The sequence below is a fragment of the Sorex fumeus genome, unplaced genomic scaffold, assembly GCF_029834395.1.
Source record: "Sorex fumeus unplaced genomic scaffold, SorFum_2.1 ptg000047l, whole genome shotgun sequence".
NCBI classification, from domain to species: domain Eukaryota; kingdom Metazoa; phylum Chordata; class Mammalia; order Eulipotyphla; family Soricidae; genus Sorex; species Sorex fumeus.
The window spans coordinates 17,071,015-17,143,103 of NW_026606104.1; the positions used below are offsets into that span (position 1 = coordinate 17,071,015).

General features: G+C 41.8%; 1 protein-coding gene across 9 annotated transcripts; it reads left to right on the top strand.

Annotated features, from left to right (window-relative positions):
• Positions 1-23,469: 23,469 nt before the first annotated feature.
• Positions 23,470-58,498, top strand: SSX2IP (SSX family member 2 interacting protein). 9 transcript variants are annotated; one of them, XM_056123188.1, is made up of 14 exons: positions 23,470-23,598; positions 39,146-39,276; positions 39,983-40,152; positions 40,599-40,811; positions 41,163-41,273; positions 42,804-42,939; positions 44,947-45,022; positions 45,107-45,284; positions 49,518-49,668; positions 52,040-52,176; positions 52,500-52,673; positions 56,231-56,345; positions 56,990-57,158; positions 57,355-58,498. In XM_056123188.1, exons 2-14 carry the CDS (start codon positions 39,234-39,236, stop codon positions 57,431-57,433), a joined length of 1,752 nt encoding a protein of 583 aa, XP_055979163.1. In that variant the 5' UTR covers positions 23,470-23,598; positions 39,146-39,233; the 3' UTR covers positions 57,434-58,498. The 9 variants fall into 9 exon arrangements, with proteins under 9 accessions (XP_055979163.1, XP_055979168.1, XP_055979169.1 ...); XM_056123193.1 differs by having other exon boundaries at positions 57,358-58,498; XM_056123194.1 differs by having other exon boundaries at positions 52,503-52,673.
• The last annotated feature ends 13,591 nt before the right edge of the window (positions 58,499-72,089 follow it).

A 72,089-nucleotide genomic window follows, 5' to 3' on the forward strand; every position in this document is an offset into this window, starting at 1 on the left:
CCAGAAGTTTTGCCACATAACGAAGACTGTCCGAAGTGATTGCGGGAATTTGGAAAGGTTAACAACTGCACACTTTTTTCCCATCCAAGAAATGTTCAAATGGAAATAATTAAAATATTATGGGCATTTACCCCGTCAATTTCTTTCTCTATTTAGTCACCTATATTTTCTCGAATCTTCGGCTCAGAGAGGGGTGGGTAGGAAAAGGCACAACAGAAATAATTTGATTAATTATTTAGAGCTTAATTTTTTGAAGATGCTTTTTATGGGTAACGTTAAACAAATGACAAAGGAGAGGTAAAGAATTCACATTTACCCATTTCCCAAACTTAATCATTATTAACAGTAGTTAATAAACATGTGTTGTATTTTTAACCAAACCCTAAATCATATAATTTTATCTCCATCTCTATTTCTTATGCTTTTCTAAATTTAAGTCTTTATGTAATCAAATGCCCCATGTTAAAATATTCCTATTTTCTAACAGATTTTTTAAACAGTTGTTAAGTCAAGATCCAAATAAGACTCAAATTGCATCTGGTTATATATTTCTTCTCCTTTAGTCTCGATTCTTCCGCCCCTCTCGGAGAGCCCGGCAAGCTACTGAGAGTATCTCGCCCACACGGCAAAGCCTGGCAAGCTATCCGTGATGTATTCAACATGCAAAACACAGTAACAACAAGTCTCAAAAAATGGAGACATTACTGGGCTTGTAGAGCAAATCGATGAACAATGTGAGGACAGTGACATGAGAAGTGACTCTTTTAGTCTGTAGGTTTCCCTTACCTCTATTTATTTCTAGTATTTTATTTACGAGATCCTATTAATTTTTCTGGATTTTGATGATGATTATCAAATCATCTAGCCTATTTCTCTGACCACTGTTGATTCCTGTAATTATTACTAATCTTTTGTTTTGTTTTGTTTTGTTTTGTTTTGGGGTTACACCTGATGGATGCTCAGGGGTTACTCCTGGATCTGCATGCAGGAATTACTCTTCTGGTGGTGCTTGGGGTACCATATTGGATTTCAGGATTGAACCCAGGTTGGCCACATGCAAGGCAAATACCCTACCTGTACTATCTCTCTGGCCCCTAATCTTTAGTTATTTTATTTTGCCTATTTCCTCTTGGCTATATTTATAATATATTTATATCCATACAAGAGAGTCTTGTCTAAAAACAAAAAGAACTTAACAAAGTTTTGATAATAGAGGAAGTGATCTTGAATGATTCTAAAGCTTTCACATAAGAAATTTCAATCTTACCTATTCTATTGAATGATCATCCCTCCCCACATCTTCCCCACATCCTAGCTTAACCAGTTATTGATAAATGACTCACCATCCATTCCAAGACCCAATTTTTTAATTTAAACAAAGATCACCATTAACACACATGAAGTATTAATTTGTGTTGGCTTTTGTGCCCTAGTTGCAAGTTTCTAATTTCTTTTTGTTTACCAGACAATGCCTGGTGCCCAGGGAGCTAATCTGTTCCCCATTCACAACGGGATTGAGGACATCCCTCAGGGAACAGGCTTTCATCTGATTAGACATATTGAATGGCTGATTTATTTCCAGTTGGGCCTCTGCAGAGAAGACAGACAGTGGATTCTCCCCTGGGAGAAGGTGGGGGCCTCTAGACAGTATCTGATATGCTTACAGCTGAGAACTCCGGAAAACAAAGAGCTAGAGTGTTGTGTTGTATTCAGAGCAGGTAGTTTAATAATCACATAAGCCATTCACAAACTGACCGTTTTTAGCACGTTTTTGAAGATTGCCAGGCACCGTTGTTATTTTAGCTTTGACCTTTTGTGGCATAGAAAGAAGCGTTGATTTATATCATCCATTTATTTAGTCTCAAAACACTGTCAGCTCTAAAGCTCTTTAAAATCTCTCCAATTTCTCTTATGTAATACATATACATTTATACTTTTGTGTATATATGTGTATGCATGTATATATATATATATATATGTGTGTGTGTGTATGTGTGTGATAGTCATCGAAATACACCCTATGCTGCCTTTGTTATAAATAATTTCCAGTTGCCAGTTGCTTATAGCTTCACATCTATTTTTTGGTAAGTAGAGTTATTTTTAATGCATTTGGGTTCCAGTTGATAGCAAATGAATTTGCAAGGGAAAGAGAGATTGGAGAAATGAAAACCCAGGATCTTAATATTAAAGGAAATACATTTTGTGTTTGAATGTCAACAATTTAAGGAAAATATAAATATATATAGAAGTAGAAACTGGTGAACACTGTAGAGTTCATTATTACCTAGGCAGAAATATCAGAAGGTTATCACTCATTCTAAAAGCCTTGTGAAAAGATGAGATTAGCTTTTGTTCCCAAAATAAGTTTTCCCATGCCTTTTAAAGATTGGAAAGGGCTAGAAAGTTAGATATTTTGGAAGGACGACATAATAATAATTAAGAACTTGGCAGTTTTTAAAATGCTCCATCTTATGTTTTTTCATTTTAACTTCATGACAACTATGTAGAGATGCTTTGCCTATTTTTCAGAGAAATAAATGAAGTGAAGAGAGTCCAATGACTTTCCCAATAAATAGTCAATAAATCATAGTCCCCTGCAGACCCAGAACCTGGCGGTTTCACCATAGACGTATCTCTCTTTGTGCCTTTCTCAGTGAGCTCTGAGTGACTCTTCCTAGGATGACAGACTTTCTCCTCACTGTGCTTGTGTGTACTGCTTGATGTTTGCAGTACAGGATGCCTAGGGCAATAGTTTTATGTCTTTAGTCCTTAAGATTTATTCTACTTCTTAAATTCTCTAATTGAAAAAAAATTAAGGGAGCTGGAGCAACAGTACAGTGGGTAATGAATTTGCCTTGCATGCAGCAGAACCAGGTTTGATACTCAGCACCCACTCTAGACAGTATGATCCCCTGAACCCATCAGGAGTGATCCCTGAGCTCAGAGTCAGGAATTAGCCCTGAGCAATGTCAAGTGTGGCAGAGAGTGATGGACAGGAAAATCTCTTGATGAGTGGATGGAGGTGGGAACTATTCTCGACCTCTGGACAGAAGACATACATGCAAAAGCCATGACACAGCAATGAGCTTAATATGCCTAAGGCATGGGAAATCAGTGAGAATGTATTGTTCTTTTCTACTACTGATAGAACAACATCCAAACATGTGTCAGGAAGATAGCTGGAAGGGCAATAGCACATGCTTAGCCAACAGAAATCTCAGTTACGATCCCAGGAACTGCATGGTTCCCTGAGTGCCTTCAAGAGCAACCCCTCAGCACTGATCCAGGTGTAGTTCCTAAGTACCACAGGTGTAGCCCCTCCCCCCCAAAAAAACAAACATAAACAATAACAAAAGGCAACAAAAGATACTTAGTGTCATTAAATGATGTTCAAATACCATATAATAGATATTTTCTAACTTCTGACTTTTGGAAGTCAAAAGTCAACATGGGATTTTCATGAACTGAAATGAAGGCAGTAGCAGTACCTTGTCACATGTGTAAACACATGTAGTCTCACTCATTTCCCCCACCCCGCAGGAGGTCAATGACGATGGACAGGCAAAGGAAGGAAACGAGGGCCAGGCTGGTTGGTGTCACTTGCAGTTTATTCCATTCCCATCTCCATTCTCCTCTGATTCTCCTCCTGCTTCTTCCTCCCCCATGCTACTTCATTCTCCTCCTCAATCCCTCTTCATTTTCCTTCTGGCTCTGGAATCTGGCTCTGGATCTGAATTCCCTTTCTCCTCCTTACAGTCACTCTTACAGTCTAGTTAAATCCCAAAGCATGAGGGGTTGAGGCTTACACATAGGTGTGGTCATAATCAATAGGGATAAAGTCTTTCCCTCAGAGGATACTTCTAGGACAGATTCTCTTCCAGCAAGATGACTCTCCCAAGACTGAAATTCCAACTATGGGTGTGTGTCTCCTCTCCGTAGTCCAACAAACATATAAGCATTCATAATATTCATCATTTTGTATGGACACAATAAGAGATACATTAAGCTTATAGAATTGCATTCCTAGGGTCATCTCGATCTCATACTTCAGTGTTCAGGTGAGATAGTCTTTCCTATCCCTAGCAGGGTCCTAGTTTTGTCGTTACTTTTGGATCATGACAGCATTTGTCTATGATAAGCTCTTAACTTATAATTAAGAATCGTGGTACTTTGGTCTGGCCCATTTCGATACCAGGGTAGCTCACAGCTTGCCCTGTGTCCATTCAGTCCCTCATCGGGACCCTGCTTTTGGGGTGCTAGGAACTAAGGGCAATTGAGGCTTATGTCAAGAAAGCAGATGCCTAGGAGTGAATAATATTCAAAGCAAATTAAATCCCAAGTTACAAAAGCATAATATTAACTGTCTTTCTGTATCTATACAAAAAGGACATTGCTTTAAAGCCCCACTTGCTCTGTAGAGAGTTTCTTCTGAAACTTTCCCAGATTTAGAAATTCATTCAGAGGAACAATCTTATCATACCTCTCTCTTTGTTGGTGTCGTTTTTGTTAGTCAACATGGAAGATCCACTTCAGGAGTTCTTGTTGTAATACTCCAAAACCTTCAGAACATTTAGAACTTCTTTATTAAGTGCCCTCTTGTGAATCAGTATTTAGATTTGATATTTGTGATTTAATAATTATAAAAGAAAACTTCGACAATCACTTAGCTCCTTTTCAAGAGGTTATATACGAAAAGAAAATGTGGTTATTTACAAACAGAAATCTTTCTCCCCCTCCCTTTTGAAAGTATTAATATCCACTCTAATGCTGTTCATAGGGTGACATGGTTATCCTAGAATATATTTTTCTAGATTTATCTAGAAAACAGAAGAAGTCAGTGTTTTTTAGAGACTTCAATGAATTGCCTTAAGGAACTAGAAAAATAAATAAATAAAAATGTTGTAGGGCTCATCTCTCCAGCCCAGGTAGGGCACTTTTATTGCATACTGCTTACCTGTAGAGCCTGGGCAAGAAAGGCTTCCTCCAATCCTAAAACATTAGCTATTGTTCTAAGTCAGAGGGCATGGGGGTTTGGAGAGGGAAAAGGGGTCGGTCCCAAGCGAATCATACATAGTTCACTCTTACCACTAGCCTTCCAGGGGAAGGAGCACTATCTCTTCTGCTGTCCTTCCACCCAAAATCCAGCGGATGAATCTCACTGGGTAACGTAACCAACTGTTTAATAAATTGCTGCTGTCAGAGGTTTATTATTCTGCCTGGTCAAGACTGAGTCTCAGGCCAACAGACAAATAGGGGCTCAGAATCAATTCCACTTAATTGCTTCAAGGAGAGCTGGGGAGAGTTGTTTTCCTAAGGAAATCAGGGTGTTTTTGCAAGGAGGCATTGGAGGCTGGGCCGGCGAAGCAACATTTATCCTCTATCTACTGCAATTGCTAAAGCTGGAGTTAAAGCACATGATGATTCTTAGATAAGGGAGATATTTTTGAAGTGCTTTTTTTTTGGATCCACGTACAACACCACATTACCAGCAGCCTACTTAAAAAGCATTAAAGAGCCATCTGCTTTGGTTTGACAATTCTATCCATATTGCTTGTGGTTCTAACTTTATTCTCTTGGCTTATAAAATCAGGTAGCAGCATCTAAATATGCTGAATTTTGGATATGTTGGGATTATAAATAGCTTGCCATATTATAAATAAAACCGCAGTTCTAAGAATTTTAACTTCTTAAAATGTCTAGCAAAATATATCCATTTTATGTCTTTGCTTTGTGTTGTCATATACAGTTGAAAAAAGAGGATATTTTAATATCCACAATTATCCCTACACTAACCAAAAGATATAGCAAAACTTTATACAGAAAAACACAATGAAATCTTGTTTTTATTTCTTAAGGTTATGCTTGTTTTCTGTTTGTGTTTTGGAATTTTTCTGTTTGGGTTTTTGTTTTTGCTTTGGGGCTACACCCAGTGGTGCTTGGGGCTTACTGCTGGCTCTGCACTTAGTGACGACTCCCGGTGAGGCTTGAGAGATCCTATGAGGTGTTGTGGATCGAACCCAGGAAAGCAGTATGCAATAAAAGTGCCCTACCTGGGCTGGAGAGATAATACAGGGGGTAGGGCATTTGCCTTGCGCCCTGCCCACCCGGGAAACCTGGGTTCAATTCCTCCACTCTTCTTGGAGAGACGGCAAGCTGCTGAGTGTATCTCACATTCGATATCCCAAACACAGTAACAAGTCTCACAATGGAGACATTACTGGGCCCACTCGAGCAAATCAATGAGCAATGGCAGGACAGTGCTACAGTGCTACCTGTATACTATTGTTCCAACCCATATATTTTGATTTTTTTTTTCGGATCACACCGGCGATGCACATGGGTTACTCCTGGCTCATGCACTCAGAAATTACTCCTGGCGGTGCTTGGGGGACCATATGGGATGCTGGAAACCTAATCTGAGTCAGCCGGGTGCACAGCAAACGCCTTACCCGCTGAGCTATCGCTCCAGCCCTGTATTTTGATTTTTTATATTACATTTGTGGAAAGTGTGAAATCAGATTTAAAATTATTTCCTGGGAGAATGAAAAGCAAAGTATGGGGGAAATAGCTCAAAGGAGAGATATGTAGGTGGGAGCCCTTGGTCTGATCCTCTATAATCACTTGATTTGATTCCCTGAGTACTGTCAGGAGCAGATACCAAACATCACTGCGTGTGACCCCAAAATAAAAAAGAAAAAGAAAAAGGGAACTGTGTTATGTTGTTCTGACTTGGGTATGTTTTATATGTTGTCATGTAATTGTATAAGTTAGATTTTTTATATATTTTCTTAGGTAAATTTTATGGAAAAATTATTTTTATTATAGAAATGACTGGATAAGGTGCTTGAATACATTTGAAGAAATCCACTTATGTTGTTGAATAGATAGTAATCTGCATATAAAGCAATCATGTTCTCTAGGTTTTGTCTACTATCCTCTTTTTTTTTTAATGTAGGAGTACTGCTGTTTATTCAGCCACTGATTAGCTGATTGAATCGTGCTATCCTCTTTTTGAGGTTCCGATTCTACCTTTGGAATGCAATATCTATCACTTTTGTTTATTCTGCATGTTTTTTTAAAAATAAGAATATAACTGTTTTCCTTTTACTCCATACAGTAATGTTTTCATTCCATAGGATGGTCATAAGAGTGGGTAGCATTTGAGACATTTGAGAATGAATTTTCTCCCAGTTCTGGATATGAAATCCAAACTCGATGCGGAGCAGTGCCATGCTTTTCTGTAAGGAGAAGCAGAAAAATGAGGTGAGAGTTGGGAGAGATATGGAATTAAGGAAGACTTTTTTTTTTCTTTTTGGGTCACACCCGGCCATGCGCAGGGGTTACTCCTGGCTCTGCACTCAGGAGTTACTTCTGGCAGTGCTCAGGGGACCATATGGGATGCTGGGACTCGAACCCGGGTCGGCCGCATGCAAGGCAAACGCCCTACTCACTGTGCTATCTCTCCAGCCCCTAAGGAAGACTTTTTAAAGTAGTATTTGGTTGGTAATTTGAGTGATACGCTAGAGGGAAAAAAAATTGAGCATATAATATAGGAAGTCAGAGTAATGGTAGGTATGGGAGGGTTTTGTGCCTAGTACACAAGTAAAGAGGGTGGTGTTAGGTGCAGCTCATCTGTTGCAGTAGAAGGAAAAACAGAGTATATCGGAACAGGTGCAAGGAGGAGGTAGATTTAATAGTTGAGAGTCTGGTTTATTGCTGAGTTTGTGAGAGAGAAAAGGTAGATGATAGAGTGAAGCAGCCATGTAGCCTGGGATAGCCAAAGATACAGTTAACAAGTAAAATACGGGAAGATCATTCATCAGTGTTAAAGGTCAGCTTGAAGTTTGGTATGTGCCGTAGTCTTTTTCTCTCGAGACATAGTTAGATTCTCAAGGACAGGAACAAAGAAGTACAGAGAGGACTACTGTCAGAGTCAGGATTTTCTTTTCATCTTAGGAAAATATAGTCTAAGCAATTTAGGGCCAAGGAAGATCAGAGTATGGTAAAAGAAGTAATTATAATATGGCACCATTATGCCATTGTGCCACAACAATGGATGAGGAAGGAATGGGGCCCTGAGGGATGGAGATCTAGAATCCATTACTCCAATAATGTCGTTCATTCTTCTTTACAATTTAAGTCCCTCCCCACCCCCACACACACCCACACACCCTGCTAACTGCCCTTCCAATACAGTGCAAAGGCAATGGGACCAAACACACAAAGTGCCTAATGAGGGAGAAGAATCCTTTGAGTTGGGGTCTAAGAGGGCATGAACTAGACATTTTTTAAACCTAGATGCCTGAGACTGTCACTGAGGGGGTGCAGTTATAATAAATGGCACAGTCTAAGAAATCCTTGGAGGTTGGTGACTCAGTAGAGTAGCAGAAATGAAGATCATGAGATGTCTCTAGGCTGAGGAGTGAAAAGGTCATATGATTGGATTGATTATCCTTGAATAAGGACAGGAGAAAGAGGAAAAGAAGCCTAATGCTGAAAATCGGGATTTGTGGGAGGGTAATCAGGAGGTTGTTAAGAGAGGACCACAAGAGGGGGTCAGACCAGAGGCTCAGGTAGGTGACATGAATTTCAAAGGAGTTGACAGGGATGGAGAGAAAGGAACTGGGTTTGGAAGCTGCAGTGAAAGTTCGGAAAAACACCTGTATCATCTTACCCAGCCGTGCTTGTGGGAGAAAACTAGCTTTTCTTTCTTTGTTTTGTTTTGTTTTCAGCTTTTGGGTCACACCCAGTGATGCTCAGGAATCACTCCTGGTGGTGCTCGGGGGACCATATGGGATGCTGGGAATCGAACCCGAGTTGGCCACGTACAAGGCAAATCCCCTACCCGCTGTACTGTCGCTCCAGCCTCCAAAACTGGCTGTTTTTATGAGGTCCCAGGAATCCAAGGCTCTCAGGGGAAACCTGTATTTCCCTAGGACTGAAAGGGGACAAGGATAGTTCAGAAAAAAATCTGGATGCTTTTTGGTGACAAAACTCTCTGAGTTTAAGAGTCAGATGATGAGATTTGACCTTGAACATTTGAATATCTTCAGGTCAAAGAGACAAATATGTAAGACAAGATGAAATGCCAGGTGGCAGTTTAAGTGGAAGATAACACTTCATTCTAAATCTTGGAGCTTGAGCAATTCTAGCTGAGGAGAGAACAAGTAAATAAATCAGAATCCAATCGATTCAATAGTGGTGTCCATCCTTCTTCCCCACAGTTCAAGTTCTAATCCCCTCTGAGTCTGTCTGTCCAGATTCAGCTCCTCTGAATTATTAAATTCCATCCTAACTGTCCTCTCCCCCTCCACTCCTATCCGCTCATCATATTTTGGCCAGCATACTCTTTCTAAATATTTCTTAATCAAGCCCTTTCTCTGCTCAAAGTCTACCAATAGTTTGTATTCATATTTAGAAGACAGAGCTCAGATCTTTACAAGAATTTCCAATAAACTAGCAGTGCTGGTTTTTTTAGATGGTAAACCAGGCAGCTTGGTGGACGGGTAGAGTGAGGCGGAGGAATAGAAAGAATATTTCAAACCATGCCATTCTGTACATTTTGAATTATATAGTATTGTCATCTTTAAAAGTAATAAAAATTTTTAAATTGAGCACACCTAATGGACAAAAAAAGAGGGGCATATGTGTGTTTCCTCCTCTGTAAAGTCTTTTCAGATTGAATACTGTCCTTGGCTGAGACGGCAGTGTAGGGCTCACATCCCCAACAACAGCCTTCATAGCTCTATACTGCAGTTATCTGTGAAGAGGGAGCAGTTCTCACGATGGTAGAGCCAAAATGCTCCTAAAATTAAAGGACTTTGGGATCTTCTGCGCTTTGTAGGGTTCTGGTATTTAGTAGGGAAAGGTTTGTTAAGAATTGCATTTTCTTTACAGATGAAAACACTGAGACCCAGGGAAATTTTATATCAAGGATTAGCAGCAGAATAAAATGGGAATATACACTTTCTGGAGTCTCGTCTTGGCACTTAGGTAATTTATAAGATTTTCATATAACATAGTAGACATGATGTAGACTCTGAATTTTTGGCACATTTCTGATTTCCAATAAACTGCCATTTTAACCCCCAAATGACATGTCCGCATATCAGATCATGGATTTAAAATTTGAGAAAAAAATTAGGTGGTACTTTTAGAAAAAATACACCTTAAGTAGCTCCCTAGACCAGGCTAATATTGAGAGAATTGGAAAAATCTTGCAGCACATTTTTTTATCCTAAAAGTATGTGCTGAGTTATTGTTTTATTGTTTTTCTGAAAGACACAAAGCAGTGAACATAGCTACTGTAGACATAGCTACAGAGTGTCTTTAGAGATGAGATTATGGGGAGAAGTGCCTAGTTTAACTCAAAGTCTTATTTATTGGCATTGGCTGAATATTCAGGGCATGCAAGTAGTGACCAAGGGCATTTAACTTTGCATTAATATATGTTTGTAAAATGGCAGTACTTAAGTCAGACTTTAAGTATTGTGGGGAGATGTTCAGTGGAAGTCAAGATCAGTGGTTTTCAAGCTTTTTATTCACATATCCACATTGAAAGAACTTTTTTCCTTTTCTTTCTTTCTTTTTTATTTTATATGTCTCTTCAATAGCCATGTCCACTTGCCGACATACCAAATTCCACAGGATGGATATGTCCTTCCCAACGTTCTCCCTTCCGAAATCCGACACGCCATTTCGTCCGTAAAGAAACAAACAGCACCCGGCCCAGACAAGGTCAGACCTGAACACCTGAAGAACCTGCCGTCAGTACTCATCAATACACTGGCTCGGCTCTTCACTCGCTACCTGTCTGAATGCAAGGTTCCGTCCCAATGGAAAACCAGCAGGACCATACTACTGTTCAAGAAGGGAGACATCCATGACATTGGCAACTATCGCCCGATCTGCCTATTGTCTGTCATCTACAAGTTGTTCACTCGAGTCATCCTAAATAGGATTGGCAGAACACTAGATGAAGGACAACCATGCGAGCAAGCCGGGTTCCGCAAAGGATTCAGCACCATCGACCATATCCACACGATAACCAAGCTCATTGAGGTTTCTCGGGAGTTCAAGATGCCGCTCTGTTTAACGTTCATTGATTTAAAGAAGGCCTTTGATTCTGTTGATACGGAAGCGGTCATTGAAGCCTGAGCCAATCAGGGCATTCAAGCCCAATACATCAGGATCCTCCGTGAGCTGTATTGCGGATTCACTACCAGGATCTCACCATTCTACAAAGAAGTGATCGTTGATGTCAAGAGAGGGGTGCGGCAGGGTGATACCATTTCACCGAAACTCTTCAGTGCCACCCTCGAGAACATCATGCGACGACTGGAATGGGAAGGAATGGGAGTGAAGATAGATGGTCGGCAACTACACCACCTCCGCTTTGCTGATGACATTGTTTTAATAACACCAAACATCAGCCAAGCGTCACAAATGCTGGCCGACTTTGACCGTGAGTGTGGAAAGGTAGGACTACAGCTGAATCTTACGAAGACAATGTTTATGAGAAACAGCCTCGTTCCTGACGCCCCATTCGCTCTCAATGGAACGACCATCTCCAAATGCAACAGCTATGTGTACCTAGGTCGAGTAGTCAACATGACAAATGACCTGGCACCCGAGCTGCGCAGGAGGAAGAGAGCGGCTTGGAACGCCTTCAAGAACGTCGAAGAAATAGCTAAGAGGACGAAGAACCTCCGGCTCCGGGCACATCTCTTTGATTTCACTGTTCTTCCTGCATTAACATATGCCTCAGAGACCTGGGCCCTACACAAACAGGATGAGAACACTATTCAGGTCTCCCAAAGAAGAATTGAAAGAGCTATGCTTGGAATATCACATTTCACTCAAATGAGAGAAAGAATCCGGAGTTCCAACATCTGTCAACTATCAAGAATCAGGGACGCTGTCTCATTTGCCAAGGTGTCGAAAATCAGATGGGCTGGTCACGTAATGAGATTTAAAGACGACCCCTGGACTAGAGCTGTTACCGACTGGATTCCACGGGATGTCAAAAGACCGTGTGGCCGCCCACCTACCAGATGGTCAGACTTCTTCATCAAGATCATGAATGATCGGTTTGAGGCTCTTCATGTTCCCAGAGCGAACAGATGCCATTGGGCTACACTAGCACGCGACAGGGACACATGGAGACGTTACTGGCGCCCGTTGGAGCAAATTGACGACTAATGGGAAGTTAAGTGATTAAGTGATTTGCATGAGGAGGGAGGGAGGGCACACCTGACTATGATCAGGAATTAATCCAGGTTTTGTGCTCAGGGGTATCTCCTGGTGGTGTTTGGAAGACCATCTGGGGCACCTAGGAGCAAACCCAGGTCAGCCTTGTGCAAAGCAAATCTCCTACCCACCATACCACCTCTCCAGCCACGTCAGAGTTATTATTTCTTTTACATTACTAACAGATGCTTATAATTTTCTGTTTTGTTTACCTGGAGTCAATATACCATAGTTAGGATGTGTGGTCTGCAAGAATTGTGAAAAAAGGGTAGAAAAGAGATCACAACTGTTTTCAGTCAGTTATATTTTAGCAACAAGTGTAAATCGAAGTTGAGGGTTTGGAATTGAGAGCCTCAAGCTATCCAAGCTTTGTCCCACTCAGAGAGTTTTCATGAACATCAAAAAATGATTATCTTAGACTGGAAATTTCTTGTCACTAATTGGTGGGTATTTGAATGGCTAAAAGCAAGAGAGATAACACTGTGGTTAAGAAACAACTGGCTCCATAAACACTCACTCTGATATTTATTAGTTGTGTCGCCTTGGGTAAATCATTTCACCTCTCCGTATTTAATTCCTAATCTGAAAATAAAAGCAATAATGATACATACAAAGGGTTTTTGTAAGGATTAAATGGATAAGAATGTTTGACAGTAGTAAAATTACTCAAAACTCATTAACATTAATAGGAACATATAATCAGACAAAAATAGGGCTATAATTTCTAAATAAACTGATTGGATACATACTTTGTTATTATCAGAGCAAACTTGTTTATCAATAAGATGAAAAATACAAGTTTCTACGCAAGTATATGACATAGCTAAGGCTAATTTTGCATTCTTAATATTTGCTATCCTATTAAAAATTGCAGCAAAAATAAATGAAAAAAACCAGCATATAAGCTGTAATGTTATTATTTTCAGATAAAAAGAATAGCCTGTGTATGTAAGATTAATATTAGTTTTTTCCCAGAGTGGCAAAAAAAAGTCTACCATATTCTTTTTCTTTATCTTCTCTAACCACTGGGAGTCACTTTATTTTCATTTAGAATCCCCTCTCTCCTCACTCCACATGCTTTCACTACTAAATATATCATCTAACTTTTGGTGCTAAAGTTTCGGGGTGGGGGGGTTGTTAATGGGAGAGCAGGTTCGATGGTTGTATTTTAAATGAAAATTAGAGAGTTTCTTCAATACTATTTTATTTCACCACCACTTTTAATTGTCCTCATCCCTATCTCATTTTAATTCTGGATTTTATATTTGACAGCATAGACAGAAATTGAAAAAAATACCACAAAGCTTGAAACCTGTCATTTGAATAACATGGACTTCAGGAACAGCTGCTAAGATAAAATAAATCCAAGAGAGCCCAGCAACAGAAGGCAATTGGTTTTTCTTCTTAAAGAGACAGGCAAACTCACGTATGATCAGAAGTCTTAAGCTGTAATTTGAATATAGACTTTAACAGATATCAGAGTTTTCAAATCTTAATTTTTATGTAGATGCTTTATCCAGTATATGTTGGATTCCACTCCACTATAGTTTGATGGAAGCAATTATTTGATAATAGCTACTGATAGAGGTGTATAAAGCAGGAAATAAAATATATCAGGAACAGAGCTTATAAATTTCTTCTTTATTGAGAATGCAGGAAGAGGAGTTACCTGTAAAAATTACAAATAAAGAAGTCCAGTGGAAACTAAGATAAAATTGAATAGCCAGTTTCAGGATAAAAAGATATAAATTATTTTACTTATTGCAACATCTCAGCCTTCTGTAGTATGATTAATATTACAAAGAACTCTTCACTAAAATAGTTACTCAAAAGTCTAGGCCTTAAGTGATATGAAAACACCTTTAAAGAAAGTATAGCAAGACAAAATATGATCTTATAAAATGGATAAATCAGGAGATTATTTGTTTTAAAAGGAGGACACTTATCATACAATAGTTTCCTTTTAAAAATTGTTTAAAATTGTTGCACTAGGACAGCGACTCAGTTAAAAAGTTTAAAAAAAATGGGAAGACAAAATTTCCCCCAAGTGAGAACCAAGCAAAATAAATAAATAAATAAATAAAATACATATAAGATTTACAGTTCAACTACTAAAAATTAATAATAAAGCAAAATTGTTGCACTTGGACAAATTAGAATATGATTTTATGGGGCCATATCAATACAGGGGGTAGGGCATTTGCCTTGCACATTTCTGACGCAGCTTTGTTCCTAGCATCCTACATGGTCCCCTAAGCACTGCCAAGAATAATTTCTGAATGCAGAGCCAGGACTAATCCTGAGCATCACCAGGTTGTGACCCAATCATCCCCCCCAACCAAAAAAATGAATATGATTTTATGGAGCGATAGCACAGCGGTAGGGTGTTTGCCTTGCAAGCAGCCAACATGGCCGACCCAAGTTCGATTCCTCCGCCCCTCTCGGAGAGCCCGGCAAGCTACCGAGAGTATCTCGCCCGCATGGCAGAGCCTGGCAAGCCACCCGTGATGTATTCGATACGCCAAACACAGTAACAACTAAGTCTCCAATGGAGACGTTACTGGGTCCGCTCGAGCAAATCGATGATCAACGGGAGGGGGCCTTATTATTTTATTCAGTGTCGGAATCTAACCCAGGGCCTCACACATGCAAGGCAAGGCTCTACTGCTCAGCTAACACCCAGTCCATTATTTTATTTTAAAATACATTATTCATGCATAATTTTTTCTGGATCCTCCGTGAGCTCTATTACGGATTCACTACCAGGATCTCACCATTCTACAAAGAAGTAATCATCCACGTCAAGAGAGGGGTTCGGCAGGGTGATACCATTTCACCGAAACTCTTCAGTGCCACCCTCGAGAACATCATGCAACGACTGGAATGGGAAGGAATGGGAGTGAAGATAGATGGTCGGCAACTACACCACCTCCGCTTTGCTGATGACATTGTTCTAGTAACACCAAATATCAGCCAAGTGGCACAAATGCTGACCGACTTCGACCGTGAGTGTGGAAAGGTCGGATTACAACTGAATCTCAAAAAGACAATGTTCATGAGAAACAGTCTTTTTAGCACAGCAGTAGGGCGTTTGCCTTGCACGCAGCCAACATGGCCGACCCGAGTTCGATTCCTCCGCCCCTCTCGGAGAGCCCGGCAAGCTACCGAGAGTATCTCGCCTGCACAGCAGAGCCTGGCAAGCTCCCCGTGACGTATTCGATATGCCAAACACAGTAACAACAAAATATCCAATGAAGACGTTACTGGGCCCGCTCGAGCAAAATCGATGAACAACGAGAGGACAGTGACAGTGATATACCTAGGTCGAGAAATCAACATGATGAATAACCTGGCACCTGAGTTACGCATCAGGAAGAGAGCGGCTTGGAAAGCCTTCAAGAGCATTGAAGAAATAACTAAGAGGACAAAGAACCTCCAGCTCCGAACACATCTCTTCAATTCCACTGTTCTTCCTGCATTAACATATGCCTTAGAGACCTGGGCCCTATGAAAACAGGATGAGAACGCTATTTGGGTCTCTCGAAAAGGAATCGAAAGAGCTTTGCTTGGAGTATCGCGCTTCACTCAAATGAGAGATGGAATCTGGAGTTCCGATCTCCATCAATGCTCAAGAATCAGGGACGCTGTCTCATTTGCCAAGGCATCAAAAATCAGATGGGCTGGACACGTAATGAGGTTTAGAGATGACCGCTGGACTAGAGCCATTACTGACTGGATTCCACGGGACGTCAAAAGATCGCATGGATGCGCACCTACAAGATGGTCAGACTTCTTCGTCAAGACCCTGCATACTTGGTTTGAGGCTCTGCATGTTCCTAGAACGAGCAGATGCCATTGGGTTATGCTAGCACACAACAGGGATGAATGGAGACGTTACTGGCACCCACTCGAGTAAATCGATGAATAACGGGGTATCAAAAGTGAATTTTTTTCTGGAAAATGCATTACATAAAATGAGTACTAGCAAAAAATCAGAATAGCATACTATTTTGTAAAAATTATATTTATTAATATGCTTTAGTTTTCTATTCTAGTTAATTCTTAAAGAAAATATAATTTATAAAAATATTAATAGGTAAAGGTAAAGGCCCTCCCGTTGATCGTCGATTTGCTCGAGCGGGCCCAGTAACATCTCCATTGGAGACTTTGTTGTTACTGTGTCTGGCATATCGAATACTCTCGGTAGCTTGCCGGGCTCTCCGAGAGGGGCGGAGGAATCGAACTCGGGACGGCCATGTTGGCCGCTTGTAAGGCGAACGCCCTACCCGCTGTGCTATCGCTCCATATTATAGAGATATATGTATGTTTATAATACAAATAATTCAGTTTAGTGTTAGTCTTCATTTTCCTTGCTTCTCATTTAATTACCCCATTCCAACAGTTTTTGTAAGTAACTCCTATAACTTATTTAACACTGACATTTTGTTCACTTGTGACATCTGAGTATACATGTACCAACAAAATGAAATAGCAGAGCCTCAGGTCACTTCGTGAGAGCTGTCCTATTTTCCAGTGTGCAATCAGATAGGATGCTTTTGGCTATAAGTAACAGCTAATCCAACTCGTGTGATTTAGTTTCTTAAACGGTGGGTAACAACCTAAATGGAGTCACAAAACAGAATATAGGACTGCAAAGATTGTCTTTAAAATATATTTCTGAGGTATTATCAATAAATGCTTAATTTGTATACTTATTTTATGAATAATGAATCACATAAACCTTTCTCTAATTAAAAGGGATTGCAAGTGGAAAAAAATTAGGAAGCCCCAGTTTATTTAATTTTGGTTTGGGGGGTCACACCTGACAGTGCTCGGGGTTTACTCCTGGCTCTGCACTTAGGGATCACTCCTGCTGGGGGATCTTATGTGGTGCTGGGGATCAAATATGGATTGCTGCATGCAAGGCAAATACCCTACCCACTATACTATGTCTCCAACTCCAAGGAAGTCCCACTTGAGACCACAAAGCATTCAGTTTACGTAACAGAATGCCCAGAAGCAGCCAGCTCCAGGTTGGTTTGGGAGTTCAGGGATGTCATCACAGATTCTGGTCTAGTCCCTGCTAACTGAACTGCCTATGATAGACTCCACTTCTCTTTGGTATTGAGACTAACACTATTGTCTTCTGGGACACTGAATTAATGTGATCAGGGACTTGACAGTCAGTAATGCTTGGCTCATTATTTGTTCAATATCCACTATGCTAGACTGGGAAATGGTACAGTGGGTCAGCATGCTTTTTCATGCATAATATTTCATGTGCCCAACTCGGGTTTAATCCTGGTACCACATAATCTCCAGAGCATCACATTCCTAGAGGTCCCCAGTACCAGGATGGCACAAGTGATCCCTGTACCAATGAGTAAGAGCAGACTTTCATCCTCAGGCCCTTGCATTGAACTGCAAGTTCACTGGCTGAGAACTATCGATGGAGTTCTGGGCTTCCTGAACACCTCTGGGAGGCTCCACTCTCACCCCCCTAATTCATTATACTATTGAAGAAAATTGCAGTAAGAGAAGAGAAATTAGGAGCACTTGAAATAAAAGGGTACCTAGGTATAGAATTGAATCAGTTGAACTATTTAAATCAATGCTTGGCTTTTAAACTTTAATACAATTTAAAAAATATCTTATGTCATTATAATCCTCTCCTGACCCCCTTCTCCCTCTGCTTTTTTTGAAGGCCATTTGTTGGCTAATTGAGACTTTGGATTTAAATTAGAAAGTTTAAAAGGTAGACTGATCTTAGTTGCTGGGTCTGAGGAAGATTTAGCAGTCACTTGAATCAGCCAGGTTAGGGGGTGTGTGTGTGTGTGTGTGTGTGTGTGTGTGTGTGTGTGTGTGTGTATGTGTGACTGTCTTGTTTTATAGTGCCAGTGATGAAACCCAGAACCTCTTATATGTGAGACACATGATCTACCTCCAAGCTTTAACTCTGGCCCTTTTTGGTGATTTTTTTCAAATATAAACTGCAATATGCTGTGATGAGATCCCACAATTTTTCAGTGAAATTATAAAACTTAATGATGGGATAGAGGGGATGAGTTTTTGTCAAGGACTTAATATGATCAAAGTGTTATATCAGAATTGAAACTAGGGAACTGGTTGTGATAATATAGTGGGGAGGATGTTTGGCTTGCACACAGCAAACCTGGGTTCAATTCCCAGCATCCCATATGGTCCCTTGAGCATCACCAGGAATGATCCCTGAGCACAGAGACAGGAGTAAGGGCTAAGCACCTCTGGGGGTGGTCCCAAAAGCAAATAAATAAATATATAAAAGAATTCAGAATAGTCCTCCTGAATCCTCAGAATTACTTCTGTACATGTGTAACTGTGACTTATACTTGTGCATCAAATTTACTAAAGAAGATGAGCTTCTCTCTGGGAAATGTATGACTTCAGAACTAGGCTGGCTAGCCACAATTTTCAGTTATCGCCTCATCATCTTGATTTAGATATAAAAAGTTTTACAAGGTCTATTTTGTTTCGGTTTTGGAACCACACCTGGAAGTGCTCATGGCTTCTTCCTGGCTTTGTGCTCAGATATTATTCCTGGTGGGGCTCATGGAGTGCCTGGGATCAAACCCAGGTTAGCCATGTGCAAGGCAAGTGCCCTACCTGCTCTACTATCACTCAGCCCCTCAAAGCCTATTTTAAAATTAATCCGTTGGGGGGGTATAGGAAGAAAGCTCAAAGGAAGACTGAGCATTTGCTTTGTATGTGGGAGGCCTAGGCACCATTGGAGAATAAGCTGGAAGTTGCCCCTGAGCACTCCAGAACAATTAATATGCGGGAAATGGGCAACTGGACACCAACACAATAAAGGCTTAATAAAATTTGTTATTTGTACTCAGAAAGAACCCTTCCAAAAGAAATAGAGCAAACACTCAATAGATCAGACAAAAGTCTAAAGCTCCAAGAATGGAACCCTCAGAAAATATCCAGCAATGTCTGCTTTTGCATGTTTGTGTGTGGAAGGGTGGGTGGCACAGATAATGATGGAGAGATAGTGTCTTTTTCTGGGAATTTTCACCTGGGTGGAGGCGGAATGGCAAGCGAACAGCAGTGTTCTGTTTCTTGTTGGGTTTCCCCCCGCCCTCCCCCTTTTACAAACTCAGCCAGCATTTGTAAGTGGCATAGCACTGTTATTTCAAGCCAGACTCCAACTGGCCAAAATCCAAAGGGATTGGCCAGAAATGAATCATCTCTGGAAATGCAACATGGTGCAGAAATTCACTTGGAGAGCCAGAGGAGTCAAACCTAACAAAGTTTAAGGCCACCCACTAAAGGAAGCGGAGCTGGTGGTTGAACTCTGCCTGTGGTCAGAGCTGCTCCCTGCCCATTCCCGAGGGTCTCCTCCCATCCCTCTCCTCCTCTTCCCTGACCTGAGCAGGCAACAGGGAAGTCTCTGAGGCTCCCAAATGTTGGAATCTTGCCTCTACTATCTCCCAGCTAATGACAAACATCCCCAAATTGGCTCAGTGAGTAAAATGAGACTGTAGCTATGAATGTTCTTAGCACAGCAGCGAGTGGACCTTGATTTATTCACCCTGACACCCTTGGAAACACGGTCCTGGCTAGAACACAAAATTAATGAGTGAGGCCATTAAGGCGAGGTGGCTCATCCCATATTCAGATCTGTTGCAGCATGCAGGGCCTCACAAGACATGTTCTCCACTTGGATCTAGAAATTGCTCTTGCGATGGCAATAACCCAGATGGTAGGAATTACAGCTGAAAGCCTTTATCACTCAGCTCATCATTATTCAGATCTGAACATACACACATTAGTAGTAGCTGTGTGGCCTAAATGTTTGCCAGGATATTTGAAACATTGGTTTCTGAGGAAGATAGATAAATTAAACAAAGGGTGGTTATTAACAATGGACACACTAAAGTCAGAGCCTAGTGTGTTTCAGCATTACAATTTTATCACAATAGTACATTCATGCAACTGTCCTATGTAATAAAAGTTAACAAAATGCAATATAAGGGCAAGTGATTAAGGGGCTGCCTTGCTGATCCAGGTTGGATCCCTGGCAACAATATCCTTTGAGCCCCATCAAGCCTTCTGTACATTACTGGGTGTGGTCCCAAAAGAAACAAAGGAAAAAGTAACACATGTTCCTTCCCTCCCACACTCCCTCCATCCATCCCCCAGTGCATATATGGGGGTGCTGGAGCCATAGAGACAAATTCACCCACCAAATCCCTGGGGCCTCCATTCCAGTGGAGAACACAAACATAAAGCAGTAAACAAGAAAATCAAGCCTGAGACTGTTGCTTTATATGTATTGAGATCCAGGATGAAAAAGAGCCTTTACAGAGGCAAGCTGCTTGGCTTGCATATGGCCCACCTAGATTGATTCCTGGCACAGCATATGGTAACATCACCAACCCCCACCCCCACCCCCATCATCAGCTCTCCAGGAATGATCCTGGAGTACTGAGCTAGCAGTGAGCCCTGAACAGCACCTGGTGTGGGAGAAGAAGGAAGAGAGCAGGCAGGCAGGCTCTTGTGGAAAAGTCTCTCCCATCAGAGGACCAAATAGGGGACAGATGAGTTTGTGTGGACTCCGTGCAATAAAACCCTTTTTGTGAACCCAATCACCCCCATTAGGCATTAGATACTGGGTAGAATTAGGTCATAGGCTCAGTATTAAACAAAGGGGGACAGAGAACCAGGACAGGCCTAGATAGGTGGATCTCTGGTGTGATTTGAAGAAACTGAAGAGGATTCCCAAGACCATTTTAGGAGCTCTTGCAAGTTAAAACTAGTTTCTAAGTGTTCCCTAAATATCACTTGATTTCCGAGTGTGCAGTGGAGTTTCCCAAAGCAACCTAAAGGAGCGCCACTGATGAATCTTCCAAACTAATGATTGGTGGTGGCCTGTGCCAACTACCTTTATGCTAAGGCCTTAGGGTTGTGGACATAATGGTCACAAATATTTTGTAGTTCTCCAGAGAAAAGTGTGCATATTTACCTAGGGGGTACAATGACTATGCACACCGTTGAGGAACATACAATGAACTTACACAGGGACATGTTGCATGTACAGAAAATGATAGAGAAACATCATCAGGAACTTAAAAAGTCTAGCAATGAGGAAACAGGAATTCCATTGTACAGTGTCCACTGATTAGCTCTGTCCAGTAATTGGGCCTGAATCTTTACTAGTATGTAGGTTTGTGCAAGGTTCTGTCAGGGTTAAACCATAGCCAAAAGAATTTTGAACAGAGAGGGGCTGTCACATCATTCAAACAAACAAACACATCAAGCAAACTTTTGCTTCCTTAATCCAGGGGTCAATCTGGAGTGAGTCCAATTTGGGGGCACAAAGGTATACAACACTTTGATAATTATTTTGGTTTTGGGGTCACACCCAGTGGTGCTCAGGACTTAACTCCTGACTCTGTGCTCAGGGTTCATTCCTGGTGGGGCTTGGGAACCAGATGGGGTGTCCGGGATCAGACCAAGGTCAGCTCTATGCAAGACAATCACCCACTGTACCACAGCTCCAGCTCATAAAGCTTTAATAATTTGATTCCAAATTAAATGAACAGGCATTCAAAAGAAAAACCCATATTCTTCCAGTAAACCAGACTTTGAAGAAATTTTCATATTTTGTTTTGTTTTCAGGCCACACTTGGGAGTGCTCAGAGTATATTCCTGGCTCTGCCATCAGGGATAACTCCTGGCAGGGTTTGCTTACCATATGGATGCAAGGGATTGAATCCATGTTGGCCTTGTGCAAGTGTTATTGCACCTACCTGCTGTGTTATTCCTCCAGTCCCAAGAAGAAATTTTCAGTTTCCCAAGTAACTTCATTTTTTTCATACCTTATAAAGTTTCCCCCCCTAAAATGTACTTTTTTAGTATCGTTTATTATTCCTGTATTTTATGCATTTGTAAGGAATAAGAATACACACACACACACACACACACACACACACACCTCACACACCCGCCTCCCCATAGGTGTCCTGGGTCTGGGAATAAGATGATCATTGATAATAACTAATTCCTTCCTTTCCTCAAGGTCGAAACTGCTTGGCAGGGTCCTTGTATTATCGAGCTCACCAGTATTCACAGCCGGGCCTCCTGCACAGATACCAAATGTAAAGGGGGGGGGGCTGGGGGGGGTGTATGGGATCCCGGGGATCGAACTCATGTTGGCTGCGTGTGCCTTACACCCTATGCTATCTTACCGGCCACACCTTACTACTTACTCTCCCTATCTCAGCTTCAAAGTGCTCTCAAAGGCCTCCTTTAAATTCCAAACCTTTTTTCCTCTTGAGTATACCCCTTAACTTTCACTAATACCCCCAAATCATCTAAGTACAGCTCTGTCTTCGCCAAGTGTTCACGCATGATTCTCAGGCCGCCAGTCTTGCTGGGGAGCTGGAAGCCTCCAGCACTGGGGAATAGGGCGAAGGGGCAACAGCACGCATTTCCCCTGCACAGCTGTGCTGAGTGGGTGTGAGACGCTCTGCATCAACTTCTGATTCTCTTGGAGCCTTTTCTCCAGCCTCATTGCGCCCTCCCGCCTAGCGCGGTTCTTTGCCCTCATTTTTACCTGCAACTTACTCCTGGTAGGCTTGTTTGGACCCGCGATCTCCCAGCCTCGAGCCTGGCTTTCCCCGGGCCTGACCTAATTCTGGGTGCCGGCTGTTCGCCTCATTTCTCCACTTTTGCGAGCGCACGTGTGTCTCTCCTGGGAGCGTCACATTTTTGCTCGGTGGCTATTAGGGGTTCACTGCAACCGGGAACACGTGCTTTAGAGGCGCCCCGACTCCTCCCCAGACCAGCCGGTCCCATCAAGTTCGCGGGTTCCTCCCACCCGCAAGAGAGGAGGGGGCGGGGAGCAGGGCCGGGCCGGGTGAAGCGCGGGGCGTAACAGGTGTCGGTGCCGCAGCTGCGCCCGGGGATAAGATTTTCTCCTCGCTCCGGATTTTTTTTGGGGGGGAGGAGGAGGGAGGAGACTCCAGAGGGCCCCCACCGGACCAATGCAGGCCGCGGTTGTTCGTCGCCTAGCAACTAGCGGGGCCAATGGGAGGCTGCGGCGGTCCCCGCCGCGCGGCGGCGTGGAGGCGGGGTGGGAACCTCGCAAACCTGCCGAGTCGGGCAGCGGCGCGGGGCGGAGCGTCACGCGGCCGGGCCCGCTGGCGGGCGGGCGGGCGGGGCGGGGACCGGGGGCGGAGCCTGGCCGCCGGCGCGGGGCGCTGCTGCGTTCCGCGGCGCCGCTGCGGGGCCCTCGGGGCTGCGCTCGCGGGTCCTGGACTCCCGAGCGGTGCCTTTTCCCGCTGCTCCTGCGGGGCCGTGACGGTGAGAGGCCAGCCCCGCTGCGGGAATTGTGACGCGTCGCCCCCGAGGGGCCGGCGGTGCCCGACCTGCCCGGGCAGACCCGGGGCAGGGCAGGGCAGGGCGGGGTGGTGGGGGCGGGGGGCAGGACCGGGGAGCTTGGTGGAGGGCGGGCGCGGAGGTGAGCGCTGGCACCTGGCTGGGCGCCGCGCCGTTGGGGCCGTTGCAGCCGGCGGGCAAGCGTTGGGCCGGGGCGCGCCGACTGCAGGAGACACGAGTAGGTGCCGGCTCGTGGTGGGGCCGCGGGGAAGGGTCTCTCCAGCCGGGGTAGCGCCGCGCCCGCCGCTTCGGTCGCCCCCGATTTGGGGGGAAGCTCCAGACCCCTCTCCAGGATGCAGAGGAGGGTGGCGCCGGGCGTGTGATGAGCTGCGCGGGGCCGCGGGGGAGGAGGAGAGGGCAGGGTCGCGGCGGCTTGCGGGTCTCCCCGGCCCGGGGCTGCGGGATTTGCTGCGCCCGCCGCTAGAGGCCGGCGGTAGAACGACTTACCGGAGGGTGGCCCTTGGCCGCAGCCGCGGAGAGAGGAGCCCGGGAGAGAGGGCTAGTCCCCGGGGGGCGGGGAAGAACTGACATCATCTTAAGAAGCAGACATGTAGGAGAGCCACGGGGCCCGAGAATTTTTTATAGCTAAGCGCAGTCTATCGGATTGTGAGCTCCCTGCCCCCGTTTATAGCTGAGCTCCAAGATCACTTGGGCCCCAAGACCTGGAATCCGCTGAAACGTTTGTCCTCTGCACTTGTAATGTCGGGGATTTGGGGGGCTTATTTAAGCCCCGTTTCGGGGTCCCTCGTTGTGATCGCCAGACTGCATTGCTTGCAAAGCTGATTGAGTTCTTGTTGCATCCCAGAGAACTGACATTTGGGGCGGTGGGCGAGTGGTGGGATGGGCGACGGGTGGAGGGGTTTGAGTGGCACCTTTTCCCAAGCCGGTTTCCAAGTAGGAGAGGAAGACTTGAAATTGCTGGGCCTCCTTAACAATTGGGATAGATTAGGGTCTAGATCTAGGGCTGTCCGAATGCTAGGTGCCTCGGGATTCTTGTCTTAGGAGGTGTGGTTCACTGTGTACGGAAAAGAAAATTCTGGCATAGGTATGACTTGACACATTTAAGAGACTGGATAACATTCGAAAAGAATGAGGGCTGGGGGGGGGGGGTGGCGAGGAATATCTTCAGAATTAAAGTTTAGGCCTCGCGATATTGAAATTACAAGGTGAAGGTAGATTATGAACTTGGACTCATGCAGCAAACTTTAATGCATCATAGGTCTTATCCTAGACAGTCATCACCTGCAGGCCTAGGTGGCATGGGTGATTCATTCAGACTAAACAAGTAAAAGCTCATTAACTAATTTGACTGTGCTTGCTGTCAGTTGAGAGTTTATCAAAGGATTCTTGTGTGTGTTGGGGGGGGGAGGTGTGGAAGGACCGGAAGCAGTTAAATTTTGAGGATTTTTCCCCTTGCCCCTTCTTCCACATCTTGTGGTGCTGATGTCTCTCTGTCCAGGCTCTGAGCTCAGGGATCACTCCTGGATGTGCTTGGGAGTCCAAATCTGGTGCCCAGGATCCAACATAGGCTCACAAGGCAAGCACCCTGCCCTCTGCACTCTCTCTGATCTGGAACTAGTTCAAATAAAGACTTTTAAGTGACTTAAAGGGCCTCTTCAGCCAAGTTGTTTTACACCCTCTTTCTCTTCTCTTTCCCATCTGTACAGTAAAGATAGCAGAGCCCTCAGATTAAGTGACATGGGTGAAGTAGCTGAAGAGAAATGCAAAGACTTAAGTTATTCTGGGATCAAATGTGACGATCCTATAACACATTACTTCCCCTGACAAGACTTGTTAAAAAGCATGTTACGTTCCAAGCATGCTGAGGGTGGTATATGTCAGCTGTTATGATTTGCCGAAGTCCCCAAGGCCACCACAAACTTAGGTTTCTGTGTTCTTGGTATCTCAAAAAAAAACCTGTGTAGCTGTTTTGGCTGAAGCTGGTGCGATGGTTGATTTTAATGGACATTTAAGAACCTTCTACGTAGTATGCACCTAGATAAGGCACTTGCATAGAATGATGTGATTTTAATTTGTGTCATCAGTTTGCACTGTGGCTTACCCAAAGCTTTTTAAGAGGCATTTTTCAGGCCAGAGCAATAATAAAACAGATAGGGCATTTGCCTTTCACGCAGCCGACCTGGGTTCAATTGTTAGCATCCCATATAGTCCCCCAAGCACTGCCAGGAGTAATTCCTGAGTACAGAGCCAGGAGTAACCCCTAAGCATTGCTGGGTCAGGGTGTGACCCAATAAGCAAAAGCAAAAAAAAAAAAAAAAAGCATTTCTATGTTTTTATAATATATCATCTGTGAATATGCCTCATTGCCTTACTGCTTGTTCAGGAAGAAGGTTTTTAGTAGCTTGTGGGTCTGGTTCTTTGTTCCACATCTGGAGGTGCTCAGAGCTTACCGCTGTCTCTGTTCAGCGATCATTCCTGGCAGTGCTTAGTAGTGCCTGGGACTGAACCTGGTTTGGCAGTGTACGAGGCGGACAGCTTAACTACTGTATTCTCGCACCAGCCCTGTGGGTCTGTATTATGTCTTTAGTTGTGGTGATCCTGAGTGCTGGTTGCAAAAATACAGATACTGTGAATTTATGATTTGTGGAGAGAGGTAGAACAGAGAAATTTACAACTCATTTTAATTATGGCAATTGGACTCCAACCTAAAAATCTTTACTTTTGACTGTGGGTTAGTGTAGTTCCAGCAGATGTACTGCATTATACTTTAATAATTACCCTCTTAATAAATACTGAACACCTAAGCTGCTTCTTGCCAGATACAGAGATAAAATAATGACTGTTGATTTGAAGAGTTTATTTTTAGGAAAATTTTAGTATAATAGTGAGGGGCAGTAAAAAAAAAAACCAGAATAAACATTGCAAATACAAGACTTTAGAAAAATGAATTTGAGTTGGTCTAGAGAGGTGGTGTTTGCCTGGTGAATGCTCGGATCATTCAGTCTGCTAAGCACTGGGGAAGTACAGTGGCTTGGTCATTGGAGCAGGAGGGTTGGACAGAGATAAAGTTGGAGAAAAAGGCCCGGCTATGACTAGTGGAAGCTTTGACTAGTGGAAGTGGTAGGATCCTTCGAAGTTTTTGTCCAGAGGGAGTATACTTGAATTTTTCTTTCAGAAAGATATTTCCACTAAAATCAGGAATTTGAGTATTCCAAAAGTGCTCTGACATAGATCGTCTGAGAGACAGCAGCAGCCCTGTCTAGCAGTGAAAGAGTTGGCAAATGTTTTGTAAAAACCCTCAGAAACTTTAGGAAAAAGCAGGACTGACTAGTTATAAAACCAACCTTTGAGTCTCTTCTACTTTTAAGTAAAAGGAGCAAGATACAAAGATAAGCTAGAGGCCCTTCCAGTTGGGATGGTGATGCTCATGTTCAACACTTCATTATAATTGTGATCACTGTCACTGTCTTTTGTTCATCGATTTCCTCGAGCAGGCCCAGTAACATCACCATTGTGAGACATGTTACTGTGTTTGGCTTATCGAATACATCATAATTGTGATCAGACTCATAAAAATGTCTGGTCTTACCCATTCAGGAGTCTGGAATGAGAGAAGACAGAAAGAGCCTTTCAAATTAAAAGTAACCTTTTCAATAGCCATTAAACTGCAGTCAGTTAAGTAAGCAGAACAACCTTAAATGGAATACTTACGGTTCTCTTCCAGCTCTTGCTTTACTCATTGTTCCCCTATCTTGCCCCCCCCCCCCCAACTCTATGTTAAATTTTGGTTTAACCATCATTCCTAGCCACTTGGTCTTGAAACAAGTTACTACTTAATCCTTATCTTCTCTGTGCCATGGTCATCTCATTTAGAAAATGGGTATAGTTATCCCCCCCTTAGCAGAGTGTAGGTAATGAAGAAAATATGTTACAGTAGAATGGTGCCTGGAAAAATTGCTTACGATTATTGAGCACTTAATGTCTTGACATTACTTATTTTTAATATTCTAATAATTCTAGTGTCAAGTCATTACTTTTTTCTAATATTTTAAAAATGCTGTGATTAAGAATAATTTGCTCGAGCGGGCCCAGTAACGTCTCCATTGGAGACTTTGTTGTTACTGTGTCTGGCATATCGAATACTCTCGGTAGCTTGCCGGGCTCTCCGAGAGGGGCGGAGGAATCGAACTCGGGTCGGCCGTGTTGGCCGCTTGTAAGGCGAACGCCCTACCCACTGTGCTATTAGAAGATAGGATTTTTTTTTTTTTTTGCTTTTTGGGTCACACCCGGCGATGCACAGGGGTTATTCCTGGCTCATGCACTCAGGAATTACTTCTGGCGGTGCTCGGGGGACCATATGGGATGCTGGGAATCGAACCCGGGTCGGCTGCATGCAAGGCAAACACCCTACCCGCTGTGCTATCGCTCCAGCCCCAGGATAATTTTTTTTTAAGCCAGTGGACCTGTCCTTGATTAGCATGTGGATTTACACAATGCTTCTTGACTAAGTGACATGTGTTTATTATCTCCTTGTTTTTCTTACTTGCCAGTGACTTTTCTGAAATTCTTCATTTTTATTCCTCTCAGCTTGTTGTAATGTCACAGATCTAATCCAGTTTATTCTTTCCTTTGGCTCTTGCCATTTCTGTGACATTGCTGCTGTTTCTTACCTGCCCCTTTTGAGTTTTGCCCGTGATTTTCTACGCTTCGCCCCTTCCTGTATGCATGCCCCCCTTTGCGAACATTTTCGCCCGTTTCGGTATCTCCGTGCTGCTGGTGCTCTCACACTGCACTAGCCCTGTTGCCTTCACATCATTTGGTTAGAAGCTGATATGAAGCGGGGAAAATCTTGGGTGACTGAATTGAAAGCGTTTATTCAAGGACTTGCTGTTTTTCTTTTTTTTATCCATTGTTTTGTTTACAGTTGAAGTTTCTGCCCTGTATATGCTGCCCTGATTTTTTTTTTTTTTTGACTCTTGGCCCTGGAGTTAATCCCCACTGAATGTCTCATGAGGGCAACTGTAAACCTGGTAAGTTACAGCTGAGCTCATTATCTCCACACACACTTAACCCAACCCAGTCCTTAGTCACCTTACTTCTGTTCTCCTTATCTCTGAGATACTATTATCTGTCTAGTACCAGAAGACAGGCCTTCACATGAGAGAACAGGTACCTGCATTCTGTAAGCCCGGCACCGTGTTTGTCACTCCAGCTTCTGAAGGAATAGTAGCACTTACCCTGCTTTTGAAATCATGTAATGAGTGATCAGAGTTGAAGTTGGACTCAGCAGTTTCGTTATAACCTGGTGACTGTACATTTCACCTTAAAAGATGACACTTGCCATTGTGTTGCCTTTATTCTGTGTTCTTTGCCTCCTGTTTTGGTGTGTCTTATGTAGCCTTTATTAAAAAATTTCTCTATGTAGCCTTTATAAAAAAGGGGGGCTGGGGCCTCTTAAGTATCAAGAGTTTTTAATCACGTGCCCAGGATACTCTAATGTTGAGAAAAGGCTGGAATCGGTGAGGCTTGGGCGTCATAAATAGCTAGTTTTTGTCCTTTCAAGTTAAAAAGTGGGGCTTTTAATTCTGCCTTCACATTTGTACCTGGGTAGGGTACCGAAGCTCTGAGCCTGGTGTTCTTGGTGTTATTCCTGTTTCTTCCTCGAACCCTTGTAGAGATAAGTGACGTAACCCCTGGGCTGCATCTGGCACATGGCAGAGACTGAGTGGGTCTCTTGCCTAATTAGCTAGTGCAGGGGATCTGAATTCCCTGTCCATGAAGCCTTTGCAAATATGTGCAGAGCTTCATGGATCCTGTGAAACTGTATTGCATGTGGCCTGATTTTATACAGTGTGAGCAAACGTCACTGGTTTTGAACTTTTGGGGTCACAGTTGTATTACAGAATCTAAAACAATAACAACAAAAATTAGTTTTGGATTCTGTAACTCAACCGTGGCTCGAAAAATGTCATCAGTGAGCTATCCATTGTTAGACTGGTTTCTTTGTGCTTCAGTACGGAGACTGAGTGAGTGCAGTTTGTAACTGTTCGAAATAGTGGAAGAACAGTTCTTTTAAATAATAAAAAAAAAAGTAAAGAGCTTTAGGTGCGAAGAAATGTACAAGTTATATTCCTTGGCTCAATTCTCATAATTCATTTTTATTTATTAAATTTTAATAATAGGCACCAACTAACAAAACTAGGACCTTGAGAGTATCTAAGAATCATATGTGCTTCTCCATCCCTCTTTTCTTCCTCTTTTACCTGACTTCTGACTCTGGGTCTGGTTGTGTCTCAGCCCTCTGTGTGGTTTCCCCAGAATGCCAGTGCCCAGGAAAAACCCAGCAGTCTATTTGGAGAATCACAACCAAAGCCGATGAAACCATAGCAATAAAAATCATATATAATACTATAATACCAAATAGTGTAACATAGACTTCAAAGTAACATATAACTTCATGAGCTCCCGTCTTTGGAGCCGGGAAATGTATTTTATTAGTTGATTGATTCAGATCCTTGATAAGGTAAAATCATTTTTTTGAGAAGAATCTAAATAGTTATTAATAGAATCCAGTCTTTTTCCTGCTCCCTCTTACTAAGCTTAGATGATCAGTGACCCAGAAGGAATATCCCTCTTTGCAAGGTTGGGAGGACTTGGTGTCTCTCCTCATCAGTGGGGCAGAGTCTTGCCCTGTTCAGGGCCTGGACTCCTCCAGCTCTGCTTGTTGAGTGGGCACTAGGGTGCAGCCCTTTCTTGCTCGCTTGAACGTGGGAGCAGGTGAGGTATTTGCTGGGAGTTCGGTTGACTTGTGGAAAGAGAAGTTTTCCTCTCGAGTAACTGGTGTGCCACTAAGGACTCTCAGGGACCAAGGCAGCAATGCTTTCACACATGGGAATGTTATTTAAAATTGCATGAATCCACTGTGGTTCTTTGTGTTGCTTTTTGAGATGGATGCACTACCAAGCAGGGCTCAGGTGTTCTTCTGGTCATGGCTAGCCATCACATGTCAGTCGGGCCAGGGTTGTGCAAGGACTCAATATGGTGCCAATAGTTCCCCTCAGTGCTGGGAAGCACCAGGGCAATATGCAGTGAAGCTCTGGAAGCCAGGCGGTACTGGATGTAACCTGGGTTGGGCGCATATTCTGTGCAATCTCTCAGGTGTTAATATCTCATGGAATCTTAGCCACCCTGAAACCTTTTCACTCTGTAAAGATGAAAGATGTGGAGGCCTGGTGCACTCTTTACTCCACTCAGCCATCCATATGCTGGGCACATAGTGCTTGGTTTTCTACATCACAGGAAAGGCCCAGCAACTGCCTTAGGGTAGCCAGTTCATCGAGGGGAGGAATTGGGCTCAGACTGAATGGTGAGGAAGGACCCAGCCATTGATCTGCCCCAGGTCTCAGTGCTATTCTACTTTCTCAGTCTTCCTAGCAGGAGACTCAACAAGACAGTGCAGATGATGAAGGAAATAGCAGTGCAGATGATGAAGGCTTGGGGCTTTAGCCAGTCAGATGGGTGCTATAACTTACAAAAAAAAAGTTTTAGAGGGGAATTTTAAAGTAGGACTAGTATTTAAAGACTTTGGTGCTACAGTTTTGTTTCCTTAACAGTTGAGTTACTTTAAATTTGTAAGATTTTAGTGAAAAATGCTCTGCAGTATTTAGGGCCCAGATGGGGCATGATGTTACTCCAGTCCTGTGCAGGGAAAAGGTATTATTTTCTGGCACTTGATTGAAGTTTGTTTTAGAATTCTGATGAGGTAGGCAGTTGTGCCTTTGCAAGTTTGAATTTTAAGTAAACTTGAAAAGAACACTTAAAAATAGTGTACTGTGTGGAGGAAATCTTGCAATCAGGAGACTACTTATGTTTCTGCTGAACTTTCAGTCGGCAGATGTGTTAAGAGAGATTTGTGTGCTGAAGAGGGGTGATGCTTTGAAGGACACATCTTTCCCATTGCTGTTTTCCTTCTTGTGTGCATGTGGAGTAAACATGATCATTTATCATAGTTATTTACTCAGGTATTCATTGATTATCCCCCCCCCCATTAATATGGGGGGAAATGAATGCAAAAACATACTTAGAAGTCTTGTTGGGAAGAAGGAAACCAGTGATCAAGTATGTATTAGTTTAGTGGGTTCTGTGGCAGCAATGAGAATGATACTGTTTAGTGGAGAGGGTGGAGAAGGAAAGTACAAGTGCAGCCCACAGGTTGGCTCCATTTGTTTCACAAACATTTGCTGAGCTCTTGCATGTTTCAGTAATTGTTGTATACAAAGGATGAATAGGTTCCCTACCCCTGTAGAAGAGCTACTTCTAGACCAGTGAGGCTGACCCAACTCCTTTCAAGTGGTGACTAATTGTAATTCTAGATGGTCGCTCGGTCAGAAACTGGTGAGATGGGCGTTTGTGTTGGATGATATTACTTCACTTATGTTTCAGCAGGAAATGTGCCAATTTTGGAAGGAACCCGGGAATATGTGTTTTTAATGTGTGTTGTTGGCACGACAAATTACTCCAGTATTTAGTGACTAAAAACAAGCATTTGTCTTCCAACATATGCCTGTCCAGAATGTGGCATAGCTTATCTAGACACTTCTGCCTAAAGAACTCTCCTAGGCTGCTGTACTGGTGTTGTCCCAGCCTGTGTCACCTAAGCATCTAAGTGTGGCATCAAGGAGCTACCTCCAGATATGGGTAAACGGTTCTTGGCAGGCCTCAGGTGCTCGCTGACTGCTGACTGGCAACTCGGCTGCATTAGCCTCTCGTGGGACTTGCTCACAAATGACAGCTTGCTTTCCCCAGAAAGGGATCTGGGAGACAGCAAGTAAGTAACCCCGGAGAGAAGCCAGCCTCAGCGTTTTTATAATCTAATGTTGAAAGAGAACTCTTATCATGTCTGCTGTATTCTATCTGTTGGCATCTTGTCACTAACACCAGCTCACATCCAAGATGCAGAATTACTCAAAGGTGTGATGCCAGGATTCAGGAATAATGGAGGGTCATTCTAAATGTGTTCAGTCCCCTATAGGGATTGATCCAGTTCTATAGGGATTGATCCAGATTCCCTAAGTCTTTGGAGTAGAAGGAAGAACAACCAAAGAACTTTGCTGGTGGAAAAAGCAGATGTAATTAGCCTGAGTTATAAATGTTTTTGCTGAACTTAAGTTTTGATGTTTCAGTATTTACTCCTGGATGGAAAGTTCTAAAGTGGATTATTTAATTCTCCCACCACTAAACTTTCTGTGTGATCTCATTTCTGGGAATTGCTCTTTGGCCTTTTCAAAACAAAGTGTTTATAAATGAGAAAAAGCTCTTTGAGGGAGGGCAGAAAAGTTGACAGGCGGTGCCTCAGTTAAGTGGTATATGAGTTCCTTTAAGAATTACATGCCTAGGGCCAGAGCAGTAGTATACCAGGTATACCCGGGTTCCATCCTCAGCATCCCATATGACCCCCTGGGCACTTCCAGGAGTGATCCCTGAGTGAAGAGCCATAAGTAACCACTGAGCACTAGTGGGTGTGGTCCTCCCTGGACCCCCAAACAGGTAAAGAATTATATGCCTAAGGGTCAGAGTGATAGTACAGTGAGAGCTAGGGTGCTTGTCTTGCAGCAGCCAACTCACTTTGCTTTTGGAATTGTAGATATTATGCTTTTTTTCCCTTTTTATCTTTATATGGTTTTGTTTGGGGGTCACACCCAGGTGGTGTGCTACCAGGATTCAGGAATTATTCAGGCATATTCCTGGCTCTGTGCTCAGGACTTACTCCTGGCAGGCTAAACAGGACCATAAGTGGTACCCAGGGTTGAATCCAGGTCAGCTGTGTGCAAGATAGTCCGCTGGACTATCGCTCGAGCCCCAGTATATTTATATATTTTAAGTGATGGGCGCACTGTATTATGTCTCTGGCCCCAGAATGGAAAAGTATAAATTAATTTTAAGAACTCAGTCTTTTTCTGTTTTGTTTGGGGGCCACACCCTGACAGTGCTCAGGTTCTGTTCCTGGGCCTGTGCTAGGGATCATTCCTGGCAGAGCTTGTGGGGCTATTGTGGAATCAGGGATCCAACCTGGGCCAGGAAAGTTTGCAAGGAAAGTGCCCTGCTGGCTGTAATATGTCTCCAGGTAGGCCCCTAGTTTTCCATTTTAATTTTGTTTTTGCCATTTAGGTAAAATGATTACAATAGTAGTACATTTTATAGTTTTGATGAGGTTACTGCTCCTTCATCAGCACCAAAGTGCCACAGCCCTTCCGCACTATCTGTGTCACCCCCCTCCCCCCCCCCCCCCCCCCGTGAGTCCCTCCCCCCGCTGCTCTGTGACTTCTCACTTCCTAATCTCAGTTTTATATGCAACAGCCAAGAGTTTGTCCTCCTTAGATACTTTCCATTCACTTATTCCCTATTTTGTTTCTCTTTACACCACAGATGAGTGAGATTACCTGGTATTTTTCTCCTTCCGACTTATTTCACTTTAATATTCTCCAGTCCCATCCAAGGTTCAGCAAAATGCAAGATTTCATTCTTTGTTACGGTTGCATTACATTCCATAGTATTTTATGTACCACAACTTCTTTAACATTTTTGTTATCTGTTTTGACTGAGGTCCAGTGACTAACAGAACTGTTAATGATGGTTTCATATGTACATCATTCCAATACCACACCCAATATCAGAGTACCTGCCTGATCTCACTCTGAGTTCCCCAGATCCCTCTCTCAATCCTTCCCCTGGCCCCAAAACTCAGTTCCTGTTTTGTTCACTTTTGAAATACTAACTTTAAGATTCGCATTCAAATAGTTGACAGCCTTCAGCAATGAAATTTCAGTTGTGATTGAGCTAGTCTCACTTAAAGCAATTTCTTGTTTTGGAGATCTACTTAAAATTCTTTGTCTCCTTTCTTGGGAAAACTAGGTAACTTTATTAATGTAAATCTCATAGTGTATAATTTGTGGCAATGTAGAATAAAGGAGAATGCTAGAAAGTGTTGAAATCATTCTGAAATGACATCTGGTCATTGTTTTATAACACTAAAATGGACTTTTGCGTTTTGTGAATCTTTAACTAGACCTTAATGTTTTTCAGGGTTTTTTGTTTTTATTAACAGAGTAGGGAATAATTAATTGTTTAAATTGATAGAGAAATAATAACTGACAAGTGGCTGTTTTAAAGAATAAATATACAAGAGCAAATGTTATACAGATAAAGGGGCAAGTATTGTCTTATGTACAAATCTATTAACAAAAGCCAGGAAGGACTTGTAACATAGTTCTTTGTTTTTTTCTGGTCTTTTCTGTACTCCCAATTTAACAATTACGAAGTGTCAGTTCACTGTCTGATTTTGTTTCATTAGGATATGTGTCTCCAGGTAAAAGCTGGACACATAGGACTTCTAGAGATTTGTGTTAGACCTTTATTAAGAGCAAGTGTGTTTTGTTATTCTGCCATTTGTACAGGTCTGTGTCCTAATGTTGATAGCAAAGTGATGTTTATGTATGTCCCACATTCAAGGCAGTGTGTTATGTGGATTATCTCACTTAATCCTCAGGGGAAACTCTGAAGTAAACACTATTATTATGGCAATTTCCCAGCAGGAAGGACTTGGAGTGGTTCAGTGGAGCTGCTTAGGAATGGAAGGGTTTATTGTCCCCTAGATCCTGTTTTGCCTTATACCTCCTGTCTCTGAAGGCCTAAAGATCAGCATCCTTATGTCCACCTTTGTCTGTGCACTGTCTTACCCTATCCATCCTGTTGCTGAGGGCAGCTTTTTAGTATATAGGCAGTGGAAATTCAAAATGGTTACAAGTGCTTTTCTCATGGCCTGTGAATAGGAAAATGATGAGAGATCAGTGTTATTCTAGATAATCAGTCCTGTAGTATGTGTATATGACATCATAGCATCACATGACACAAATTGTCATCATTTATATAGGGGCAGGGCAGTTTGGCATCTGTCGATGCTCAGAACTTGCACCTGGCTTTGTGCTCAGGGATCACTCCTGGTGGTACTCGGTGGGCTGTTTGTGGTGCCTCAGATCTCTCTCAGGAGCGGCTGTATAGGAAGGCAAATGCCCTTTCTGCTGCACTCTCTCTCTAACCCTTTTTGCCCACGTTTCAATCATGTGAGTCCTGAAGTTTCTGTCTCCAGAACACACTCCTAATTCATCCAGCTCTCTGCTCCTGCTGTATAACTAGAGTATAGTACTGGTCTTCTTACCTAAACTGTGGCAGTGGTCAGATTTCTTCCAGCTTCCACTACTGCCCTCCACCTCTGCTCATAGAACAGAATAGCCAAAGAGCATTTTGGAAAAGAGAAGCCAATGTTTTGCAAATGATATTTAGTATAAATAATTTTATACTAAAATTCTTCAGTGTCCTTGTCACTAAGTCAAATACTTAATTATTAAATATTTTTCCTATTTTCCATTCCTAATTATTTATAAACATTTTAGTATAAATAAATGATATTTATTTAGCTTTTTTTTAAGCCTGAGGGAAATCATGTTGCTTTGCTGCCTAACCTCCCTAAACAGTCTTTCATTGCATTTTAGAGAATGTTCAACTTTCTGCCATTTATGCTTGCTTGATATGCTTCAAGCTTACTGGTGTTCTTAATTTTACATACCTTCCAAGTTCATTTTCATCTGACTCTTTGCATGGTTGATTTCCTCTACCTGGACTGTGGGCCGGGGGTTATCGTGTGGCTGACTCTGATCCTGGTGGATCTCCATTCAGATGTCAGCATCTCAGTGCGGCCTGTCTTGATCTCTCTCCATGCTGTCATCCAGTACTGTCATGATGCTGTGTTTCATTCTCCTGATTGTCCTCTTATCATTCCTGAGCCTTTCTTCGTCATCATTTCCACTCCCACCAGAATGCTAACTTCTGGAGAGCAGGGCCTCCTCTCCACCCAGCATGTAATAACATAGTTAAAGCTCTGTTGAATGAAGTTTTGCCCTTTAACATTATATTGTGACTACTACTGCACAATCTTAAATACTCGGATCAAAGGCTGTGATTCCTGACCCACAGTCCAAACCTAACCCAAGACTTATTCTTTGACTTGTTAAGTAGTGGTGTTGCTTTAGGTATGATTTAACCCACTCAAGTGCGTAGATCTTGCACTCAAGAGATAAGGGTGTTGGGAGGATCCTCCCAGGATGGGAGAAGCATGCTGAAAGTAGACTATAGACCAAACATGATTGCCACTCAATGCCTCTTTTGCAAACCACAACACCCAAACGGAGAGAGAGAACAGAGGGGAATGCCCTGTCACAGATGCAGGGTAGGATGGGGGGGATAGGGGGTGGGAGGGATACTGGGATCCGTGGTGGTGAGAAATGGGCACTGGTGGAGAGATGGGTATTTGATCATTGTATAATTGAAACCCAACCACAAAATGTGTAAGTCTACAATGGTACCTCATGGTGTATCACAAATAAAAATTTAAAAAAACAAAAGAGCATTGCCTGTACAAGTTGACTGTACCAGTTGGTGAATTGTACTCATGTAATCATCTTAAGTTAAGATATAGAATGATCTCTGACAAATTCCTTCTAGGATTCTCCTCCCCACCTCCACCACCGCCTTTCTACATGATAGATTGGAAAGAATTATCTTCTATAAAGATGAGAACAACCCACACAAAAATCCAGAGTTTAGCATCTCTTACAAATTGCAGTGATACAGTGGGTAGGGCACCTGCCTCGCATGCAGCTTACCCAGGTTCCATCCCCAGCATCCCCTGTGGTCCCCCCAGTCTGCCAGAGTGATCCCTGAGACAGAGCCAGTAGTAAGCCCAGAGTTTCTCCAGGTATCACCCCAATACAAAAACAGATTGCAGAGATGTAGTGTGGGGCCTGCTTGCTTTGTGGTCTGGTTTATTGTAGCCGAGAAGCAGCTGCCCAGCCATGGCATCTGTTCTCCAGTGTGTCTGCAGGCTGTGCCCCCTCTCCCATCCTTGACCTTGAAGGCAGCTCCTAGGGACTTATATCATTTAATTTGACTTCTTTATGATGAAGATATAAGTTTTTCATGCTCCATAATAACGGGAAACATGGATGGTGGGCTAAAGAGATTGTATGTTTCTTATCTTCTTATTTCTGACTTATTTTTTGCTTTTTGGGTCACACCTGGTAATGCACAGGGGTTACTCCTGGTTCTGCACTCAGTAATTACTCCTGGCAGTGTTCAGAGGACCATATGGGATGCTGGGAATCGAAACCAGGTCGGCCATGCGCAAGGCAAATGCCCTGCCCGCTGTGCTATTGCTCCAGCTCTTATTTCTGACTTTTGATGTTTTTATTAACTATCCCTCATCTACATGGTTGTGCTTAAAGACTGTATAGTATTGTATTAATGCGTTATTTATTTAGCCAACTTCTTGCTATAGTGTATACAATTATTTCCTATTTTAAAATATAATATTAATAGCTTGTGGATAAATCATTGTACAACTTAGTTTTATTAAGATACAATGTTGTTGTTTTTGTTGTTGTTGTGCTCAGGGTTTACTCCTGGCTCTGTGCTCAGGGATCACTCCTGGAGGGGCTCTGAGGACCATATGAGGTACCAGGGATCAGATCCAGATCATCTACGTACAAAGCAAGCACCCTGCACACTGTACTATCTCTCCAGCCCCATAGGATGCAATTTCAAAAGAGGAATTTCTAGATCAAAGTGTTTTTTCAGGGGCTGAAAAGAGAATACAAGGGTTAAGGTGTTTGTCTTGTATGCAGGTGACCCTATGTCCATCCCTAGCACCACAGATTTCTCCCAAGCTCTGCATCCCTGAGTACTGTTGAGAGTGACCTCTGAGCACTGCCAGGTATGTCCCCAAGATCCAAGCAATGACAGCAGAATCCAAACTGTTCTTCCACCCATCCAATTTCACCCTTACTCACGTAAGACAAGTGCTAGCCCACTAAGCTACAGCCCTGACCCCTTTATTTTCATTTTTAAAATGTTTGATACATGGTGCCAAGTTGCTTGGTAGCAGTATAAAATTAATGTGATCTTTCTGGATAGTAGAGTATGAGAATTTATATTTCCCTACATCTGTGCTGACACTGGAACTAGTAATTGAAAAAAAAAACTTTGCTAATGAGTAAAGCGCAAGCAGAAAATGGGAATGCTGGCCAAGAAGTTTTTCATCTATGTAAATTGTACTTTGCAGGATATAATATAGAAATAATTGTTTGTGCAATGCTCTACCTTAGAATTATATTGTGAGGCATATCATAGGCCATCTACTTTGGGTTTGTTTGGGGTTCTTTGGGTTTTTGAGCCACAGCTGGGGCAGTACTCAGGGGCTATCTATTCCTGGTTGTACTCAGGGACCACTCTTGGTGGTGCTCAGAGGGATCATATATGGTGCCAGGGATCGAACCCAAGTTGGCCACCGTGTAAGGCAAATGCTTTAACCCCTGAACTACGCTCTGGCCTACAGCACTGGTTTTATATTTACTTTCGTCTGTTTAACTAGATGTCCTTGTTCTGTGACTTGCTTTTTAAGGAAATGCCCACCTAGAAGAGTGACGACTGCTGGACCAAATGCTTCACTGCTGAACTGGTTCCTCAGGTGCCTGGCTCTGGCAATTGCTATGGGAGATTGCATGACTCTTACAGATCCAGGTCTGATATCAGGTAATAACCGAGAAACATAACTAAAGCCGCAGTGGAAAATAGTCTTTCAGTAAAACAATAAAGTAGTTCCTGTACTAAATGACGATGTGATTAGAGAGAAAGAAGCACAGTAATTAAAAAACTTCTCCCTTTCATTTTTGTGCAGTTATCAGAGAGCTGGGAATCATGCCATAACTATTGAAGTTAATACTTTTTATGGATAATTAGGTTATATGATTCTTTATAAGAAAATTTTTATGCATTCAGATTAACTGAGTAATTTCTAATTTATTCCTTTAAACACATAGACTTTAACAAGCAGTTTTGTCCATTATTTTATGAATCGAAACCATAGAATGATTTTATATTTTAGCCTTAACATAGCTACTAAGCAAGAATGCCACTTTATAGTTTTATGCTTCAGAATGAAGTATATTAGTTGGTTTGGTTTTTTTTTTTTTTTTTTTTTTTTTGCTGGGGAGAGGCCACAACTGGCAGTGCTCAGTGCTTACTCCTGGCTCAAACCCCGGGTCAGGTGCATGCAAGGCAAGCACCCTATCCACTGTATTTTCACTCTGGCCCTAAAGCATATCACTTTGATTCAAAAATAGCGATGTCTTAATTTTAGAAAAATTGAAAAATGTATACTTCTTAGTAATAGAGATTGTTAGCTTGCATAGGTTTTTTATAAATTATTTATATAACTGCCTTTTATTGATTCTTCCAGAAAGTATTTACTTCCCTCAAAATACCTCAGAAACAAAGATGTCTCCATCAAGTTTATACTCACAGCAAGTGCTATGTTCTTCAATACCTTTATCAAAAAATGTGCACAGTTTTTTTAGTGCCTTCTGCACAGAAGAGAATATTGAACAGAGTATTTCCTATCTTGATCAGGTAATAAAATTTCTTTTCAGGAAGCATTGGCATATGTCAAACAATAAAACAGATCAAAGGTACGAGCAAAATAGTTGCCAAGCACAAGTGTGTCCTTCAGTTCTGGCGTGGGACTAAGAGCATCAGATTTGCCAGAAACCTTGATAATCATTTAGTCAAGACACAAGGGATGCTTTACTGGAACAGGCCATGGTCCTCATATTCCCTTATATTCCAGATACCACGTCTTGAAGTTCCACCTTTACCTTGCTGCTAGTGATCTCCCAGTCATGGGACATTACAGAGCAGAAGCTCAAAGATCCCAGTTCAAGTTTTGTTTTTTGGGGTATTTCTCATTCTCTAAATTGCCCCAGGATAATCTCTTCTCTCAGAAAAGATTGCCACTTTTCGTTTCTTCACTAAGTTTCATGGTAACTAACTTTTAATAAGCATTTTTTTTCTCTCAGGAATTGACTACTTTTGGGTTTCCTTCATTATATGAAGATTCCAAAAACAAAGAGTCTAAGAGAGAATTAAATATAGTTGCTGTTTTAAATTGTATGAATGAGCTACTTGTACTTCAGCGCAAGAACCTTCTAGCTCAGGAAAATGTGGAAACACAAAATCTGAAACTGGGAAGTGACATGGACCATCTACAGAACTGCTATGCAAAACTTAAGGTGATTGTTGCAGTATGTGCTGATCTGTTTGAGATCCCATTGTTGTCATCCAGAGTTTTCACTAGGTAAAAGAGCCTCTCAAGGTCCCCCTTCTGCAGCCGCTGCTTATAAAAGCAGCTGCAATGAAAATGTTTGGTATTTAAATTAAATAGAATTTGATATTTAATCTTAAATTTTATAACTTTATGGTATTAGTTTATTAGATAACTTTGAAGAAACAGTTTTTATGCCATTACACTTTAATGTTAGGTAGCAAACCCTAGTCTGTTTAGCTCTTTACTAATTTCTTAAGAATTGAGTTGCTCTTAGTCCCCTGTAAATTTTAACCAGAATTAAACATGACTATTTTAGGAACAATTGGAAACCTCCAGGAGAGAAGTGAATGGCCTCCAGGAAAGAGACAGACAGTTGCAATGCAAGAACAGAAATTTGCACCAGCTATTAAAAAATGAGAAAGATGAGGTGAGATGACAGCTATTGCGAGTAATTTGTTATTGCTATAATTTGAGGTGCTTGTAAGAATTGCTTCACTTTGAAACAAGAAGGAATGACTGACTTGTTTTGTGTCTAGTTGGTATGCAGTCTACAGTATTGTACTACGTTTAACTGAGATGAGAACCCCCTCCCTGTCTCCTTGCCATCTCCACCCCACCACCCTGAGATTTGTCTTTGTATGTTCAACCATAGCTTGTGACATTCAGTGCCCTACACTGACTCCCTTGTCCTGGGCTCATGTGCACTGTCACTTTTTGTCAGAGACACAGAGACAAAAGACAACACTTTTGTCACAGACATACAGGTGTCAAAAGTGCACTTCTTTTCCTCCTTGGCATACCTGTACTTAATGTTGGGTGTCCCAGAGTAACATTGTTATCCAGTCAAGCAGTTACATGACTAATTTGGACACAAAAATATACTTTTGTTTTATAGAAATAGTAATTTTGTTTAAAATCTCATTTCTGAAGTGAACAACATCCAGGTCTAATTCAGTTTCTGCTTCATGGACTTATAGATCAAATACATTTGAAATTGTCAGCTGTTTATTAGTGTATGTAAAAAAATCCCTGTCTTTTTTTTACTCTGCATTTCACTTACTGACCCATATGATTACTGAAAAAAAAATATAATACTTATTTTGACAATACTGTTTTAACTATAACCATCAACTTCCAGGGAAGTGTTTTGCCAAATTTGCTGAATCTGTAGTCAGTTTAGTAAGTGAGTAACAAAGTCTCTTAGCTAAACTGCAAGCTTACCTATATTGTTTCCTTGAGTCATTTTGTAAAAGTGTTTTGTCTTGATCCATTGATTCTGCTTAAATGGTTCACTGGTGATTCATCTTTAGGAAAGAATAAGGAAAACACCATCATCTCTGATAGAGATTAAGAGAGTCTGTAGACTCACGTCCTGTCAAGGACGTCCTGAGAAACTCTAGTAGAGACGAACACTGACCAGTTGTGTTGGCATGTAGCAGTGTCTCAGAGGACGTTTGAACCAGTCTGTCTACTGTTTGAACTTACTCTAAGTTGAGAATTGATTTTGCTCAAATTACTATAACTTTAGTAACGATTCGAGCTGTTGCAAAGTGCTGTAGCTAATTCTTCTTGTCACAGGTGAATAAGACCTCCTTTATTTGCACTGTATGTCAAGTATTATGATCAGGTGAATTCATTATTTCAGATGGAGTATTGGATACCTTCTTTACAGTGGACAGTGGAGATTATTTAGAAAGTTAGCATCTCTGGACATCTCTGAATTAAGAAATGATAGTTATTTATGATTTGTTTTAGTAATACTTCAGAGTAATTTCTAGTAGTTGTAGAAAAAAGAAAATATTCCTCACATTTTAAAATTGTTTTATGAGGAGGTTTAATTTTGAAATTTTAAAAAACAAGGTTTAATGAGTGCTGCAGCTTATTTTATCTCTGAATTAGTACATTTTAGCTGGCTTTATGCTAGAAGTTCTAATTTGATAGCAAATGTTTTTTTCAGGTTCAAAAATTACAAAATATCATTGCAAGTCGAGCTACTCAGTATAATCATGATATGAAAAGAAAAGAGCGTGAATACAATAAACTAAAGGAACGGCTACATCAACTTGTTATGAACAAGAAGGATAAAAAAATAGGTAAGAACAACAGCTAAGATAGCAAAAGTGATATTTAAGCAAATATGCTCTGAACTAAATAAAGCTTAGAGCATACTAACTCACGAAGTGTTGATTTTATGTCTAATACTATAATTTTAAATGGTTTATAACCATATAAATTGAGATAGCTAGCTAGCTAGTAAAAAATAGTGGTTTTGCTTCATCAGTTACAGATAAAAATAACCTTTATTTGTAATGTAACAAGCATAGGATTCATCCATAAAGAGAAACTAAGCAAGGTGACGTTCTCAAGTTCTTTCTAAGCTAAGAAATGATGGTGCCAAAAATCAGAAAGCCAGCTTTATATGAATGTTAATCAGGCCAAATCAGAATTGTTACTTTGATTTCCTTTAAATAAGCTTGAAGCATCTAGTCAAAATAACTGTTGCAGCTGTGTCTGTATTTGTACATCCGGTAGACTTCTTTGTCGTTTGGGGGCCACACCTAGAGGTGCTCATTGCTTGATGCTCAGGGGGTCATTTTGGGTAGTGTTAGGGGCCCCTGAGGTGCTGGGGGTTGAATCTGGGGCTGCCACTCTTTGAGTCTTCTCCATAGTCCCATTTTTAAAAGCATCCTGTTGAAAATTAGTTTGCAGTGTATTTCATCCAAGTATAGGCATGATTTCAAATATATAGAATAGTTAAGTTGAGTTATACACACACACACACACACACACACACACACAAATACACTAACACACAGAGATCTATATCGATATAGTTTTGTTGACCTGATACAGTTGGGGAACAGAAGAGCTGCTTGTTTATTTACTGAAGAGGGTTTCCAAGCAGTCTCACTAGCTATTCTCTAATCTCCTTACATAGTGTTACCTTTCAACTCTCTTTCCTATACTGAAGTTAGACTTGCATATGACAGCTGATAAGCATATGACAGATGTTTATCAGGCTGTCACATGGTGGGCTCCGCGCTGCCCACAATCTGTTCAGTGTTGACTACATCCTTGTCATTCTGTGCAACAGAGCTGTTACATTATTTAAATCCTTTATTTTAAAAGTTACTGGGAAATGAGGTATAATAATTGAAGGCAAAGTTGGAAGTCTTTTGGTATTTTGAGTACAAAATTTTAAACTTCATGTAGTCACTTTTTTTTTTCAAGGTTAGTAAACCCTTTGATCATTTACTCAGGACATAATAGTACTATGAATCAGGGTTACATGCTGAGAATCTAAAACTAGAGAAGTTTATTAAATATTCAACTCTGGCAGTAGAGCCCTTCTGTGGGGTGCCCTGTGTTTCCAGATTAATACCCCATTAGGAATGATTTTTTAGCCTCTAAAAATTACAGTGCCATATTTTCATCTCACTTATTTCTGTGCCCACTGTTTCTTTCTCCATCTGGGGCAGGGGAGCCATTAATTCTGTTGACTCTTTGAATGCTAGTAGCAGTGCAGGACGCAGTAAATCTTTTCTGTTAAGGTCCAAAGAATAAATATTTTCAGGTTTGTGGATCTTTTAACTTATGCTCTTTCGTTGCAACCACTAAACTCTGCACTGTAGTACAAATGTAGCCACAGATGATATCTAGACCAGTTGTCTGCTTTAGATATCATTTTATATATAAAATTTTATATATAAATCAGGAAGCCCATCTGCAAGCCATGTTGCCAATTCCTACTAATGATGGTAACATTGCTATTAATGATGATAAATAGCATTACATCTAAGTATTAATGTTAAATGCCTTAATGTTTCTTGCATTCTAAACAAGCAATTCATTGATAGATGAATTTTGTTATTCTCACCACAAAGATGAGAGAGCAGCAGACTTAGCAGTTAAATAACTAGTCATTATCTTGGTAAGCACTTGGTGATGGTATAAGATAGAACTCGAGACTAGGGTTTTTGTGGTATTTTCTTATTCTCTGGACGAGGCTAAGTTGTTTTCCTGATGTGTGAACAGCGTGTTAGGGTTTTTGAACGTGAATCTACCTAGTAATGTTTGGTCTTACATTTTCTTGTTTATAGCCATGGAAGTTCTCAATTATGTGGGGAGACCTGATGGAAAGAGGGGCTCTTGGAGGACAGATAAAACGGAAGCCAGGTGAGCCCATGTTTACTGAATGGATGTTTGCAATCAGACACGTCTTTCTGGACTGCATTTTCATACTGACAGTTTCTTCCTCAGGAATGAAGATGAAATGTATAAAATTCTCTTGAATGATTATGAATATCGTCAGAAACAAATCATAATGGAAAATGCTGAACTTAAGAAGGTTCTTCAACAAATGAAAAAGGAAATGATTTCTCTTCTTTCTCCCCAAAAGCAGAAACCTAGAGAAAGAGCTGATGATAGTACAGGAACTGTAAGTGGCTCCTTCCTCTCTACTACAGTCTCAGATTGGTAATTAGACCAAATAAAACATTAGAGAGTAAATACCAGATAAGCATTCTCAGTGGAACTGTATTTTGGATTGGTCACTCCTGTGGCATCCGTATACACATACTCTTCCCCATCACTGTGCAGCCCCCCAAATTCAGGAGACCAATCCAAAATATGTCCGGGGAAATAAGAGAAATGATTCATTTTCTGGGATTGTGATTTATTTCAGGCATGTGATAAGCATTATCTTATTTTATTCTTATAACTTGATGCATTAGGTATTGTAATCATCTCCACTTTATAGGTGAGGAATCTGAGGCACACTTTATAGATGAGAAATCTGGTATCACACTTGACAGAATTGGGATTTAAACCCGTTTTGTGTCCAGAGAATCTGCTTTTGACCATGTGCTAAATATTCTTTTTTCTTCTTCCTTTATTTTTTTTTCTTTTTGGGTCACACTTGGCGATGCACAGGGGTGACTCCTGGCTCTGCACTCAGGAATTACTCCTGGCGGTGTTCAGGGCACTATACGGGATGCAGGGGATCAAACTCGAAACAGCCTCTTGCAAAGCAAATCCTCTACTCCTTGTACTATCTCTCTTTCCCCAAAAGTTTCAAGATTGTGTACTTAAACAGGCCCTAACTTGTTAAGGAGTGAAATTTTTATTAACTGGAAACCAATAAGCATTCTGTTCACAAATGTGTATTGGATGTTTATAATATATTCTAGTGCCCTTGGAAAGAAAACTTCCTATTTCTGCATTCCTAATGCTGTTGTAAAGCACAGAGACCTGGTGGCTTATTAACAACAAATTTTTGCCTTCTAGTTCTAGAGACTGGAAATGCATACTTCGGGTGCTGAGCTGGTCTCTGTGTGGTGAGGGCATGAGCACTCAGTGGGGTTGGGCATTCACAGGGTATCCATGACCCTGCTCTTAGGAGCTAATAAATCCCAAAGGCCCCGCTTCCATGGCCTCACACTGAGGTCTGGGATTCAGCACTTCAAAAGCTCTTCTGTGGAGAGACAGGCATGTAGTAGGCATGTAAGGTCCATGTCACATATGTTGTGGGCTATGGTGGGGTGGTAACACTGTCCTCCAGTTGGTCATCAATTTATTTGCTCGAGCGGGCACCAGTAATGTCTTCATTGTGAGACTTGTTGTTACTATTTTTGGCATATTGAATGCACCACAGGTAGCTTGCCAGGCTCTACTGTGCGGGCGGCAAACTCTTGTTAGCTTGCCGGGCTATCTGAGAGGGATGGAAAAATTGAACCCGGGTCGGCTGCGTGCAAAGAAAATGCCCTACTCGCTGTGCTATCACTCCAGCCCATGGTGGGGTGGTACAGTGAATAAAACAATCATTAATAGCATCACTGAAAATGATGGTTTGAGCTGGCTTTCAAGAAGATAAGCAGGTGATCTTTTTTTTTTTGCTTTTTGGGTCACACCCGGCAATGCTCAGGGGTTACTACTGGCTCTGCACTCAGCAATTTCTCCTGGTGATGCTCAGGGGACCATATGGTATGCTGGGAATCAAACCCGGATTGGCCGCGTGCAAGACAAAACGTCCTACCCACTGTGCTATTGGTCCAGCCCCAAGCAGTTGCTCTTATAGTAGAAAGTAAGGGACAAGCTTTTGACTATAAGGACAGTAATAGGTGCAGAGATCTGGGAAAAGGTCATAATGGTGAAAAGTCTTTTCATTTAACTGCTTTATATGTATTTGAATTCTGGATGTAAGCAGGTTCCCATTAGAGACTAATATCTGAAGTGAACAATGTTGATAGAAAATGCCAGTTGCCAGCAAGTCACCAGCTTTATTTTTCAAAATTACTTTTCAAGGATTATTTATATTGAGATATTACAAGTAATTCTATATCATCTCACCTCCTACCTTTTTTTTTCTTTTTCTAAGAAAATGAAAGAAATACCCCAGAATGTTTTTAATTTCTCCCATTGGTGGTCTGCTTAGCCGCCTATCTATTTTCTTCACTTTTTCTCTCAAGGCCCATTTCTGATCAGTTTCTGGCACCCACCAGCACCTCCATGATTAGCATACTTTGTAACTTCAAGGTTGCTTCAGATTTGGGCCCAACCTTTACTGACTTTCATTCCTAGATTTTAATCAGCAGAAGCAGGTAGGAAATCAAGGACATTATTTTCTCATATGATTAATACTATCACTCACCCAGTGGATAGTTAATTGTGTAATTCAGATTTCAGATGTTTAAATTAAAGAAAACGGTAGTCTTGGGCCAGGGAGTTGGTGCATGTTTTGCATTTGAGAATCCCAGCCTCAATCTTGGTCATGACATGGACCGCAGACACCTCTGGGAGTAGCCTTTGAGTATGCAACCAGGGGTTGCCCCAAACAAAAATAAACAAAACCCCTGAAAGCATCCCCCCTCCTTTAAAAAAAAGAAAAACAGGATCCAGGGCCAGAGAAATACTATTGTGAGTAGGGTGCTTGCCTTACATGTGGTGTCTGATCCAGGTTCAATCCCTGCCACCCCGTATGATGCCCCTTAATAGTCCCCATCCCCAGCCCTCCAAGAGTGATCCCTGAGCACAGAACCAGGAGTCAGCCCTGAGTACTGCTGAGTGTGACCAGAACAAAAAAGAAGCAGGATTCAATTCCAGCAGTGCTTAGGGGCTGGGGTTTTGCCTGACAGTGTAGTGCTCAACGCTCACCTTCCACCCGTGCCACACCCACTGTTACTGATGGGAGCAGCAGTGTGGTGCCAGGGAAGAAACTCAATGCCTGCCTCCCTCTGCCCATCCCCATCCTGCCCGCGCTTGAGATGTCTTGTTAACTCACAGTTCCTGCTTTAAAAACATCTTATTTTTTTCTAGGTCCTTTTTTGTTTTTTAGAAGTTAAAGTCTGTCCACCATTCTGTTCCTTTAACAAAGTTGGATTTGAATAGAGCTCTAAAATCACAAATTTAAATTCAGTTCATCTGGATTATAGATATATTTATATGTTGGCTACAATTATGTAAGGATGCAAAATGAATAACTTGGATATGACCTGGATGCTTCCAAGTTACATCTTAGGGCTCCCCCAGGAGTGCGTCTAGGGGATTTTCGGGGACCATGTGATACCAGAGCTCGAACCAGGGTTGGCTCATGCAAGGCATGTGTCTTCACCAAGTGCCTCCTTCAACCCAGCCTCCTTTCTATCTGATTTCTTATTTTTCCTGAGCAAGATGTTATTTTTCATATTAAGTTATATTTCCTGGTGGACTGATAACAAATTAGCTCATTTTACATAGATGCAGATCATTGTGATATATACACATTTCAGTATTTTTTTATGTATTATATCCTATTTTTGTTTAGAGTATTGTGATTGGTTAATGTAAGATTGCTATATTTTCCTTTGTTGTTTGATTTTATTATTCTTTTGGGGCCCTACCCTACAATGCTCAGGGCTTACTCCTCACTCTGTACTCAGGAATTACTCCTGGTGTTGCTTGGGGGAGACCACATGGGATACTGGGATCAAACCACATGTGGGTCAACCACATGTGAGGCAAGCACTCTACCCACTGTACTATATTCTGGCTCCATTACATTTTCTTGATCTTAGTAGGACACAAAGAAAACAATCTTCAGTTATATTTTAAAAAATTATTGCAAAGAATAGGATGAACAGTTGCTTTTTCCTTAGAGATTATTGGATGCATATTTTTATGGAAATAGTCTCAGATAAGAGAAAAATTCTAGCTTTAAATTTAAGTTCTTCCTCTTGACTGTGTGACACTGGGCACATCACTCCTCTGAACTTCATGGCCCCACATAGAAACACAGCATGAGGAGCTGAGATGTGTGAACATCTTACATAACAGTTGGTAGGTCGTAAGTAAATTTTGCTCACACAGCTCCATGACTGGGCACTGATTATATTCAGATTTGAAGAGACCTGACTTGAGGAATTTTTACTTCAGTATTGTTTCTCTTTTTGCAGTGCTGGGGATCAAGCACAGAACCCCACACACTATTAACTCATGTGCTCTACTACTGAGTTCCATACAACCCAGCCCTGCAGTATTTTTTATCAAGATAATTCTTTTAAGTGCCACATATAGCTAGGTGTAGCTCAGAAATGACTTTGATGAGTATCTCTAACAATCAATCTGAAAGCTACTGAGTTAGTAGCCAAAGGGATTTTAAAACGTTGGCCTTTTCTTTTCCATCTCTCCACATTAGGTTCTCTCTGATGTTGAAGAAGAATCTGGAGAACAGAACAGAGAGAGTATATGGGACCTTTCGTGTGATACTGTGAGAGAACAGCTTACAAACAGCATCAGGAAACAGTGGAGAATTTTGAAAAGTCATGTAGAGAAACTTGATAATCAAGGTATATAGGGCCTTATGGCTTCCAAGTGAGACATGAACACTTAGCATTACTTTGTTTTCAGTCAAGTTGGGAAGCTGTGTCATGGACTCATCCGAAAATTTCTCTAGCTTATTTTGGTGTTTTGGAAAGATTCAGGGTGAAGAGAGAGTATAGTGGGTAAAGGACTGACCTTGCTGAGCCAGGTATAATAGCACCACATAATGATCCCCTGAGCACACAGCCAGGAATGATTCTACCAGGTGTGTCCCAAAAAGGAAGAAAGAAAAAAAAACAAGATTCTGTCTACTTCCAGCTGTGAGGTTTGATGAACCTGAGATTTTTCTCTGAGTGATTTTTTTTTTTCTTTTTGGGTCACACCTGGCGATGCACAGGAGTTACTCCTGGCTCTGCACTCAGGAGTTACTCCTGGTGGTGCTCAGGGGACCATATGGGATGCTGGGAATCGAACTCAGGTCGGCCGCGTGCAAGGCAAACGCCCTACCTGCTGTGCTATCTCTCCAGCCTCACTCTGAGTGAATTTTTGGAAAGAGAATATTATATCTGTTTGCAGTACAGATCTGAGACAAGTGAAATTGAGTTTTAACTAAGTCTTATCAAACAGCCATTTATTGTTGGTACTTATGTATAGATGGATCTATATCTATGAATATATTCTTAATATTTTACTTTTTAATATAGAATTTGTGTTTTAAATCATAATTAAGATTTCTGCTCAGTAAATGAAGATAATTCAAGGAAAATATATTCTAAATTGTCAAATTCTTAGAAATTAAGAAATACTGATAATTATATAGTGATATGAACCTTTTATTTATTCTTAGATGCTGGTATATTCCAAGGTTCCTAATAATTATTTCAAAAATTGTTTTAAAATAAAGAGAAGAAAGAAAAGTTTGCGGCAGGGAAAGGAAAAAAGATGTTCAATCAAAAAAATTAGCAAAGTAAATAAAATATTCAGAAACCTATTCAACATTTAAAAGTTTGGTGCATATATATGACTGCATTGATTATTTAAAAATAGATTAAAAAAAGGGAACAATATTTTTCCTGCCCTTTTTAAAACTAATAACACATAGTATTTTCTTGTTTTAGATACTATTTCCTGTTTTAGACAGATCTATGTTATGAATATGTTCTTAATTTTTATATTTGTTAAATATAGTTTATATGCATTTTAAGTTAAGAAAATTAAGGTTTGTGTTCAGTAAATGAAGGCAATTTAAAGAAAATGTATTTTAAATTTTCAAAACTTACACTAAGTGCCAGTTGTCCTTAATAATAGTGTAGAGCAATCAGCGAAGTTATTTTAGTGCCAGAATTAATTTACATGAAATTTCACTGAGTTAAGTCATTTTCTGTTAGTAAATAAACAACAGGTATATTTAGACCTTACAGAATTTAGTACCAGGAAGCAAGACTCGTGGCACTGATTTGGGGGGGGAGGGAAGGGGGGTCAGGGAAAACTATCTTAAGGATGTGAAATATTTTTTTTTCTCTTCTTTGTCCACTCTTAATTTGTATGCAAACTTGAACAAAATTTTTAATTACAAATTAAATGTTGACAATAAAAGTTCTACTTGTGGGGGCCTGAGTGATATTATAGCAGGTAGGTATTTGCCTTGCATGCAGCCTACCTGGGTTTGATTCCCGGTATCCCATATAGTCCTCCAAGCACCTCCAGGAGTGAGGTAGAGCCAGGAACCCCTGAGCATCACTGGGTGTCACCCAAAATCTAAAAAAAAAAAAAAAAATGAAGTTCTACTTGTTAGTATATTGAATACAAAAATAATGTGAATTTTCAGCTGTTCACTCCTTATAGATGCTTTTGGCTATTTAGATTTTTTTTCAGTGTTAAACAATATAAATTTAGTCTTAAGAGTGGGGGGGGCACACCCAACAGAGCTAGGATTTACTCCTGACTCTGAGATCATTCCATATGGGATGCTGGGGATCAAATCTGGGTTGACTATGTAAGGCAAGAGTGCTGCCCTCTATTCTGTTTCTATGACCACATGTAAGAAATTTTTTAAGAGCAAAAGAAATAACTATTTTAGAAAGCCTGTTCTAGAAAATCTGATTCCAGAGAGAGAAAACTTCTAATACCTTTTTTTTTCCCCTTTTGGGTCACAACTGGCAATGCTGAGGTGTGCACTCCTGGCTCTGCACTCAGGTTTTACTCTTGGTGGTGCCCAGGGGACCATATGGGATGCCGGGGATCAAACTCAGGTCGGCCACGTGCAGGGCAAATACCCTACCCGCTGTGCTATCGCTCTGGCCCCTCTGGAGTACTTTTGATTTTAAGTATCTCTGAGAGTATCATAGACAAAATGCTTGGTATGAAACTTACGTAAAATTGCTTGTTTTATATTAGCTTCAAAGGTACACCTAAAAGGTTTTAGTGAAGAAGATGTAATCTCACGGCAAGACCATGAGCAAGAAACAGAAAAACTCGAGTTAGAAATTCAACAGTGTAAGGAAATGATTAAAACTCAGCAGCAACTCTTACAGGTCAGTATGAGTTACCTTTGAAAGCAGTTTTCCCCCCGTGAATGTCAGCATGTGACCAAATCTTGCTAGGTTTTGTTTCATTTCATAAAATCTGTAGTGTTTGGGTCTGAACTAAAATTTCTGCCCGCTAAGTTGCATTGCACACAAGTCCTGAAGTCCTGAGCCAGTGCTCTGCCACAGGAGAAGCGAGAACCCTCCGTTCGTTTTCTGGTGGTGACTTGGCCTTCCCCGCGGTGGTCGAACCTGCCTTCTCTAACTCGGATTGCTCCTCACTAAGCGTTGCAAGGATCCTCAGGAACTTACTGTGTTTTACCATTTAATAGCAGCAGCTTGCCACTGCGTGTGATGATGATACCTCCTCACTGCTACGCGACTGTTACTTGTTGGAAGAAAAGGAGCGACTGAAAGAAGAGTGGTCTCTATTTAAAGAGCAGAAAAAGAATTTTGAGAAAGAAAGACGAAGCTTTACAGAAGCCGCCATTCGCCTAGGGTTGGAGGTATTCTCATGATTCCCTTTCCTGGTAGAGCTTTCGAGACGATAGGGAGGCTGAGAGTGCAGCAGCGTCCTGCTGGTCATGTGCTCTCCTAGGCCTCATCAGGAACTTGAAATGCAAGGACACTGAGCACACAGACTGGTACCTTTTACCAGATTTGAAGTTTCAAAGGCTCTTTATCTTAGAAACTAAATATTCAGTATCTGTTTGGATTAGCTTCCTGTTGTTAATATTTTGACTTCACATGAAAGAATCTGTTTGGGAACCACATTGATAATACAGCAGATAGGGTGCTTGCCTTGCACATGGCCAACCTGGGTTCATTCCCCAGCACCCCATACAGTCCTCAACCCACCAGGAGTGATTCCTGAGTGCAATTCCAGGAGTAAGCCTTGGCAGTCTGCCACATACCCAATGCTAATTGCTTTAGTGTTGGAAGACAGTGTAACATGTAACCATGGTGCATGGTGTAACATGTAACCAAGAACAAGTTTGTTTTGAAAAAAGTGGTCAGGAGGGTGGGGAGGACACACGGAAGTGAAATTTCTCCCTCTTCCTGACAGTTATGATGACCGTTAACAGTTTGAATTGCTGTGTGCACATTTTGTACAGCTCAGTATTTAGCACAGTGTATCACCTGTATATTTCCTTTCAAAATTAAAGAGGTCATGTCTAAACATGGTTTAAAAAATAAAACTCAGGAACCAAAGCAGTAGTACAGGGGATTAAAGTGCCTTGCTTGCAGCTAACCCAGGTTCAGTTCCTGGTGCAATGTATGATCCTCTTGAGCACTGCCAGTAGTGATCCCTAGCACTGCCAATCACAGCCCACCTTCACCCTCCAGTAAATTAATTAAAAATAAACTCAGCACATACAAAAAGCTGCAAAGTGAGAATGTAGCCTCCATTCTTTCTGCCTGTTTCATTCCCAAAAATAACCAGTTGTACAGTTTGTAAAAATCTTTTGAAAAATACTATTTTAAACTTTTAATTTATATCAGCCTTTTTTCTTGATAGTCTGTGAAAAATAAAGACTTTGGTATTCTGACTGTACCACCTTTCTACACTGTTTCTCATTTATATCTGTTATTGTCACTGTCCTCCCATTGTTCATCGATTTGCTTGAGCGGGCCCAGTAACATCTCCATTGTGACCATTGTTACTGTGTTTGGCATATCAAATACGTCACAGGTAGCTTGCCAGGCTTTGCCGTGCGGGTGAGATACTCTCGGTAGCTTGCCGGGCTCTCCGAGAGGGGCGGAGGAATTGAACTCGGGTCGGCCATGTTGGCTGTGTGCAAGGCAAAAGCCCTACCTGCTGTGCTATTGCTCCAGCCCATTTATATCTGATTTCTTAATATTACTAACTTATTAACTGCCTTTTTGTTTTTTTAATTTATTTTATTATTATTATTATTACTGCTTTTTTTTTTTTTGCTTTTTTGGGTCATATCCAGCGATGCACAGGGGTTACTCCTGGTTCATGCACTCAGAAATTACTCCTGGCGGTGCTCAGGGGACCATATGGGATGCTGGGAATTGAACCCTGGTCAGGCTGCGTGCAAGGCAAACGCCCTACCCACTGTGCTATCACTCCAGCCCCATTAACTGCCTTTTTAAACATTGTTTGGGTTAATTTCTTTTGCTCTAAATAGTATGCTTCCATTTCATGTTTTCTTGGCCTCAGATAATATCAGTTGTCCACAGCAGTGAAAGATGAGGACATTCCTGTAGTTTTTACCCTTATTCCATTTCTCTTTTCCTCACTTCTTCACAGTTTCTATCTGTAATGCTGTTGTTCATTGCCAAGTGTTACCGCATTTGTGTTCTGTTCTGCAGTATATAACACAGATATGACTACTTTGTGATTGAGACTTAAAAGAACCATTGAAGAGTATTGATTATACCAAAAAAAGAAAAAAGGAGGCCTGGAGAGATAGTACAGGGATTTAGGCACCTGGCTTACATGCGGTTGACTCAGGTTCAACCTCCAGCACACATGTGGTCTCCTGAACATCACCAGGAGTGACCCCTGAATGCAGAGTGAGCGATAAGCTGTGAATACTGCTGGGTGTGCCTTTCCCCACCTCAGCCCTCACTCTCCTAAAAGGCAGAAGTTTTTTACTGTTCCTATATATTTTTACATCGTTGCATTTCTTGGAATAGCATATTTTATAGGTGCTTGTAAATTAGTCTGATAATTTGCCCTCTTTTTTGGGAGGGGGGTCACACCTGGTGATGCACAGGGGTTACTCCTGGCTCTGCACTCAGGAGTTACTCCTGGCAGTGCTCAGGGGACCATATGGGATGCTGGGAATCGAACCCGGGTTTGCCACATACAAGGCAAACGCCCTACACATTGTGCTATCTCTCCAGCCCCTGCCCTCATTTTTAAAAAAGATTAATTGGTTATCTGTTATGTATGGTAGGTTATTCTCTTCACTTTTCTTAGTGTTTTTTCCTTCATGTTCTCTTCAAATACTGATCAGAGATTTTATGTTCATAATTATGAGTTAACCTTATATGTTGGTTATCTGAAGTGGCTGGCAGAGAGTAGGGCAGTAGTTGTGAAAGTGTTTTATCACACTTTGTGAGTCGGTTTTCACAAACGTACCAGCCTTTCCTCCTGTCTCATGTAGTGTTTCTGAGCTCATATCCTCCCACCCATGAGATACATCTTGCAGCTTTGCAGGCCACATCCCCCTTCTCTGTGGGAGATGATGAGGCCAGGGGAGGGACTAAAAGGGAATGCTGAGGGGAAAGAATTTATTTCAAAATTCCTCAGCTATTCAAAAGGGCAAGATTTGACAGGTGCCCTCTGGCGGTTACTACTGGTGGTAGCTACTAATTCCCCTGGAGTTGGTTAAAGAATGAGAGAGGGGCTTTTATTTTTTTTTTTTTTTGGCTCTTTTGGTCACACCCAGTGATGCTCAGGACTTACTCCTGGCTCTGCACTCAGAAATTACTCCTGGTGGTGCTTGGGGAAACATATGGGATGCTGGGAATTGAACCCAGGTCAGCCGTGTGCAAGGCAAATGCCCTACCTGCTGTACTATTGTTTGGCCCAAGAGCAGGGCTATTTTAAGTGAGATATTTTTTTAAGCTTCTGCTTAAAATGTCCAGTATGTTCAAATTGTTTTGGGTATAACGGGTATTTTGATGAATAGATTTTGGGTTTTTTTTTTTTTGTAAAGCAAGATTTTTTTTTTGAAGCTTATTTAGAAATATGCCAGGGGTGAGAGAGTAAAGTACATATTCAGGAGCGGAACACAGCCTTCTCCAGAGTGGAAATAGGCAAGCAAAAAGACAGGCAAGTGAGATGTGTGTCCAAGGAAGAGATGGGCCTAGAGAGCAAGCATGGATTTCTATTTTAACACTTGATTTTCTTAAATGAAATTTGTCTTTGTTTTCTAGGATGGTGCCAAGCTAATGTTGTGTGTTGTTTTTTGCTTCCGGATATGATAACCAAAGAGCAAAAATAAAGCTTGAAAAATCATGTGAAATAGCAACTAATGTGACTGATGAATTACTTATTTGCTTTTATTTTTGCTTCTTGTGGTAGAGAAAGGCATTTGAAGAAGAACGAGCCAGTTGGTTAAAGCAGCAGTTTTTAAATATGACTACCTTTGACCACCAGAACTCAGAAAATGTGAAACTTTTCAGTGCCTTCTCAGGAAGTGAGTACTTCACAAACTCTTTAATTTGAAAATATATATAAATAAAATTCTATAAGTTAGTTAGACTTTATGAACTGCCAGTAAGAGCTCTAAGATTTTTTTAAAATTTATTTTTATAAAGTTGTTCCCAATAATTTATTACATTTAATATTCCAGTGCCAATCCCACCACCATTTTGGATGTTTCTACCCCGATCCCCAAGCCGTGTCCCAAAGTAGGACCTAAAGAATTTATATTGTATTGCTGTTATAAATAATCCGCTAATAATGATCCAAAAAAGTTTGCTTAGAGGTGAGTGTGTAAAGATTGTTGTATTTCACCCTGGAGCCATTAAGCCCTTGTATAAGAGATTACTAACATGTTGTTAAAGGTTAAAGAGCTCGCAACTTAAAACTAAAAAAGAACTTTATTGTCAAAATAAGAATGGCAGAATTATATCTACAGAAACTTTTATTATGAGCTGATAAATTCTTCTCGATGTATGTGTAATATGCATAACAAAATGTAGAGTTACAAGGCTAGAGTAGCAATTCAGATTAATCTGTTCTGACTCACTCAGCACCCAGAACCACAGATAAGTCACCCAGTTACCTCCCCTGTGTTTAAATATCTTACTGTGTGTTTTCGGTTCTTTCCTTCGACAGGTTCTGATCAGGACAATCATACAGTGCACTCGAAGCCACGGCAGAAGAAGCTTCATGAAGTTGTAGCTAATGCCTCTCCAGTCTTCACATCGAAGCTTCCTAAGTCTCTTCCTGTTTCTCCTTCTACTTCAGACTTTTGCCAAGCACGTTCCTGTGTGTCTGAACATAGGTATCAGTCTATGCGTGAACTTCTTACATGGTCATTAGTAAGCTTGCTAGATTGTGCCTCTTGAAGAAAATTAGGTCCGTGGCTCAGTAGATTCTTGGGTTTTACTTAGCATGGTGCAGGGAAGCCATCAGAGCTCTTCAGGCATATTTAAAATATGAAAGGAGATGAGTGCTCAGATCTACCTTTCTTTCTCCAACAGTTCAATCAATGTACTGAACATAACTCCCGAAGAAACTAAACCAAATCAGGATGGAAGAGAATGTACAAGTCAGTAATGGAGACGGCCTTGAGACCTGGATCCCAGGAAGGTTGCTATAATGTATGCTCCTTGCTCTACACCAATTCTCGTGTAGACAAGGATGATTTACCTTAGACATGTGGACTGGAACTTTCCCTTAATATGTTCATCAAAGTTCACATCTAAGTTGAAAACAGGGTGTGTCATAAAGTCAGTCATCCCTAATAATTTTAGATGGTCTGAGTTGTTTGTTTGGATTTCTCTGTCCTTCCCCAAAGAATTAAATGTTAAATCTATTTAAAAGGATTTAAAAGCTTTGGATATGTATTTTTAGTAACAGAAGCATCTGATTCTGTGAATAAAGGAATGTAAAGATGTTTGGATGGAAACAAAAGCACTAGAATGAGTTTCCTCTTATAGGTATTAAAAAATAGCACTTTTAGGAAACTGATTATTGTAAATGTTTAATTTTTGTCTCATAGTTGGCATCAGAAGTTTAGCCTTTACTTGAATGTATACTGTAGATTTTTAACAAAGCAGGTTCTATATTTATTATGTTTAGTGTGATTTGAAATTACCTCTTTCATATGTTTGAAATAAAGTGAAATGTATGTTTTGTATATAGATATTATACATGATTATGTTAAGAGGCTTTAAGATTTAAAATATCACACATCCATAATTATAGTAGTTCATGACAGTAAGAATTTTTTTAGGGTATTCTGTTTACAGATTTATTAGAACCATTGCCACATTAAAGAATTTTTTTTGAACCCACCTGGGCAATAAATACTCAAAAGCTTTTTTTCCATGAAGTCAGTTTCTTTAGAATATTAATGGTAATAACATTAAGTTTTTGAGATTTCTATAACGTTAGATTTTTATTTTATATATAAAGGGTAATTTTTCAAAGGACTCAATTATAGGTACTAGAAGCAGTACAAGTATCGTTGAATAAAATAATTTTAGATTGTGATAAAAAATATATATACTTGGATGATAGGAGACATTAAGATGTTTGGATGGTGATATTTTCTCTACCAGATGGTTACCTGTATAGTAGCATCAACACCCAACTATTCTTTGTAGAGTTCCCAATAATTCCCTTAATATTTTTTCAATGAAGTATTTGCCACTGCTGATTAGGGAGGTCTGGCAGTATTGAGAGCCGATTTTATGAAGTCCTGAACAAACTAGTGTATTTCATTTCAAACTCTGATTGCATGGTTCTTCGTTCAAAGTATGATGTTGTATTGATAGGAATAATACAGGCGGGTGCACAGGGTCAGGTAAGTAAGTACCCCACCCTGTTTATCTCTGCACAGTCCTTGCTAGGTGTTATAGTCCAAGCTTTTCATCTTCCTGTCTTCTACAGTTCAAGCTCTTGCATACAGATACCCTGTTGTTTGTGACTGTTTCAAACTTGTCAGATTAAGGGTCTGTTCTTGGCATTTATTCACTGTATAGGATTCTTTAAAGTAGTATAGCAGCAACCATTTTTCCAAGTTGACAGGCTATCCTTGCGTAGCTTTTAAGATATTAATGAAACTGGTGATGTAACCACATTTATAATCTCAGAAAACAGACTCTCACAACTTTCAGCTTGATGCGTCGTCAGTACTATTAAAGAAAGTTGAAATGTTACAGAATTGCAGAGATAGGATATATTCCCAATGAATAAGCAGGGTATATGTATGTATATGTGTGTATATATGTGTATATGTGTGTGCATGTATATGTATATATACACACATATGTATATGTATGTGTGTATACGTATTTTGCTATTAAGCAATAATGAGATCAAAATCATTCAAAAATGTAAAGCATAGCCAATACCAGGAATAAACATTCTAAACTTGTTTGTTTTGGTGCTGGAGGCTCGTCTCAGCAGTGCTTGGAGGTGGGCATGGACTGTGTTGTCCTGGTGATCAAACCCTGGCCTCCTGATGCAGAGTATGCATTCGACCTGTTGAATTATCGCTCCAGCCCAAACATTTTAATTTTTAAAATATATCTCTTTAAGGAATGTTGTGCTCTGGAGCTGGAGAGATGTACAGCAGGTAAGCTGCTTTCCTTGTACATAGATACCAGATACATACAGTTCCCTCATCTTTGCCAGGAGTGATCCCTGAACACAGCTGGGTGTTACCCCAAAACCAAAAAAAGTACTAACTGAGGGAACATTGCATTCCTTGTCACTGATTTCTAGAGCATTGTTTTGTTTACATTTAAAAGTTGGTTGAGTTGTCACATTAGAAAGAAAAATTTGAGATTTTAAATCTAAGGTATTTAGTATCTATAGTTTAATGTACTTTCAGAAACAGTAAAAGCAAGCCATTTTCATTGTAGCTTGATGTGTGCAAAGATCTGCTAGAAGTTATATGTTTTCCATAAGCTATTGAGATTTTGTTTTCTGTTTATTCCAATTCCCCAAAAATTTTGTTACCCTAAACTCTCCAGAATGTTGGGAAGAAGTCCCGCAAGCCTACACATGAGAATCCTAGGAGTCTGTTGCTTTTCTCCGTATTTGCATTATACTGATACTCCAGCAGAGCAGTTTTAGGTTTAGCCACAATTTAAGGATGGTACCATGGTGTGCGTGAGCTTGGAAGACCTTCATCCAGATATAACTTTAAACATTTCCTTGTTTGTGTAAATCTAAAATATTTTGTATTTTACTTGTTTTTAAATATCTGTCTTGAATTTTCAAAGCATAAAAGTGAGCAAAATAGATTATTCTGCTGCCTACTCTTAGGAAAAAATTACATTTTGGGGGAAGGGGGGTCTCCCAAGAGTTGTTCAAGAGATCAGGGACCCCTTCTAGTGACTCTTGACCAACTGGGCCAGCAGCTCAATGCAAGCACCAAGGATGCAGTGCTGACAGACCCTCCAGTGCTGGGGATGACCCAGCCCACTCCAGCAGTGCTCAGAGGTTTCCCAGGGCTGCAAATTGGGGTTGGCCAAATGCAAAGCATGTACCTTAAACCCCTCCCTCTCCCTTCCTTGCCCCCTGTACACACACACACACACACACACACACACACACACACACACACGTACACACACGTACACACGCACACACACCCTGTACCTCCAGATCCTAGGAAATAGTTTAATACTCTTAAATGTTTGTATCTTTAGTGATGGTGAGAAATTTAATTCTCATACCTTGGCCCAGGGAGTTGCTCAAAGGATGGGCATTTGTGAGGCCCAAGTTCAATCCCCAATACTATGTGGGGCTCCCAGAGACAGCTGGGACATAACACCAAGCATTGACCTGAGCAGCATCAGTTCACCAGGTCTGAAGCATTGTACCAAATGGCCCAGTTGACCAAGCACCACTGACTTTGGCCTTCAGTCCCTTGAGTAGTGCTGTTCTGTAAAGAAAAGGGGAAAGGGAGGGAGCCTGGGAGATCAGGCTGCCTTGCATGCGGCTGCATTGACTGGGTCCATATTGTTCCTCCCACAACAGTGTTTCGTGGAGTCACTCCAGATCCCAGAGCCGGGACTAATACCTGAGTGTCACTTCATGTGGCCCCCAAACACCCCACTTCATAGACTTTTACGAAGTAATGGTAAAATTAAGGCTAAAATTTAACATATTTTCTGATAGGAACAGGTGTTTTGTTTCAAATCATAAGAGCCCATAATTGTTTTCCTCATGGTATAATCAAAACACTTGTTATCTACCTACTACCTACCACAGCCTCCCAGACTATGTTCATAGACTTCTATGCAGTTTTTTTGGAAAACAAGTTCCATGATGTATTAAGATAGCCCTGGGGCCAGTGTCTATCACCCCTGGAGGAACCCAACATCAGTCCTCCGCCATCTTCACACCCCAGAATGTCAGGGGGAGGGGTAGGTTTTCTAGATTAGGAAGGGAACCCAGAGCCTCAGACATGGAAGGCTGTGTGATTTGGCCCCGCTGACCCACTTCCCTGCTCTGGGAGAGTCCTCCCTGTGTAGAACTCAAAAAAAGTACATATAGGTAATGTAAGTCTAATAAATATGCTTTCCCTTTGCTTGTTCTATTTTTTCCCTTTCCCCTTTATGCCTGTAAAGTACCTGCTGTCCATCAGGGCTTGTTCTGATCCCTGGAGATATGAAGACAGTTAAGACTCACGAAATTGTAATAAGCAACGGCAAATGCTCTTTAGTTATTCAGCTTATTACTAAAGCTTGGATTACTCATGGACTGCATGTTCATTTCCTAATAGTCACATAGCTAAGCTTCCATTGAACACTGCATTATTTCTTTGTACTATGTAATTAAAATTGTTTTCTTGGGTTCTTTGTTGTTGTTTCTTCAAAATATTAGCCTGCAAAGCTGTAGACTTACCGCCCCCCATAAGAACATTTGTTGTTATTTTAGAAAAAGCATCTGCAAAGATTTGAGATAGGGATGAAAAAATAGATTATTCTAGTCACTTCTAAAAACATTTTTAAAGAGTGAATGTAAAAGTGGAATGAACCTAGTGATTATTTGACTTACATAAAAACTTGAGTGATTAGGAATAACATTTTTGAGCAATTGATTTCAAAGGGTTCAGGATCTTTTGTGAAATGCTATTGAAACATGATGATTCTGGTTAGGATCCGTAATATTCACATACTTAAGTTTCCGAAACATTTTTACCTGGTGTGATTTTTTTTAGCACGTAGAAAACATTTGTTAATGAGGAAAAATATGAAATAAGTAACATTATTGGCATAAGTGGACTAAAGAGATCAGAATCCTCAAACTTCTCAAGAAAATTGGGGGGCTGGAGATAGAAGAGCGATCAGGAAGCTCGCCTTGCACAAGCTCAACCTGGATTCAATTCCCTAGTACCCTGTATGATTTCCTGAGCCCCATCAGGAGTGGTCCCTGACACTTTAATTGGTCCCTAGAGCCCCACCAGAGTGATCTTTGAGCTCTCTATCAGGGAGCTGCAAGTCATAAGTCTTTAGAGAGACACTTGGCCGCATCAAGGCAAGTGTCCTACCTGCTGTTCTATCTCTTCAGCCCCTAAAAGAAGCAACTTTGGGGCTGGAGCAATAGTACACAAGTATAGCACTTGCCTTGCACGTGGCCAACCCTGGTTCAATCCCCAGCATCCCATATTGTTGGAGTACAAGAAGCTTAGGTTTATCTGGTTACACCCATCAATCTGGTTACACCCATCACAGTGCTCCTGAGGCACTTCCACTCCATTGTGTGGAGTCTTCCCTATGCTCTCCTCCCCACCCAGATAATCAGCTTTCCCCTTAATCAGACTCTGTTAGTTTGTAAGATCAGTTTCCCAGAAATCTATGATTTTATATGTATGAGTGAAATATCGCCTTTCTCCTCTCCTTATGCCTTATGAAAAGTTTACCTTAAAGTAATATCCTTTTTGTATAGATACAGGAAGACCGTTAACATTATGCTTTGTAACTTAGGATTTGATTGGCTTTGAATATTATTCACTCCCGGGCATCTGCTTTCTCGACTTAAGCCTCAGTTGCCCTTAGTTCCTAACACCCCAAAAGCAGGGTCCCGACGAGGGACTGAATGGACCCAGGGCAAGCGGTGAGCTACCCTGGCAGCGAAATGGGCCAGGCCAAAGTGCCACGATCCTTAACAATAAGTTAAGAGTTTGATCATAGACAAATGCTGTCATGATCCAAAGGTAAGGACAAGACTAGGATCCTGCTAGGGGTGGGGAAAACTATCTGGCCTGAGCACAGTAGTCTGAGATCGAGATGGCCCTAGGAGAGCAATTCTATAAGTTTAAGATATTTCTTACTGTATCCATACAAAATGATGTATATTATATATGCGTATATGCTTATCGGACAAGGAGAGGAGAGGCACACCCTTGGGATTCCGCTCTAGGGTGGATCCTCCTGCTAAGAAAGGATCTGTCTTAGGAGCGGCTTTCCCTGAGGCTAAGATTTCTACCCCTATTGATTTCTACCCCTATTGATTGTGACCACACCTATGTGTAATTGTTCCCCCAATTCCTCATGGAGAGAGGATTTAACTAGACTGTAGGAGTGGGCTGGAGGTCAGAAAGAAGAAGCAGAGGATCAGAAGGAAGAGGAGGATGAAGGGGGATGGAGAAGGAGAATGAAGTGGCATGGAGGGGGAGGAAGAAAGGGAGCAGAGACAGAGATGAAGAGAGGATCAGAATAAACTGCTACCAACCAGCCTGGCCCTCGTTTCCTTCCTCTGCCTATCGTCATCGACCTCCCCGGGGTGGGAGAAGGGTGAGACTACCGAACGCGGGTGGTAGGAGAGATAGAGTCACCGCCGCTGTGTGCCGTGCCCCCCTCTTTGTGTGAGTTTATACACATATGATCATCTGAGCAACACTGGAGTGATTCCCGAGTACAGAGCCAGGAGTAGCCCCTGATCATTGTCAGGTTTGGCCCCCAAACAAACAAATCCAACTCTTGAATATTAAGGAAATCATGGGGAAAATAATTGGGGGACTGGGGTCATACCCGGTGATGCTCAGGTCTTAGTCCTGGCTCTACACTCAGGAAGCACTCCTAACGGTGCTTGTGAGACCATTTGGGATGCCAGGGATCCACCCTGGGTTGGTGGCATGCAAGACAAACGCCCTACCCGCTGTGCTGTTGCTCTGGCCCCACCATGGAAAATTTTAACAAGTACTTAAAAATTCATCTTCAATCCTTTATTTCTGAGGTATGATTAAAGCAAAGATAAAGGTCCAGGGAAAGTATTAATAAATGAAAACCAAAACCAGATGAATTAAACTAAGTAGGACCTTTCAAAACATCTCAAACATCCTCAGTATCTCCCAGCATCTCAGTGAACTAGGTAAGCCAGCCTATCCCTCTCAGCAGTTTTGCTTTTGTAACTGCTCTTCCAATAATTGAGAAGCTGCAACCTTCCAGCATCCACTTCTTCAAGCCAATGGCCAGTCTTTTTTCAAGCTTAGGAGACATACAGTTTTATGTATTCTTAAGCAGTTCATCTAGACACAAGTACTATTGATTCTGTTTAGATCAAGTGCTATGCCGTACCCCATTTCCCCTTTTTCAAGGCAGCTATTGTATAGTTATGCACACGCTGGATTTTAGGAGTGCATTTATTGCTTAAAAGTAGAAATGGGAAAAAATGGCCTTAAAAATACTAATCATTAGTTTATAATATGCAGATTTCAGGAGTGTAGTTTCCCCCACTCTGTGAATGATACCACACTCACCTCCAAAGTTCCTTTCATATTTCCCTGTTTATAATATTCTTACTGTTGGTTGGTCCCCCCCAGTTTCCCTTCAGACTTGACTTAGTCATAAGAAACTGGTATTTGGAGACCAGAAACCTGTCAAATTGGAAATGACAAATGAATTAGCCCTTGCTGGGTGCAAAACACCACACTAAGCTGGAGGAAGCAATTTTTCACTTCCCAACAGGTCTCTATGTAGGAGCTACAATTATATTCATTCTACCAATAAAGATTCTTAAAAATAAACCTTTCCCAATGTCACAGTTAATATGTGGTGGCATACGAACACAATTTGGGGGCATTTTCAATCATGGTAGGGCGTTCGCCTTACAAGCGGCCAACATGGCCGACCCGAGTTCGATTCCTCCGCCCCTCTCGGAAAGCCCGGCAAGCTACCGAGAGTATTCGATATGCCAGACACAGTAACAACAAAGTCTCCAATGGAGACGTTACTGGGCCCGCTCGAGCAAATCGACGATCAACGGGAGGGCCTTTACCTTTACCTTTAACATCTATTTCTACAACATTAAATGTACTTACATCTATAGCTTGCACCTTCCTTGATTGTATAAGCAGGCACTAAACTCTGCTCTCAGAATTGAAGTTTCTTATTCCTTAATTAACGAGTAACTATTAGAATTCAGGAACTGGAGCAATAGTACAACAAATAGGGCATTTGCCTTACATGCGGATAAACCAGCTTCAATCCCCAGCATCCCATACGGTCCCCCGAGCACCGCCAGGAGTAATTCTGAGTGAAGAGCCAGGAGTAACCCCTGAGCATTGCCGGGTATGACCCAAAACAGAAAAAAAAAATAATGCTAGGTGCTGGGGTTATAAAATTGAAGTTGACTGGGGCTGGGGGAAGGGGCTAAGTCATTTGCCTTGCATGCCACAGACCCCACTTCACTCCCAATGTTCCCCTGATCACTGCCAAGGGTCATTCCTGACCACAGAGCCAGGAATAGCTCCTGAGCACTGCTGGATGCGGCCCCCACACCCAAGACAAATGAAAAACCACCTTAATATACTGAGGAACTAAGTGAGCAATGTAAGACAAGGGACAAACATTTTGATAGAGAAGTCAGAATGCAGAGAATGGGAAGGGCAGCACCGTTGGACCGGGGTGCAGAGGTTCAAGCGGTACTGGAGCTGAATACTGAAGAGCAAACATTCCAGGTAAAGTATATGAAACAGTCGAGGCCAGAATTGTTAAACCATGTGACCTTAGGAAAACATGGTTCTGCGTGGACAGTGTGTAGCCTGGAGGGAACCAGGTCAGTCAGGGACTGCGCTGAAGGGTCTCAGATACACACCTTGAATTTACAGGGTTGGTGATGCTGTTGAATAATTTAGCCACAAATGAGACGCAACACTGTCGCTTCTCGGCACTATGCCATGGAGCCTTCCTCTATTGAAGTATGTAACACAAATGCCTTAATTGAGCACACTTCTGTCATAGCGTTTATCACAATTTTAACTCCCAGATGGGAGCAATATGGAGAATGGCTGGAAGGAAAGTCAAATTAGGAGACCAGGTTTCACATCTACGTGAGAAATGATTGAGAGGAGGGAAGGCATTGACAAGGAAATGGGACTGGCTTGGTTAGGATTAAATGATTGACCAAGGCTTATATCTGACTCTAGACAGGTAAAATGACAGAGTAGAAGGAAGAGTAACTTTAGGGAATCCTGCAAGAAAGGGTTAACTCAGATTGCCTACATGTTGCTCCAAAGAAATGTCTGGGGTTTTGTTTGTTTGTTTGTTTTGACTAATATGGGGAAATAACCTGTGAGCCCCTGGAATATTTTGTCTGATAGGTTTCTGTGTGTGCTCTTGTAACCAGTTTATCTTCACCAGGTGAACTAAAGGGAATCCTGTTTTTGCTCCAGTGGGGACTGGCCTCTGAGGAGCTGATGTCAGTGACTGTGTGACATCAGTGACATCAGCCAGCTGCCTGCCTGGCTCCCAGTAAAATTCTGGACACCAGAGCTGGGAGAAGTTTCCCCGGTTGTCAGCACGTCTTGCGTGTTGTCAAAACTGAGACTCCATTGGGAGAGGATGCGTGGAAGTTTGGGCCTGGCTTCTCCTGTGCTTTTGGGTTTCTTCCATGTTCATTCCTTTTGAGATTTTAACCCAGGTCATTTTAGTGTAATAAATTATAGGACTAGAGAAGCTTTTATAGCTTATGATTTATCCAACCCAAGAGGTCTTGGGGACATCAACCCAGGGATGAGTTGTATGATATGTTGGATTTAGAGCCTCCTGGTCATCTACATCCAGTAAACCATTGGAGTTAGGGCTTGGGCATCACCAGGCAGGTCTGGACTAATAATAAGATCTGAAAATCAACACAATAAGGGCTATTGATGTTATAGGCAAAGATGAGAGGGAATAGAAGATGCAGAAGACAGACACGAAGCTATCACTGATCACAAAGGTGGGGCTGGAAGCACAGGCTCTTTCAACAGACTGAAAGTTGTCATCGTACCTAGAAGTTGTCATCAACCATCACAGGAAGGAAAGAATTTCAGATAAGTACAGGCAAAGAGGTTGAACTCATTAAGAAATGTCAAATCCACAGTAAAAACTAAACAAAAGTCATTCTGTATTCAGTATTGGGGGGGGCGGGAATGATTCGTTTCGCTTAGTAACATTTGTCTTGGTCTCAAGACAGGAAATATTACAAATTGCCCCCTTCTAAGCCATCAAATTGAGCCCTGAATGTGAAAGTAGGAATATCCAGCACTTGTTACTAACGAACTTCCAAAACTGACCCTGGTTACGTCCATGAACATGAAAGAAACACACTGCTAAGACTACTGGTCCCAGACCTCAATTCAGTGTCACCGCGGAGTAGATTCAAACAGACACATCTTCCAACCCTGGGCCCACGGCTTTGCAGCTTACCACCATCAGTGATGATACAGAATCTCCATCTTGTCCAGGGAGCTGTCTTCCCGAGCTGAATACACCAAGCACTAGTCTGGACAGCAGCCCCACTGCAGTAGTTCCAAGGAAGCTCGCAGTGGAGATCACCATCCCAGAGATTTTGCTCAGCACAGCAAGAAATTCCAACTTTATCTACCCTTGGAGCTTAGGTTCCTCACAAGCTCCTGACCTTGGTCCTGGCTGCTCCAAGAGGAGAAGCTTCTCAACCTTCCTGCTAAAGCTGCTTACTTTTGCTTCATGGTCACAGAATAGTCTTGAGACTTAACAGATGTTATTCAAAGTTTTTCTCCTGACTGCTGAAGTTTCTTGCTTTGAGCAGTTGCGGCCTGCCACTGACAGATGATGATACCTGCCCCAGCCAGAACATTTGGGAGTGTGTTCGTTGAGTATTTACGTTCTAGAATCTGCCTTCTAAGTTCTGGAAAACTGTCGCATGTTCCCCAGCAAAGCAAAGTGAGAAAAATGAGATAGTGGTGCTTGAAGTGTTTGATGTAGTTCCCTTGGAAAACGTCTGGCCTGTTTGCCCTGATTTGTGTATACAAGGTCTCCTGGAAACAGTCGGGCATGTCTAGAAATGCAATGCACTTTGTCTTACACTGCCTCCTGCGTGGCTCGCTCCCACCTCTCTCACCTAGTTCCCAAGGCTGTTTTCCTTTTTCAGAACAATGGCACATCTAATCCAGCCTTCCTTCCCTAAGAAGCTCAGCCTTTCTTAGGCCCTTGGGAAACAAATAAGCAAGATGAGAGGCAGGACTTTAAGATAGTTCAGCAGGAAAAGCACTTGCCTCGCCCTTGGCCAACCTGAGGTTCATTCTTGGCACTATTTATGGTCCCTTGAGCACTGCCAGGAGTGGTCCCTAAGCACAGAGCCAGGAGTAAATTCTGAGCACAGGTGGGCCCTAAAACAGAAGAAAATAAGGACTGGAAGGAAGGAAAGGGAAGGAAGGAACGAAGGAAGGGAAAAGGGTGGGAAAGGAGGGAGGGGTAGAGGGAGGTAGAAGGAGAGGGAGAAAGGGGACTGTTCTGGGTAGCTCCACCTTCCCCCCAACTCCCAAGTTCTCCCCTGTGTCTCTTTGGCCAGTATATTCTTTGATCCGGTTATGAGGGAACATTTCCAGCAGTGCTCAAGGACTATTCCTGGCATTATGTTAATGGATCACGTGGGCAGGGGTTCATACAAAACCAAGATCGGCTATAGACAAGGCAAGAGCTAGTGCCTCACCATTGTATTATCTCTCTAGATGACCAGTAAATTCTTAAATACACTACTATGGCTTTGCTCGTGTCTCAGCAACTCACTTTGGGTGAGATATCTTATATCACTGGAGTCCCTCAGGATCTGGGTTCCAGTAACCCCCTTCAGTACTGGTGTGAGGAATGGCAGTGGCAGTCCCAGTAGTGGGCAGAAGGGGGTGCTCTTCTCCAGTGATAACCCATGCAGAACTCCTGATTCCTGATCGACCCAGCTGAAGATGACTGTGTGATGTAATTGGCTCAATTTAATATCTGGAGAAAGAGAAGACGCTCTTCTTTTTTTTTTTTTTTCATTATTTTTCCTTTATTATTTCCTTAAAATTTTTTTAAAAAATTTTTATTAGTGAAACACCATGAGGTACAGTTGTAGATTTACAAATTTTTGTGCTTGGGTTTCGATTATACAATGATCAAGTACCCATCCCTCCACCAGCGCCCATTTTCCACCACCATGGATCCCAGTATCCCTCCCACACCCATCCCCCCCATCCCACCCTGCCTCTGTGGCAGGGCATTCCCCCTTGTTCTCTCTCCTTTTGGGTGCTGTGGGAAGATGCTCTTCTTGACTCCATTGAATGGGATCTGTTCTATTCATCTCATTATTTAGGTGCCTTAGGGCAACCTAAGCTAGAGTACACTTATGGTGCATCTATCTGCTTCGCCAACTTCTCTCTGTGTAGTCAACTGCAGTTCAAGAGGAACTCAGGAGGGGGGCTTTTCCAGAAGCCAACAACAGAAAGGCTAAGCCCAGTACCCCTACAGGGGGTTCCGGTGGCAGTAAGTGGGAACCCAAACAGGACCTTGAACCTGCAGGCTTAGAGGCAGAGAACAGCAGAGCCTGCAAGACTCATCCTGAGTCTTGGGTGTAAAGAAGCTGGTGACCCTTCTCTCCACCTGGCTTACACTTTTATCTTTTATTTCATTTTTGCAATTCTGGGGAACAGCTCCACAATCCAGGCCTCACACATGAGAGCATGCCCTCCACTGCTGAGCCGCACCCCCAGCTCATGTCTTTTTCTCTTAAGGGAAGACTCATTTCTTATGTGAAAACTCTCACTTCAGGTAAGCTACTGAAGTAAATGTCACTGTCATTGTCCTCCCGTTGTTCATCGATTTGCTTGAGTGGGCCCAGTAATGTCTCCATTTTGAGACTTCTTGTTACTGTGTTCAGCATATCAAATACGTTATGGGTAGCTTGCCAGGCTTTGGTGTGCCGGTGAGATACTTTTGGTAGCTTGCTGGGTTCTCTGAGAGGGGCAGAGGAATTGAACTCGGGTTGGCCATGTTGGCTGCATGCAAGCCCTACCCACTGTGCTATAGGCAAGTTAAAATTCCTAACAGGATTTTTTTTTTTTAATTTTGGGCCACATCTGGCAGTGCTTATGGCTTACTCCTGGCTCTACATGCAGGAATCACTCCTGGCAGGCTTAGGGGATAATTTGGGGTGCTAGGGATCAAACCTCAAGCCCAAGTTAACCACGAGTGAGTCTAGCTCCCTACCCACTATACTGTCACTGTGGCTCCCCCAACAAAATTTTTTTTTTTTTTTTTGCTTTTTGGATCACACCCAGCGATGCACAAGGGTTACTCCTGGTTCATGCATTCAGAGGTTACTCCTGGCAGTGCTCAGGGGACCATATGGGATGCTGGGAATCGAACCTGGGTCGGGTCGCGTGCAAAGCAAACGCCCTACTCACTGTGCTATCACTCCAGCCCCCAGCCAACAAAAATTTTTTTAAAAATCATTTCTGGGATCTGTTTTCCCCCACTCACTCTGTCAAGTGTGGAGGCCTACCTCCCTTTGCTTATGTACCCTCTGGAGGAATTTGGGCATAAGGGAAGGGGCAGAGGACATGTGCCCTGGCAGTTTGTTGAATCCTTGAAAAGTCTTAATCTGCCCCTTTACAACAGCCTGATCAAATGATGCTCAACGGATGCAATTCTCTTATGTTTGAGTGCTTACTGTATGAATAGCCAACATGTACACAAATAAGAAAAAAAACAACTACCTAAGTTCATGGAAAAAAATCTAAACGTTCAGACAACTCAAATCTAGATGTCTGTTTTCTTAGATGTCCCATTATGTGTAAATATATGTGTGTTACAGATTGCTTCTGTCTGCTAACCAATTCAGGACTTGGCCTCTGAAATTGATCAAGAGTGTCTTGGTCATTTAATATTTATAAAGGTTTAGGAAAGAATCTCCACAAATCATCCTCTGGAGAGATAACCATTACACCACTTCTGAGAAATGTAGGAAGAATGTTAATTTTAAGTGACTTATTTAACATACAAACAGCTTATTAAGTTGTCTATTTTGAAATTCCAGGATATAACATTTCCAAACAGTTTCTAAATTCGAAATGAGTAAATTCTAAATTCAGCTCTCTGAATGTGAAAAGCATTATGAAAAAGAAAGATTCTAAATACATAAAGGAGAATGGGTGTGTCCTCCACTCTAGATGTTTAGAGCTCACTGAAAGGGTTTCTCTCCCCTCTCTTCCTTCCTTCCTTCCTTCCTTCCTTCCTTCCTTCCTTCCTTCCTTCCTTCCTTCCTTCCTTCCTTCCTTTCTCTTTTCCTTGCTCTCTCTCTTCCTCCCTCTTTCTCTCCCTTTCTCTCTCTCCCTTTCTCTCTCTCTCTCTCTCTCTCTCTCTCTCTCTCTCTCTCTCTCTCTCTCTCTCTCTCTCTCCCCCCCCCCCCCATGGGGAACAGTCACATTTTTGAGTAAACACTCCTCTCACGTTTCCTACTGGCAATGGTGCAAGGACAGGGTGATGAAAAGTCTTCTAGTCTACATTCCAGTCCCAGCCCTCTCATGACCAAGCTTACAGCCCTTGGGCAGATTGTTCAATCTCTCTGAGCCTCCGTTTTTCTTTCTTTTTATGGAGGGTGAGGTGGGCCACACCCAGCAGTCTTCTGGTGCTATTCTTGGCTCTGCGGTCAGGAGTGACCCACATCCATTCTTTGGGGAACATATGTGGAACTAGGGTCGGCCACATACTAGGCAAGTATTTTAACCCTTTACTATCTCTCCAGTCTCTGCATCTCAGTTTTTCAACTGCAAAGACCACTCCAGCTCAAGTCTTTGGTTAGCAAGTGTAATAGTGCCATTATAGTTTGAAGACATAGATGAATTCAGTATTCTGTCACATCACCATCAAGTTGCCCCTTAGGACTTGCTCTGAGGTTTCAGCAGTGATATATTAAAAAAAAAAAATCAAGAGCTTTCAATGGAAAAATCTAGAATCTGTACATACACAGC

What these genes read in the sequence shown, in the direction of transcription:
- SSX2IP (XM_056123188.1), top strand. Translation starts at nt 39,234, where the DNA reads ATGGGAGATTGCATGACTCTTACAGATCCAGGTCTGATATCAG. An exon ending in AGATCCAGGTCTGATATCAG is followed by an intron (nt 39,277 to 39,982) that starts GTAATAACCGAG and finishes TGATTCTTCCAG; the next exon opens with AAAGTATTTACTTCCCTCAA. An exon ending in TCCTGTGTGTCTGAACATAG is followed by an intron (nt 57,159 to 57,354) that starts GTATCAGTCTAT and finishes TTCTTTCTCCAA; the next exon opens with CAGTTCAATCAATGTACTGA.